At 41.0% G+C, this 72,089-nt stretch overlaps 1 protein-coding gene across 1 annotated transcript; it reads left to right on the top strand.

The window, feature by feature from the left end:
* Positions 1-38,741: 38,741 nt before the first annotated feature.
* On the top strand, positions 38,742-67,473 carry LOC309714891 (uncharacterized protein). The gene is made up of 7 exons (XM_082547619.1): positions 38,742-38,758; positions 57,453-58,011; positions 58,885-58,938; positions 62,720-63,748; positions 65,695-65,850; positions 66,095-66,190; positions 66,441-67,473. The coding sequence occupies exons 2-4, from the start codon at positions 57,552-57,554 to the stop codon at positions 62,761-62,763; spliced, it is 558 nt and encodes a 185-aa protein (XP_082403745.1). The 5' UTR covers positions 38,742-38,758; positions 57,453-57,551; the 3' UTR covers positions 62,764-63,748; positions 65,695-65,850; positions 66,095-66,190; positions 66,441-67,473.
* The last annotated feature ends 4,616 nt before the right edge of the window (positions 67,474-72,089 follow it).

The following is a 72,089-nucleotide window of genomic DNA, read 5'->3' as shown; positions in this document are numbered from 1 at the left end:
GCTCCTGCATTTTAGAGTGATCATTCTCCCTTCCCAACTGACTAACCCCAGAAATTGCCACCAGCCAAAACCCCTGAACAGAGAAAACATTTTTATCAACTTGAAATGGGAAAAAACAAAACAAACAAAACAAAACAAAAAAACTTGCAGTTTGCTGCAACGCAGCGTAAAAAACAGACAACAAAAAACAAAACCTTTGAATATAAATAATCCCAGTTAAAAAGCGCAAACATTTAGGCTTCAGATGATTTTCATGTTGTTTGTTTGCTAATGTACACCTGAGAAACTTTTCCCATTATATGCTTGCAGAGAACATTTCGTATATACACACAGTAATTGTTTCAGGTTAATTGGTGCAATAATAATTCTGTCAGATTTGTCACTTTTCAGCACAATTCTCCACTATACTAATATTCCCTTAGCCTAATGCTAACCTAGAATACGTCTTCAATCAAATGAAAACATATGTGCAAATAGTATATGTGACTTAACAATGATTATCTGCTCTTTTCAAGAGGGAGAAACACTGAGTCTCAGCTCTAAGATGCATTTTATGTCCAGTTACATTTTTGAATTCAGTTTTATTTACATAGCGCCAAATCACAACAACAGACACTTCAAGGCACTTTAAACTGTAAGGTAATCACAATAATAAAGAGAAACCCCAACATTTAAACAATGCCCTATGAGGAAGCCCTTGGTAACAGTGGAAAGGAAAAACTCCCCTTTAACAAGAAGAAATAACTTGCAGAACCAGGCTCAGGGAGGGCGACCCATCAGCTGCAAGCGGTTGGGGGTGAGGGAAGGAAGACGAGACAAAAGACATACAGTGGAAGAGAGGCAAAGATTAATAATGGCTAACGATTACATTCAGAGTGGTGTGTAAGCACATAGTAAGTGAAAAATCATTTAAATGCTCTTGGTGAGCCCTTAAATGAAGTGTTCAGACCCAGTCTTTCTTGTCTCAAAGCAGTGCCAAGAAACACCCACAGGTATTAAAAGAAAAAGGAGACAGTCATAAATGCATGTAGGTACAACAGTTAAGGAAAAACTGATAGAAGAGCAGGGAAAGGAAAATGAATTTGCAAAGGGAGTCAATCAAGCAATGGGAAAACCAGACAAAAAGAGACAATTCTTACATCTCAGAAGTGTAATTTTCTCATTTTGGGCTTTGAAATGTAAGAGTTCAAATCCTGCTGCTAAACCAGTCTGTGCTCAATGCACAGACTGTGAGGCAAAGGTGTGTTTGCCATATTTAGATTTAAGACTTTCGTGCATCTTAAAAGTTCATTTGAGTTTATGAAGATCATTTTGTGTACATACTCAGAAATTAGAATAAGTTAATTACTGTGATGTTAACTTTGTTCTTAAATAATCTGAAAATGATTCTGATGAAAAAATAATCTTCTACATTTACAATTAAATTAAATTAAATTAATTATACATGTATAATTAAAATATAAATGTCTATTAATAAAGGTAGGAGTGTCAAACATAAGGCCCGAGGGGCAGAATCAGCCTAATAAAGACATAAATATTACCCGTTTCCTGTTTCGTCATTTCCCTGTTTAACTATTATGAAATATTATCGGTCAGCAGGGCTGATGCTTGTGGCATGACATCTGTTTACACTGAGGAATAGAAATCAATTAATAAGGACCACAGATTTCTGACAGTTAGAAATTTAACCCAGTAATATTTCTTTCCTAAAATGGTGAACAGTCTTTAAAAACTGATCCATGTATGTCTTCTATTTTCAGAATTTTCTGAACTTTATATTAACACAGAAATGTTCATAGGATTACGCAGCCAAACTTCATCATGTCCTTTGAAAGCTCACAATCACATTTAACCAGAAAATAACTACTACACCTTTTCTCTGTGGTAGATTTGATTTCTGTGAAAAAGCACACATTTATTTCAAGTGTTCGGCACAATCAAGCAGCAACTAATTCATTTCTATGTCGAAGCCAGAGTTGTCACACTCTCTCACTTTTTCAAAACACAGGCAAGGAGAAGTGCAATTTAATTAACTACAACTAAAAAGAGGAAGAAGGGAAAATAGACACTTTTACTTTCCTGCTCTTGGTTGAATGATAAATGCCTTTTATCATCACTGCCGTGTAAAACATGAGATGTAGGTCAGGCTTGGTGAAGGGTAAAGAAGGCCCAAGGACATTCTGAAGTTGGCACTGGGAACAAAATCAGACTCTCTTGAGAACTGTCAGAAACATTGAACCTCTTGTGTCACCACACACACACACACACACACACACAAACTCTAGAAGAAGGCATAACTGCAATCTGTCATGCTTTTAGCAGAAAATAAGACTCATGCAAAAGCTGACCTGAGGACTTTGGTTTCTAAAGAACCTTTTGAAAAGAGCAGATAACACCTGAGGGAGGTAGACAGAGAAAAGGAGAGACACTTTATATACAAGATGAGAAAAGAATGGTTTTATAGAATGTAGGTGCCAAGACAGGATAGGATGGGATGGTATGTTTGAAGGCAGAACCATTCAGATCCAGGGACTGCTGGCTTTGCAACATCCATCGACAAGGTCTTGATTCCTGGAGGTTGAACCTAAGATTAGACCAAGTTGGAGTTTTGCTTCAGAAAAAAAATTACATTTTATATGAGTCGATTCCTTTGAAACATAGTCATAGAATTTCATTAAATTTATCCCTTAGAGGTCATTATCAGTTACGACCACAACCCAAGCATAACCAGAATGTGTAATTTTGGTCTTTTTAAAAAAATGTTCTCTCAACAGTACAAAAAATGTCAGGGTCCACTGTGTGCCAGCCAGGAAACTCAAAAACAGCTTTTTTGCTGAGTACTTATGAGGAGCAAATATTTGAAAACTCAAGAGTCTTCTAGGAAAACACTACGAAGAAGGACACAACCTTGAGGGAGAAAATGACAAAGAGCAGAGGGAGATGCAGGAATAAAGATGATGAGGTGATGACAAAAACAACTACAACAAAAAAAGAGTCCATCTAATTGACACAAAATCAGCAAAATCTTTTTATTTCTACTTTAAAAAATGTACTTTTAACGTGTCTCCAAAACCAAACGGTGTCACGTAATGCTGATGCAGGCAGGATGCAGACCCAAATGTAGGACTCACAAGACACAGAGGGATGAACTTTATTATAATGAGACAAAACTCAAATACCAGAAATAAGAAAACTTAGCGTAAAACTGATAACTGGGAACCTACAAACTAACACCAAAATGCTGGGAACTAGACTAGAAGCTAAATGGGACAATGCAACAACACAGGGCTGAAATACACAAGGGAGAAATACGGGAAGTAGAAACAAATGGGGAACACAGCTGGGAGAGATCAAACATCAGGAGATGGGGAGGAAGCAAAACTGAACACATTAAACACTAGACAAGGGACTATCAAAATAAAACAGGAAGCATGAGATACAGACTAAGATGCGGACTTGCGAGGCCAGGAAACACAACTGACTAGGAAGACTAGACATGAAACGTATGGACGTACAAATGTGGGGAAAAGCACAGTAACAGAAACCTACCCATATGAAAAAGATATATATAAACCTTATAAAGTTTGTATCTGTCTTGCGTGAAACTTGTATGAAAAGCATACAAGAGTGAAAGCAGATATAAATGAAACTTGTATGTTTTGGATACTTACTAACATAATATATGAAAGTAATGAGAAAGTGGCCACTTTCAAATTCAAATTCAAATTCAATTTTTATTTGTCACGTACACAGTCATACACAGTACGATATGTAGTGAAATGCTTGGACAACTACTCGTGACCTAAAGAAAACAAAAAAAGGAAAGGCTATGAATAAGATAGGAAATAAATATGAAAAATTAAAAAGGGTAAATTTAACTAGGAAGGAATAAAATATAAATTAAGGTTAAAAATGAAATAACTGTACAACACAAATTAGAATGAAGGGTAAATTTAACTGGGAAGAATAAGATAAAATATATAAATTAAAGTTGAAAATAAAATAACTGTACAACAAAATACACAATATAGAACTATATAAGAATGTATGAAGAAATCTAAATATAAATAAATATATACACAATAACAGCAGCTGTACAAGTATTAACTGGAAATGAAGAATATAGTGACCAGTGTTGTGCAAAACCAAAGTCCAGAAAGTCCAGTGTGTGTGTAAGAACTGTATGTGTGGGTCAGTACTGTGTGGTGGTGTGATTGAGAGACCGAATCGCCTGCGGGAAGAAGCTCCTCCTCAGTCTCTCTGTGTTGGTCTTCAGGGAGCGGAATCGCTTTCCTGACCTCAACAGAGAGAACAGTCTGTTGTTGGGATGGCTGAGGTCCTTCACCATCTTCCTGGCCTTAGTCCAGCACCGCCTGCTGTAGATTGAGTGCAGGTCAGGGAGCTCGGAGCGGATGGTGCGCTCAGCTGACCGCACAACCCTCTGTAGAGCTCGTCTGTCCTGCATGGTGCTGTTCCCGAACCAGGTTAAGATGTTTCCCGTCAGGATGCTCTCTATGGTGCACGAGTAAAAGTTCCTGAGCACCTTGGAGGGCAGTTGGAAGTCTCTCAAGCGTCTGAGGTGGTAGAGACGCTGTCGGGCCTTTTTCACCACGGTGTTGATGTGACAGGACCATGACAGGTCCTGCGTGATGTGAACTCCGAGGTATTTGAAGCTGTCCACTCTCTCCACTGGGCACTCGTTGATGACGGGGGTCTGGTAGTTCCTTTCATGAGTAAATCATATAAGCCTTCTATGATTCACTATATGAAGAAGGCCAGATTTTATGCAATTCTATATGCAAGTTTTTTCTATTTCTTTTCCACATGGGTAAAGACTAGAAACTAGAACTAGAATAACACTAAATCAAAGAATATAAATTAATCAAAAAATACAAAACACTGGGTCACACACCCAGGACCATGACAAATGTCTAGAATTAGGGTTTGGGCCTAGTGCTGGAGTCATCACCAATGACGATTTCAACCATAGATGGTTAACAGATAGAGATCAGTTTGTTGCAGTGTAACATTCTTTGAACAATGTCCTTATTCACACAGTTTAGCTATGCTACCCGAGAGTAACATAGTCGTGCAGGTGGTGCAGGTTTTGCCTCAGGTCTGCATTTGTGGTTTGTGTTTTCTGAGTAAAGTGGCTGGTAGTGTTAGCAAACAAGTCTGTGACTTTAATTCAAACTAAGACTACAGCAATATGCTAACACCCAAAATGATCATTTGGAGGTTTTTGCCAACATATTGGAAATACACACCTTTCCCTTGGGACAGGGGGTTTTCAGTGGGACGCTGGCTGGTTTGTAGGCTTGTGTGTCTGGGGCTTTAGAAATAATTTTCCCACCGACTGCCATCAACCTCCAACAACCACTCACAACCGTTTGGGGAAAACTCATTCTTCCCTCATGTCCAGCGGTTGCCCGATTACTCTGGAACTGTAGGACCTGGTCTCGTATTCACTTGACACGACATATCATCATGACTGCCATATTTTCAAAATCATGAACAAGTTAATGTCATGTGCTTAGTGATCATTGTGGTCTTGAGCCACTTGTAATTTAATATTTTTATTTGTGCTTTCCTAGGGAAACGGGAATAGCTAAATAGCTGTAGCAGTTTATTGAATCACGTAAACATAAAAATTGTTGTGCAAACTAAAGTTTGTAAAAGTCACTATTTGGTTGGTATTTGGTAAATGGCCTGTATTTGTATTGCGCTTTACTTAGTCCCTAAAGACCTCAAAGCGCTTTACACTACATACATACACCCATTCACACACTCATTCACACACTGGTATGAACACTTTTATTGTTTAATACAGCAGGAAGTCTCTTAGACCGTTTTTTTTTTTTTTTTTTGTGATTTCTTTAAATAGCCTCTACAAAGAGTTCTCCGCCATTCTTGAAAGGAATTTTCAAAGCTCTTCCTTGGATGTTTTCTGTCGTTTGTTCATAAAAAAAGAAAAATAGTTGCTCCCTTAAATTGCTGCCATCTTTGTTTGGGTGCACAAGGAAATGCTTTACTTAAGCATGAGAGAATCTTTCTTGAAGAAGATGGCTTTAATAAGCAATTAGTACCTAAGTGCCTTACTGTGTTGCCAGTACCATTTAATTTAGAAGAAATCAGTGCTGAACTTCCAAAAGTAAAAAAGCAACCTGAGCAAGTCTAACATTAGAACAATGAAATGAAAGGCATCAAGTATCAGTGGCATAGTGACAGCCATGCTATATCGATTACCAAGAGTTTCCAGCTATACAAACTTCCTATAAAATATATCACATCAGAAAAGTTAAGATCAGCTGCTTTCACATCGTAGCACATTTGTCACTGGGTTTACTTGCTATAGATAAAGAGCATTTTAAATGCCCTGCACAGCATTCTGGATTGACAGCGCAGTTAATTAATCTGTTGCTGGTTGAAAGCCAGCTGTTTTGTTATGTGGACCAGTACCATAGCACTGCTGGAGCTTGTTAAAGTGCTTAAAAATTTATGAAATTGCTAACATGATGATTTAATGTGAAATGTATTTTCAAACTTTGTTAGAAATATCAGGGCGTTTACACCCTACTCAGGAGGCTGTAACACATAAAGAAGAGAGTAGAGTGAATATGAACTATTGTCTTTGAATGCAGAATTTAGAAAACCTTTTGTCAGTGTTTTGGCTGCAGTTATACTGAAACAGACGTGACCTTTGGACAAGGTTGTGTGTAAAGGATGAAAATGTTGTTTTCATAGTTCAATGTTGCCTTTCTTGAGTGAAGATACAGCATAATCACTGGTTGTCCACAGAAATAAAAATGTGAACCATCAATATTTCAGTGCAGTAATTAATTATCTATACCCACACAGCCTGTAAGTTAGCAGGACTCTGGTGCCTCTGTCAGCTGGAGGACACACTGTGAACAGGTGGTCAGTGTTTGACAAGGGTAATGCATATTAATAAGAAAGCCAGTCAATTTAGAGCAGTTAGCTCAACCGGGCTTCACAGGTTCAGAATTAAAAATGTGCTTTGTATTTTATTTATGACTCTGCAAATAATGACAAACATCGGCACAATTTAAGAACTATTAAGAAAATTTAATAGTAGTAAAGTAGTTCTGATGAAACAAATACCATAAAATACCCTGTACATATTATTTTTTAATGACATTTTTAGATGCGTTATTGAAAAGTTTCTATAGTGGAGATTTGAAGCTTGTGTGTAACTTAACATGGATTGCATTTTTTTTTTCATTGTGAACAGCTTGTATGTATTTACAGCAAAGTCTCATTTTCCTTGGAAGGTACAAGCAACACCTATCGCACTATGCAGGATGAAAAAGACAGCAGCTTCCAGTAGAATGGAAGTTCAACAGAGGTCAGTTAAGAAGATGCTGCTTCAGTAATTGTAGACTTAAACTGTACACTGAAATTAGATTACTGAAATGGGACTGAATGACATCAGTTTGACGATTGCTCTTGCTATACAAGAGCTTAGAGCTCTCTGAATGAGGGCCAAATAAACCCAGAAGAAAGAATAGTTCAAATTCAGTTTTTTTAATGCATTTTTACACTGCTTCAAGTATAATACCTGAAAATAATTTTCAATCACAAATAATGTTATTGATTTTACTGTTACAAAAAAAAAAAAAGAAAAAAACTTGTAAAAATGTGTCTTTTTCTTGTCATGTTTGAATGATCTCAGTGAATTTGACTCCTCGGCTGTAAAAGAGTTCTGGGTGATTATAGACACTCGGCAGAGTGACGGATGGGCGGGGATGAATGCGATAACTCCAGGGTCAACTCTGAAAATCTCATGAATATGATAACTCAAGAAGCAAGTCATCTAGGATTTTGAAAGCGATAACATAGATTCAGCTGCTGTGAAATCACACCAGTTTGAATCCCAGTGACGTAGAACTCAAGGTCAATGTCAGAGGTCAGGTTTCCTGCAGATGTTCGGAATGCGATAACTTGAGAACAAAGCGATGTAGGATTTTGAAATTGATACCGCAGGTGTACCCACTAGGAGGGTGGATACACGATAAGTAACACACTTTTGTGTAGCTTTACAAGGTAAAAAATTTAACAAATGCAACGTGAATTATGAATACTGGAATACCCAGTTCTTGAGTTTGGGCTCAGCTAAGCATGACTTCTAAATTTCCAAATCCATGCCATTACAAAGCCTGCATGAAATTATTCCTCAAGAAGCAGTCAGGAGTGCAGTGTAAATAGCAGAGAGAGGGCTAAGGACAGAAAGAGAGAGGGAGAGAGGCTGACACACAGTTTTCAAGGACATTCCTGAACAATTAACTTGCGGTTTTAGCTATCTACCCCATTAGTCTTGGGGGTTTGGAAACAGCCATTGATTTTGGATGTCAGCCACTCTCATTTTATGGAAATTGCACTAAATGGCAGGGAAACAAAAACAAATTGAATTTTCTGTGCTGTTACTTGTAATGTGAAATTAGATATGTGGCCATGTGTGACTGAACAAGCCAGCCACAGAGACAGCAAGAGCAATGGGACAGTATGCAGCAGGCTGCATGCCATATACATTTTGTTAAGTGCTACGGCAAAAGGGAAAGAGCTACCTTGCACATACACAGGTGCTGGTATGAAACAGTTATATTTCTTTATCGCTATTGGATCAAAGTTGATATAGTTGTTGTGCTGTAAGGATGACACTCTATACCCTTAGGATTCAAACATTTTAGGTTAAAAAGTTGTGTGTTCACTGTCTTACCTCAGAAAAAATTCATTAAGGGTATTATGACATCAAGCTTCTGAATTCTACCCAACATATCTACAGCTATCCAGGTGAAGAAGCTTTGGCGGTTAATCAGAGGTCTAAATCATCATGACGATCCTAACCATATCTCCAAACACTATCCCTGATTTTATCCTGGAGAAAAATAACAATGACTAATGGACTTTTTTGATGTGTGCCTGTTAAAGTGATTGTTTTGCATGTCTGCCGGTTGCCAAAACTTAAGAGAACATTTAAAAACCATTAATAAAGAGCAATTAGAGGCAGCAAGTTAAAAGTGAACATCCACCAGGTTGCCAGTGACCTGTACATGTTTAGATGTAGAGTAAGATTCACATCAACTATTTTATATACAGTTTTCATACAGTTGCCACACACATGGTACATCCTATTAGGATTTTTGTAACTGAAGGCCAACCATATCAAATTCAAATTCAAATTTTATTTGTCACACACACACACAACCATACACAGTATGACATGGGGGTGAAATGCTTGTAGCTGTACAATGCCCGACCATTAAATGACAGAAGAAAAGTTTTACAATATTTACAATTTACAGTTTACTACAAAATTTACAAATTAATTTAGGAATTTACAGTAAAGAATGTGCAAATAGCAGAAGAGATTATAAAGATAAGGATTATAAATTATAGGAATTATAGGATTATAGGAAATGTGTGGTGGTGCGTGTGGTGACGTGTGTGAGAGTCCAGTCTTATAGTGACGTGTTTGGGAGAGTCCAGTCCTACACCTGGTTCAGGCCCCGAATAGCCTGGGGGAAGAAGCTCCTCCTCATTCTCTCTGTTTTGGCCTTAAGGGAGCGGAAGCGCTTCCCAGACCTCAACAGTGAGAAGAGTCCATTGTTGGGATGGGAGAGGTCCATCATAATCTTCCTAGCTTTGGACTTGCACCGCTTGGTGTAGATGGACAGCAGGTCAGGGAGCTCTGATTGAATGATGCGTTCGGCTGAGCGCACCACCCTTTGCAGATCTCGTCTGTCCTGCTTGGTGCTGTTCCCAAACCACGTGCAGATGTTTGCCGTCAGGACGCTCTCGATGGTGCAGGAGTAGAAGTTCTTGAGCACCTTCAGTGGCAGATGGAAGTCTCTAAGTCTTCTGAGGAAGAAGAGACGCTGACGGGCTTTCTTAACCAGGGTGTTGATGTGACAGGACCATGACAGGTCCTGAGTGATGTGGACACCCAGGTATCGGAAACTGTCCACTCTGTCCACTGGCGTGCCACTGATGATGAGGGGTTTGTAATTCCTCGCCTGCTTTGTAGTGAAGTCCACGATCAGCTCCTTAGTCTTGCTGATGTTTAGGAGGAGGTTATTCTCCTGGCACCAGGTCTCCAGGTTCCTAATCTCCTCCAGGTAGGCCGTCTCGATGTTGTCGGAGATCAGGCCCATATATATGAGAGTGCAAAAATGTGTTTGTTTAGCATGTGGCTAAAAGCAAATCTCAACCTTACCCTTCACTTAAGTAGTTAAGCTGAGCAATTTATATGGTATGAAAGGCATATGCAGTGGTAATCTTGTGCACTTCTAGCCATTAATGTGTCTGTATCATTAAGACTTTTGCTTTGCTTGAAAGTCATAAATGGAAGCTACTGCACAGCAAAATCTCCAGTGTTAAATTAACACTGGAGAGTGTTATATGTTTAAAAGTAACCTAGTCAGTTTTGAAGATTAACAATGGCTAACACTGAGCAGTGCTGATTTTCTAACACTGGAATATTTCTAACATTTTGAGTTATTTTCCAGTATAGACAATCTCCAGTGTTAATTTAACACTGGAGATTTTGCTGTGTAGGTCTGACCAGGAAACACTGCCGTCATGCCTTCAAGCTGACACATTTATATCACACCATCAGTTTAAAGGGAAAATGCATTTCTAAAAATGCATAAACACTATCATAGGGTACAGCCGACCTCTGTAGTAGTCCCAGCGCACAACAGCAGGTGTTGCATTCTGCCACAGACACACAGAAAGGCACAGCCAGAGACTCACAACGTGAAAACGTCGTTGTGGCTGTTAAATGCAGTCTTTAAAAAAATACACTGGTAATACAGTGTCTGAGGTTGATAAATTAAAGTTGTGGGAAATGTATATTTTAGATCTACATATTCAAGCACAAAGAAAATAAATGAACTTTGCCAAGAAGAGGAAGTTCTTTATGGTGGCTCTTGGTGATCAAACACACTGCAACCTGAGAAAACACCAGCAAATTGAAAAACACAATTACAGTTATTTTGGAGAAACAATAATATGACAGAACAGCTGTGGAAGCGACAGAAACCAAAACAGGTGAAGGACTGCACTGAGACATGCTTTTTCATTGATGGTGAGAGGGAGTGTGTTCTAATTACTTCATTCTTATAATATTGTAGATATGTTTGCCGCTGGTTGTTTGCCGCGGCTGTTCAGTCCTGTTATTGTCTCCACTAAATCACTTCTGTTGGGTTTTGTGTCCTTTTTGGTTTGTGCACTGTCTGTTATTCATCTCTCAACCATAAGTTAGGCCATAAAATAGTCGGATGAGGAAGATTTGTTACTATGTTACAAATAACAGAAAAATGTGAATGCAAATTTTATTGAGATCAGCAACTGATGTTTACATGTGGTTTATAAGACAAGGCACTTTCATCAAAGAACAAATGACACAAATTTGTTAGTGTTACGTGAAATGTGATTAGTTCTCATTTTTCATACACTAATAACATCTATCAGCTGTCAACCAATCTCTAACATGAGGAGTATTGCACTATAATTCTGAAAGCCATCTTTAAGTAAAAGATCCATGACCTTGAGGTATTTTACCAGATGTGGTAAAAGGCATCAGAGCTTTATAATTATATAAAAGAGGATTAAGAGGTCACTCTTCTTTTATTCTTTTTGGAAAATTCCTCTAGGAATTTTCTGTGGGGCCGTTTTTGTCTTTTGGTAAGGTACAAAGAGGGCAGATGATTGGAAATGACATTAGACCTGAGTATAGTTGTTAAGCCTACAGCCAGCTAACACCAAAAGTTATTGGTAATGATGATTATTTTTGTCTTCTCTGTGTTGGTATTGTTGCGGGCACTACTATGTGTGATGCATTACAAAGGAATCACATTCAAAAAAATTACATTATTGTAAATAACTGAAGTTATTTCTTTACTTGCACATGCTTTCATTCTCTGATTAATGGGAAGATAGAATACTTTCCATGCACAACAGTTATGTGAGCCTAATTTATGTAGGAAATACGACACCAATACCAGAAAGATGCAGAAATTCTGAGTGGAGATAAACACTGGCTTTGAATTTATTGTGCAAAAGGACAGTGACAATGAAGTTCAAACTCCACCCTTTCCTGAAACATCCCCTGTCCACTGAAACACAATTATCTATTGCTGTGAACATGACAAACTTTCAAAGCCTGATAAGGTAGTATGACATAAAGAGCTTCAAACTCAGGCATTTTCAAGACAGACTTTACCAAACAGCGAAAATTTGATTTTTAATAAACAGGTAGCAAAAGCAAAGCTCAACAGTACAGGGATTGAGAATTTATAGAATTGTTTCTTCAGGAAATTTTCTGTGAAGTGCATCTCGGCCTGTCCTCCTCTTTAGGTTGGGGATTTATACTGACGAGTTGTCATGTAGGCTTAGTGTTATGTTAACAATGTGTGTGTATCTGACATTATAAGTAGAGATGGACCAATCCGATATTACGTATGGTATCGGTTCGATAAGGACGTAAATTACTGGATCGGATATCGGAGAGAAATAAAAAATGTAATCCGATCCATTAAATATCAAAAAAGCACCTCACAAAACTTGCAACACGGCGTAACTCGGCTCATAACCGTAGCAGGTCGGAGCAGTTTGCTCACCTGATAGAGCGGCTGTGTGTATTTGTAGCCTCACTACCAAACCATCATTTCATCGCTGAAGTGATCCCAGAGAGAAGTAAAGCAAGTGTGTAAGTTCATCTCTGAATGTTTGTAAAGCATTCCCACGTTAAGTTTAACAACCGATATATGGAGCGCCTGCCTCTCCCTCCCTTCCTGCTGCTGCTTCAATCATGAAACTGATCAATGATCAGCTGATCGGCTTTTCTGTCGTGAGTCCGTGTCTCTTCTTTGTTTTTGTCTCACTTTGCACCAGAAAGAGGAAACCAGCGGCTGAACAACAGCAGCACGGTTAAGCTTGATCAGCTGTTGTTAGAATTTATTTATTATTACTTTCTACTCGAGGATCTTTTTCTACGTAGCTGACGGCTGTAACTGTGCAGGGGCGGATCTAGCAAAGTTTAGCCAGGGGGGCCGATAGGGCATGAACAGGGAAAAGGGGGCACAAAGACATACTTTTCTTTCTTATTCTCATTTAAAATGTCTAGCTTTTAATAAATAATTATCTGAATCTTACACCCACAGTTTTAATCTGGTGTAAAATATATAGAAGTTCATTACTGCCTATAGTAACTGTTAAGTCTAATATACCCTAGTAAGCTATACTACTTTTTCCTTTGGGAAGATACCATCTGTGCAGTCTGCAGTTCTGTTGAAGAAAGATGTTGAATCTATTTTATTATTCTTGAAAAATTATTTATTTCTGTGCATTTTTTTTCCACACTGCATCAAATTAAAGTTGATTACGTCGATTAAGCATCATGAGGTGGAGGGTAGGGGGTGGTTCCCTATTTTTTTTTTTGCTGGGAGTTTGCAACCCTATTAGTTAGGTTGCTTAATATTTCTGCTAAGTACTCTTTAAAATACCAGAATAGGGAGGATTGAGCAGGTTTAACTTTATTAGATTGATCAGTGTTGCTGAACTATGAAATATTTTGGGTGCAGTGTATTTTTTACATACAGTTATAACAGAATAGCTTTAGTGTTGTTGTTTATTTACACTTGAGTTTGAACTTATACAAAATGCAGCAATATATAAAAAAAACAGTTTTATTGATTAAAAAACACTATATCGGATTCATATCGGTATCGGCAGAAATCCAAATTTATGATATTGGTATCGGACATAAAAAAGTGGTATCGTGCCATCTCTAATTATAAGTAATGCATTACAATAAGAATGATATTTGACACATGTTATACATATGGGGCCATGAAATAATGTTGGGAAATGTGTGTTGACATCAGAACAGTTACATCATTATGGAGCAGTTTTTCTAAACAGGTTAACAACTCTATAGTCTATTAAATTTAATGTAGACCAGTGTTTTTCAACCACTGGGCATAGGTGGGCCATGAGAAATGATCAGGTGTGCCATGGAAGATTATATGGTTCCATCTGATTAGTACGCTAAGTGATTGGTGTGAGTAACAGGCAGAACAATTACATTCTCTTCCACTAGATGCAACTGGCCTCCACTAATTAAATGGTTTGCCAACTGCCAGTAAAATAGAAGAAGACGAAGAAAAAATTACGTAATAGTCATGCCGTGAGACGACGCAGCATGTAATAGCAATAGATAAATATTTGAAAAGAGAGTCAGTCTGACCTGGGTCCTGGAGAAAATTCTCACCCAGATGAAGGCCCTAGCATGAGCAGTGGTCAGAAGAAAGCAAAAAATGTATACTGGGGACAAACTGAGCCAATTCCACTATACCTGATGCACAGGGATAAATTATTAACATGCTTTTTGTGACATTTTTCTTTGGTGGGGTGCCGTGTGATTTTTCTAATGTGAAATATGTGCTGTGGCTCCAAAAGGTTGGGAAACACTGAACTACAGAATAGTGACTCAATACACATGGTCACCTCTAGCCATGCTGCTGAGGCATTTTCTCAGGTCCTGAAGCCGTAACTACAACTCACGAACACACTGCTTTGAGTGCTCAGATAGAGTGCAAAAGCAATATAAAAGAACTAGACCATTTACCATTTACCTCAAATAAACCAAGAGCAACTGGTTTATAGTAATAGTGCAAAAATCTATAGTTTCACGGAAGTTTATAATCATCTTACCTAAAGACATATTCAGTCCTCTGACACTGTTCTCAAAGTCAGTTGAAAGAAATGTTGCTGTTCTAGTGACAATGCACAAAGGTCAGCTACATCATCCTCTGCTGCTGCTGCAGTGTTGTACACCTGAGTGTGTTACAATGTAACAATATAACATAATCACTGTGTATCACATGCAGTGTTGGGCAGAGATGGGAAGTAACGCGTCACTTTAATCTGATTACTTTTTTCAAGTAATGAGTAAAGTAAGGGATTACTATTGCAAAACCGGTAATTAGATTACCGTTACTTTCCCGTAGGAACGCTGCGTTACTGCGTTACTAAATCCGTGATTTATTTGCGAAAATGTCTCATGACAGTGACGTAAGCGAGTGCGACGTTCGTGACAACAGCTGTGTGCAGATCAACAATGGATCACATATCGAGAGCGGGAGAGAGTATGAGCGTGCAGCGTTTAAAGCTGACCTTACTTTAAGTTTGATTCCATAAAAAGTAACAAAAACATTAGTGTCCGTTGTGCGTGGGAAGAAAACTTCTTTTTACAGCGAAAAAAAACACTTAAACTTCCAAGCAAGCACCGAGTAGCTACCACGTGATGAGAAACTCACAGAGAAACTCGCGGATTCTTCCACTGACCGCTGCGGCACACCTGCACCAGGGTAAACCTCCGCCTGCCCCACTCCTGCTTTACTGGTGAAAATAGAGCAACAGGACCGCTGAGTCTTTGACTTTATTTATTTTCTGCTGTGTTTTACTTGCATCTATTTGAAAGACTGAGTGTAAACACAAAAAATATTTTATTTTATGAGCTGGAATGTGCAGAAAATAGGTTTAAGTTTTAAACTAATTTCTTCCAGTCAGAGAATGTTGCATATAATTAAATTTTTGCTTGATGCATAAAGTTAAAAGATTAAAACTGATAAAACAAGTTTAAAAAAGCGACTTTTCCATTTGATTACATTTTGTATGATGGATTATGCAGAAAAAGTAGAATTGGGCTGAAAGATCTATCGCTTTATCACCTAGAGGAACTATCGAGAGCATCCTGAGCGGCTGCATCACTGTCTGGTTTGGGAACTGTGCCATATCAGACCGCAAGACCCTACAGTGGATAGTGGGAACAGCAGAGAAGATCATTGGGGTCTCTCTCCCCTCTGTTGAGGACAGCTACACCACACGATGCATTCGCAAAGCCACCAGCATTGTGGCTGATCGGACACACCCCTCTCACACACTCTTCACACTCCTGCCATCTGGAAAAAGGTACCGAAGCATTCGGGCACACACATCCAGACTGTGCAACAGCTTTTTTCCACAAGCCATCCGTCTCCTCAGCAAAAAGGAACTGACTGATAAACACGCACACATACACTAACATTATCACTCAGCTTAACTCAACTACCTCAAAACATTGAGACTGGACTGACTAATCAACACAAGCGCAAACACACTGACCTACACCACCAAACCATCGTACACACCAACCTGTAAATGCTCTTTTGCACAATATTATTACTGGACTTTTTGCACTAACTTCTGCACTTCCTAATTTTTGCTGCTACACTAAGGAATGTTTACTGTTCCTCCACTACCTCAACTCATCATCACAAAGCCTTATTATTATGTTACATTGTGTTTTTTTTTTTTTTTGTCACACTGTCACTTGCTGCTCTTGTTTGCACAATTGCATGTGCACTTTGTTGTCTGCTGTCTGATAACAAAAAAAGTCATCCTTAGATAGTTAGATAGTTTTTTGCTAACTTATGTTGTAATTTATGTTAGGTCAGTCTGTCTTGTCTCTGCTAGCCAGCTAACTAGGCCTCTTAGTTAGCTAGTTTAGAGTTTTTCTGTTAAATTATGTTGTAAATTTATGTTGCATGTAGCACCTTGGTTCCTGGAGGAACGTTGTTTCGCCTCACTGTGTACTGTTAAACTTTATATGGTTGAAGTGACAATAAAGCCAACTTGACTTGACTTGACTATTCAGGTTGTAAATCGTGTTTTTAAAAAGTAAATAAGTAATGAATTACTTTTGAAAATAAGTAATCAGTAACGTAACGGGATTACTTTTTGGGGGAAGTAATCAGTAATTAGTTACTGATTACTTTTTTCAAGTAACTTGACCAACACTGGTGTTGGGCAAGTTACTTTGAAAAAGTAATTAATTATAGTTACTAGTTACTTCTTCAAAAAGGTAACTGAGTTAGTAACTGAGTTACAAGATTCTAAAAGTAATTAATTACTTGAAAATTAACTATTACGTTTTGTGGAGATGTGACAAAACTATTCAGGAAAAAACGTGTTTATTTGTTTATCATGACTCTGCTTTTACGTGGCCTATCAACACAATTTAAAAACTGGTATATATCACTTTGTTGCTTTGTCATCTTGAAGTGGTCATGTGATTGGCTTACCACGACTACTTTATTCTTCTTCAGCCAAACAGCAGCACTCATGCTATTGTTTTGCTCCCTTAGCTCCAGGTGTTGTGCCAAGAAGTGATCGTCAGGCAGAAAGTGATTGCTGTTCGCAGGAGCGCGCAGCTGCTTAAAGCTGTAGCGCCCAGACAGCTACTTCCGTGCAACTGATATAAGATGCGGTAAGCTGAAGACAGCTTCAACCGTCTGTTTGTTGAAAAATAGTAACACGACCGCACCGCATTTTCTTGTTAGGTGTTGTAAAAGGTTCATCAGCTGTGCAAAAATCAGCCTTGAATGTCCTAACTGCTGCATCTTAAGAAACTTTGCAGCTGCATGACTGGCATACTATTTAATGGCTTCATAATGAATTTGCTTACGTGTGTGTGTGTGTGTGTGTGTGTGTGTGTGTGTGTGTGTGTGTGTGTGTGTGTGTCTGATGTGTGTGCCCTGTCACAGGGCAGAGGGTTAATTATTGTGGTGCCTGTGTTAAAATATGATATGCATAATTGTCTGTCATATTGTGTCTCAGCTGTGCAGAACAGTTCAGTCAGGCTTTGGCTGTTTATTCTTGTCTTCTGTGTGCAGCGGGTGGGGTTGGTAGTAGTAAAACTGGAATACTATTTAGAATTATGTTAGAAATTGAGAATATGGATGAAATCAACCTAGAACTTAGACGTTTTCATACCTTAGTTATCCCCCTATCCACCCATACCACCTTCAAGGCCCTTACCAAGTCTTTGTAAAGCACCCAGAGTTTTGATTAAAATCGAACTGCTGGAGTAGAAAAAGAACAAAAAACATGTTATGTCAGTATGAAATCTTTTTGCTCCAGTTTGTTTTCTTTAACAATGAGTAAGCACAGGTGATAGTTCAATCTAACACAACGTCACAGCAGTTAAAAGCTGCACTCAGACTTACAGTGTGGGTGTGGAAGCAGAAGATGCGTGGGCCTGGATGTAATATTTACATGAGGCTGTCTTGCCAGACAAAGAATCCAAGCTGGTGATGTCAGTACTTGCCCAAGGGCCTTCAGTCCCTCCTCAGACATCCAGGCCCTGACTGGCTGCGGGGAGCTCTGCTACTCGCTGGCCCAATTCTGTCTCTCCATCGTTCTTTTCTCCTCTCGCCTGCCAGAATCTGCTTTGTACAAATGAATATGCATCACTCCTAACAGGGTTACACACATACACACACACAGATATGCACACAGAACAATGCAGGCTTGAAATACAATAAAATACAGAAAAAGTAAAACCAATAAATCAATATCCAATACAAATTCAAGTAATAGTCACAGTTTAATTGCTGATAAGACTGCAAATGTGTCAATTTTGTAATGTAGGCTTTTTAAAAATTGTCGTATTTAAATATATTTATTTTTTTAAAAATGACATAATAGAAAGTTGTTGTTTTCTTAAAGTGCTGATGCTGCAACAAATACTTTGTATAAAATGATGTCCATACATATACTGTCTACATGTAAACAAATACACCCCAGAACAGGCAGCTTATAGTAGATAAACTAAATGTAAAAATAAAGCTTACACAGATCATGTGCCAGATTAGAATGAAATATAGGTATCATCATTAAAACAAGAGAAAAGCTAGTTCACTTTAGCTTTGGATCAAGCTTCACTTTGATAAAGGGTGACAATCTGCTGTATAATCATGTGTGTTTGTATTCACTCATACAAATATTTACCTGATAAGTGTGAACAACTATTAATCTCTTGCACCATGCATTTAAGTACAACCAGCACCACATGGGGTTAAAAACAAGGATAAGCATTAAATTAGGTTAATATGAAAAATCATACATATAGACTCAAATATATATAATCCTACTAATATTTAGTCAAATGTTGCAGCAGATGAACCAGCTGCTTTTGACACTCATCAACAAATTTCTGATATAGTACTGGCTGGATATTTGAACAACTTTCTTTGCAGAATTGGTAGAGTACATTTGGCACTGACCTGGTATTTAAACATAGTCCACACATTTTGAACAGGGTTGAGTTTGGGGTTTGAGGAAGACCATTTCATAAGATTAATGCTAGCCTGCTTTATCCATTCCAAAACCAGTTCTGATGTACACTACCAGTCAAAAGTTTGGACATACCTTCTCATTCAATGTTTTTTTTTTTTTTTTTTTTTTTTTTTACAAGCAGGCGGTATTTGCATCTGTATTTGTATTTCTTGAGGGGGGGAGTATTTGTATTTGTATTCAAATAAAATTCTAAATAGGAGTAAAAATCCAGTTTTTTGCGTTACACTCCTAATTAATGTTATAGTGTAAATATTCTTTAATTATATCCATTATAGTAAGTATGGATATGCAATTTTAGTTGATGTTTTTTCATAAATCCAGCAATGAACATGTAACAAGGAACGTCATTGAAAAGAAAATAACATAACAGCCATTGCCTCATACATGGTTAAACCAACAACTAATAAAATACCATTGGAAACATTATGAACCCCACCCTACCTTCTTGGAGGACACTGAAAAGACAACGAAACTGACTTGCAGGGGCAGAACATGGTTGTGATGATAAATTGGTGCTGGTGGGGGGGAGTCGGCAGACAGTACTAGGAGAGGATAGTTTAAGTGCATGTGATTATGCATAACAGATGTTGACAGATGTTTGATATATCTGCCTCTGCTGATTTGACGTTCCATATCACTTTGGTTTCATCTGCAGCAATAACTGTAAAATGCTTGCACACAGAAATTGAGCAAGGTTTTTGGCTGGTGGAGGACCAAGAGGTGGCTCAGCAGCAGCAACACTCCTTTCCATTTGGTTGCCCAAATCCATGTGGGGAGTTTCAGTTAAGTTAATGAGTGACAGGAAGCTATGCTAAGGTTAACTAGCCTATAGTCTACATCTTGCTGTCTGCAAAAGACAAAGTAACTTAAATGTACCATATAACTCCCGCAAGTGCATACAATTCGACACAACTATGCAAGCATTGTTTTAACCTTTTAAACTGAACCTCAACGTTACTCTGTCAACAGCCTATTGTCTAAATTACCAAGCTAACAGAGCTGCGTAAAAAGAGCGAACATGAGAGCATGCGCATGCAGACATCAGTAATGTAGTGCAAATGAATAATCTCCCGATCTTCACGAAAGTTATAAACTGCCTCCAGAACCCAGTTAAGGTACAAAAAAATCTATTCAACAAAAATAGTGATGCAGTTCAGACTTTTTTCGCTCAGCCGAGCCTCTTTGTTGCTGTGTGAAACAGCACGTGTCAGTAACCTCTTTCACATGTCACTCACTCATCCGGTCATGCACGGCGGTCTGATAAGGAAACTCAGCTTTTTGATATAAAGTTTTTCTTGTTCCAGAATACAAATATTTTTAAAGTATTTGCTCGAAATAGGTATTTGTAAAGAATACGTTATTTGTGCCTTTCCGAATACCATATTTGGGTTCGGCTCCACCCCTAGTAGATACAAACTGAAAACATCAAATATATGAAGTGAAATTATATATATATATATATATATATATATATATATATTAGATTAGAGATTAGATTAGATAGAACTTTATTAATCCCTCGGGTGGGTTCCTCTGGGAAATTCGATTTCCAAAAAAGCACAGCACCGACAGAAGTTACAGAGTTACAGAATATTATATATATATACACACACACACACACACACACACACACACACACACACACACACACACACACATATATATATATATATATATATATATATATATATATATATATATATATATAAATACAGAGACAATATAAATAAAATATTGTATTGAGGTCTATTGCACTGTTGACTATTTACAAAAGTATTGCACAAAAGGTATTGCACAGTGAGGTGAAGAGGCACTACAGCTTAGTTGTTCCCCCCTCCTTTGTCCTCCTGTTTCCCCTCCCTCTCCCCTCCAGAGAGGAGTTAAACAGTTTGATGGCGTGTGGGACAAAGGAGTTTTTAAGTCTGTTAGTTCTTGTCTTTGGGAGAAGCAACCTGTCACTGAACAGACTCTTCTGGTTGTTAATGGCCGTGTGCAGAGGATGCCTGGCATTGTCCATAATGTCCATCAGTTTCTTTAATGTCCTTTTCTCTGCCACTGTCACCAGAGTGTCCAGCTTCATGCCGACCACAGAGCTAGCCCTCCTGATCAGTTTCTCCAGCCTGGATGAGTCCTTCTTTGCTGTGCTGCTCCCCCAGCACACCACAGCATAGAAAAGTACTCCAGCAACCACCGACTGGTAAAACATCCTCAGGAGCTTCCTGCAGATGTTAAAAGACCTCAGCCTCCTGAGGAAGTACAGTCGGCTTTGGGCTTTTTTATACAGGTGCTCTGTGTTGCATGACCAGTCCATATATATATATATATATATATATATATATATATATATAGATGGAATTATGTAGCAAAGAAAAAATTGATAAATACCTCAAAACATATCTTTTTAGATTCCTCAAAGCAGTCGCCCTTTGCTTTGTTGACAGTGCTGCAAACCCTTGATTTACTCTGAATGAGCTTCATGATGTAGTCACCTGAAATGGTTTTCACTTCACAGGTGTTCCTTGTCAGGGTTCATTTGTGGAATTCCTACCTTCTTAATGGGGTTGGGACCATCAGTTGTGTTGTGCAGAAGTCAGGTTGGTACACAGCTGACGGCCCTATTTGACAGCTGTTAGAATTCATATTATTGAAATCAAAATGGAAAAGAACCAAACAAAAGAGATTTGTCTGGGTCAAGAAACACAAGGAATGAACATTAGACCAGTGGAAATCTGTGTTTTTGGTCTGATGAGTCCAAATTTGAGATCTTTGGTTCCACCAAAGTAGCGGTTTTCTACTCAGCCGGATTACTCACAGTGCTCTAAACAACATGCCACATTCACCGCATCACACGCTTTCTCTAAACTGAGTGCTTCCTAACTACACTGTCTAAGGAGCTTGGAAAGAAAAGCGTCTGAACACATTAACGTTGTGGATAAAAACATCAAGTTCACCAGGGAAGACACAAAGGATAACTGTTTGCCTTTCCTGGACTGTGCTGTGCGCATTGAAGAGAATGGAAACCTCAACATTGAAGTTTACCGGAAGCCCACACACACGGACCAGTACCTCCTCTTTGACTCCCATCACCCTCTGGAACACAAACTTGGGGTAATCAGAACCCTACAACACCAGGAAGAGAATGTTTCCGAAGGGAAAAAGAAGGAACACACACATGTAAAGGAAGCTCTTAAAAATGCGGTTATCCTAATTGGGCTTTCATCGAGTTCAATTCAATTCAATTTTATTTATATAGTGCCAAATCACAACAACAGTCGCCTCAAGGCGCTTTATATTGTACAGTAGATCGTACAATAATAGATACAAAGAAAAACCCAACAATCATATGACCCCCTATGAGCAAGCACTTTGGCGACAGTGGGAAGGAAAAACTCCCTTTTAACAGGAAGAAACCTCTGGCAGAACCAGGCTAAGGGAAGGGCGGGGCCATCTGCTGCGACCGGTTGGGGTGAGAGAAGGAAGACAGGATAAAGACATGCTGTGGAAGAGAGACAGAGGTTAATAACAGATATGATTCAATGCAGAGAGGTCTATTAATGCATAATGAGTGAGAAAGGTGACTGGAAAGGAAAAACTCAATGCATCATGGGAATCCTCGGCAGCCTACGTCTATTGCAGCATAGCTAAGGGAGGATACAGGGTCACCTGATCCAGCCCTAACTATATGCTTTAGAAAAAAGGAAAGTTTTAAGCCTAATCTTGAAAGTAGAGATAGTGTCTGTCTCCTGAATCCAAACTGGAAGCTGGTTCCACAGAAGAGGGGCCTGAAAACTGAAGGCTCTCCCTCCCATTCTACTTTTAAATACTCTAGGAACAACAAGTAGGCCTGCAGTGCGAGAGCAAAGTGCTCTAATAGGGTGATATGGTACTACAAGGTCATTAAGATAAGATGGGGCCTGATTATTTAAGACCTTGTATGTGAGGAGCAGGATTTTGAATTCTGGATTTAACAGGAAGCCAATGAAGGGAAGCCAATACAGGAGAAATCTGCTCTCTCTTGCTAGTCCCTGTCAGGACTCTTGTTGCAGCATTTTGGATTAACTGAAGGCTTTTCGGGGAGTTTTTGGACATCCTGATAATAATGAACTGCAGTCGTCCAGCCTGGAAGTATTAAATGCATGAACTAGTTTTTCAGCGTCACTCTGAGACAGGATATTTCTAATTTCAGCCTGGCTACAGTGCTGAAGAGAAACCTGGGGTTGTTCTTATTTTCTTCAATCAGTGATGAATAGTAAGATGTTCTGGCTTTGCAGAGGGCTTTCTTATAAAGCAACAAACTATTTCTCCAGGCTAAATGATGATCTTCTAAATTTGTGGCACGCCATTTACTCTCCAGGTTACGAGTCATCTGCTTTAGGCTACGTGTTTGAGAATTATACCACGGAGTCAGGTACTTCTGATTTGAGGCCTGAGTTTTCACCGGAGCTACAGTATCCAGAGTCGTACGTAGTGAGGAGGTGAAATTATTAACAAGATAATCGACCTCAGGTAGCTGCTCTGCTCTGTGTTGGTACAGGGCATTGAAGATGATAACAGTGGGTGGGTTATATTCTTAAACTTAGTTACAGCGCTTTCAGAAAGACATCTACTGTGATAAAGTCTACTCTCCACCGCTGTGTAATCAATTATTGTAAATGTAAATGTTATCAGGAAATAATCAGACAGGAGAGGGTTTTCAGGAAACACTGTTAAATGTTCAGTTTCTATGCCATATGTTAAAACAAGATCTAGAGTGTGATTAAAGTGGTGGGTGGGTTCTTTTACATTTCGAGAGAAGCCAATTGAGTCTAATAAGAGATTAAATGCCATGTTGAGGCTGTCGTTTTTAGCATCTACATGAATGTTAAAATCACCCACAATAATTATTTTATCTGAGCTGGGAACTAAATCAGATAAAATATCTGAGAAATCAGACAGAAACTCAGTGTAAGGCCCAGGTGGACTGTTTTCTGAGTTTCACAGCTGGGGTGGACAAGGCTAAGCATCAGGCTTTCAAATGAATTAAAAGTCTGTCTTGGTCTTTTGTTGATTAATAGGCTGGTGTGAAAAATTGCTGCCACACCGCCCCCTTGGCCTGTGCTTCGAAATTTCTGGTAGTTAGAATGACTCGGGGGTGTTGATTCATTTAAACTAACATAATCATCCTGTTGTAACCAGATTTCTGTAAGGCAGAGTAAATCAATTTGTTGATCAATTATTAAGTCATGTACTAACAGGGACTTGGAGGAGAGAGACCTAATACTGTATTTAATAATCCACATTTCACTGTTTTACTCTTTGGTTCAGATGTGAATACTGTATTGTTCTTTCTTTGTGATTTTTTATGTTTAAGTTGTTTATTGCTGGTTTTTATTTTGTTTTTTGTCTGTTTGGGAGCTGACACAGTCTCAATGGAAATGGGACTTTGGGGGGGGGTAGCAGGAGGAGAGAATCTGCAGAGCGGTGTGTAAGACTGCAACTCTGCTTCCTGGTCCCAACTCTGAATAGCTACATATCAAGTCAGCAAAGATGCACATAAAAGAGGATCAGACACCAGCTAGCGAGGGCTGCTATTGGGCTCCCAGGGAGCAGTGTATAGGGACGGTACGTTGCTCAGGGGAAGCAAACCCCTGACCTTCCGATCACGGGGCCAACACCTTACCTACTGAGCTATCCCTGAAAGACAAATGCAACAACATTGTCATTCCCTATGTAGCTGGTGTATCAGAGAATGTCTTCACCAAGAACGGCATCCCAGTTTACTTCAGACCCAGCAACAAACTCTGACAAAAACGAGTTCATCCCAAAGACAAAACTCCTAAACACAAACTTAACAATGTAGTGTATGCTGTACAGTGTAGCGAGGAATGCCCAGACCTCTACATTGGAGAGACCAAACAGCCACTTCACAAACGTATGGCACAACATAGAAGAGCCACCTCCACGGGACAAGGCTCACCAGTCCATCTGCATCTGAAGGACAAAAGTCAATCTTTTGAGGATGCCAATGTTCACATTTTGGACAGAGAAGACAGATGGTTTGAAAGAGGAGTGAAAGAAGCCATTTACGTCCACTGTGAGCGACCATCTTTGAACAGAGGCGGTCGTTTACGACATCTATAATCCAGTTTTGAGATCCCTTCCCAGACGGATTAATTTACATCCTGGACCATCTGACCTCAGGAAATCACATGATAGGGTGGGGCGAGGTTTCACTATGAGCTCACTCAAAACCTTGGCTGACTAGAAGGCTGATTGTGACCCACACCCATTTTCACACCTTGCCTCATGTGATTAGGTAGAGGATCATTGGGTGGTCCTTTTATCCCTCTCGGGGGGATACTCCCACAGGGCTTAAATCTGGGACCCTCTACCATTTGACCCTAGAACTGAAGAAGTTTCTCAGATGAGAGGTGAAACATCTTCAAGCAACTTAGAGATTGAATGAGAACCTTCACAGTCATATTCCTAACTAGGGATGGGTATCGTTTAGGTTTTATCCGATACCGGTGCCAAATCGGTACTTTTGAAACGGTGCCGGTGCTCAAACTGTGCTCAAACCGGTGCTTAAAGACTGGAGAACACAAAATTGGTCCAAAAACCTCTCATGTTCAGCTGGTTTTTTGTAAAAAGATAACAATGTTAGCCTTTTCTGCAGCTATGGGGCATATATGGTATCACTCTTGGCTGGAAGCAGTGCTTAATCAATGGGAAAAAACACAAACTTTGTCCAAAACCTCTCATGTGTAACTGTTTTCCACTTTTTCTTTGGTCATTTTAGCCTTTTTGGCCAGGGTGAAGGGAGTATCTGCCATCAAACAAGAAGACAGCCGCATGTAACTATGATGATGTTTGCTAGTTCACCTTACATGCATTAATGTAATAACTAGAGATGGCACGATACCACTTTTTTATGTCCGATATCGATACCGATATCATAAATTTGGATATCTGCCGATACCGATATGAATCCGATATAGTGTTTTTTAATCAACAAAACTGTTTTTAAAATATCTTGTTGCATTTTGTATAAGTTCATACTCAAGTTTAAAACAACAACTACACTAAAGCTATTCTGTTATACCTGTATACAAAAAAAATATTTCATAGTTCAGCAATACTGATCAATCTAATAAACTTAAACCTACACCATCCTCCCTATTCTGGTATTTTAAAGAGTACTTAGCAGAAATATTAAGCAACCTAACTAATAGGGTTCCAACTCCCAGCAACAACAAAAATAAATAAATAAAAAATAGGGAACCACCCCTCACGCTCCACCTCATGATGCTTAATCGACGTAATCAACCTTAATTTGATGCAGTGTGAAAAAAATGCACAGAAATCAATTATTTTTCAAGAAATATTAAATAGATTCAACATCTTTCTTCAACAAAATTGCAGACTGCACAGATGGTACCTTCCCAAAGGAAAAAGTACTATAGCTTACTAGGGTATATATATTAGACTTAATAGTTACTATATACAGTAATGGACTTATATTCATTTTGCATCAAATTAAAACTTTGGGTGTCAAATAATTATTTATTAAAAGCTTGACATTTTAAATGAGAATAAGAAAGAACAGTATGTCTTTGTGCCCCCTTTTCCCTGTTAATGCCCTATCGGCCCCCCTGGCTAAACTTTGCTAGATCCGCCCCTGCACAGTTACCAGCGTCAGCTACGTAGAAAAAGATCCTCGAGTAGAAAGTAATATTAAATACATTCTAACAACAGCTGATCAAGCTTAAACGTGCTTCTGTTGTTCAGCCGCTGGTTTCCTCTTTCTGGTGCAAAGTGGGCCAAAAGCAAACTAGAGACACGGACTCACGACAGAAAAGCCGATCAGCTGATCGTTAAGCAGTTTCATGATTGAAGTAGCAGCAAGAAGAGGCAGTCGCTCCATATATCGTTTGTTAAGCTTAACGCAGGAATGCTTTACAAACATTCAGAGATGGACTTACACACTTGCTGTACTTCTCTCGGGGATAACTTTGTCGGAGATGAAATGCCGGGTTGCTAGCGAAGCTCCAAATGCTATCCAGAGCACCGACAGGTCCCGCATGCCACAGCCGCTCTATCACGTGATGCATACTGCTCCAACGTGCTAACGTTCTGAGGTGAGTTACGGCGTATTGCAAGTTTTGTGAGGTGCTTTCGTGATATTTAATGGATCGGATTACATTTTTTATTTTTCTCCGATATCCGATACAGTAATTTAGGTCAGTATCGGACCGATACCGATACGTAATATCGGATCGGTCCATCTCTAGTAATAACGTGGTTAGCCTACTAAACGTAAATTACACGCGAACAACATTAAGCTACTCACGCAGAGAAGAATCGTATCATATCTATCTAATAGACTCCAATTCGTGCATGTAAATGGAGAGTCCTCTTCACACACTGAGGTTAATTATGGAGTTCCACAGGGTTCAGTGCTAGGACCAATTCTGTTTACATTATACATGCTTCCCTTAGGCAGTATCATTAGAAGACATAGCATACATTTTCACTGCTATGCAGATGACACCCAGCTCTATCTGTCCATGAAGCCAGATAACACACACCAATTAGTTAAACTGCAGGAATGTCTTAAAGACATAAAGACCTGGATGGCCGCTAACTTTCTGCTTCTTAATTCAGATAAAACTGAGGTTATTGTACTCGGCCCTGAAAATCTTAGAAATATGGTATCTAATCAGATTCTTACTCTGGATGGCATTACCTTGGCCTCCAGTAACGCGGTGAGGAACCTTGGAGTCATTTTTGACCAGGACATGTCCTTCAACGCACATATTAAACAAATATGTAAGACTGCTTTCTTCCATTTGCGCAACATCTCTAAAATTAGAAATATCCTGTCTCAGAGTGACGCTGAAAAACTAGTTCATGCATTTATTACTTCCAGGCTGGACTACTGTAATTCATTATTATCAGGATGTCCAAAAAACTCACTGAAAAGCCTTCAGCTAATCCAAAATGCTGCAGCAAGAGTCCTGACAGGGACTAGAAAGAGAGAGCATATTTCTCCTGTTTTGGCTTCCCTTCATTGGCTTCCTGTTAAATCCAGAATTGAATTCAAAATCCTGCTCCTCACATACAAGGTCTTAAATAATCAGGCCCCATCTTATCTTAATGACCTTGTAGTACCATATCACCCTATTAGAGCGCTCCGCTCTCGCTCTGCAGGCCTACTTGTTGTTCCTAGAGTATTTAAAAGTAGAATGGGAGGGAGAGCCTTCAGTTTTCAGGCCCCTCTTCTGTGGAACCAGCTTCCAGTTTGGATTCGGGAGACAGACACTATCTCTACTTTTAAGATTAGGCTTAAAACTTTCCTTTTTTCTAAAGCATATAGTTAGGGCTGGACCAGGTGACCCTGAATCCTCCCTTTGTTATGCTGCAATAGATGTAGGCTGCCGGGGGATTCCCATGATGCATTGAGTTTTTCCTTTCCAGTCACCTTTCTCACTCACTATGTATTAATAGACCTCTCTGCATTGAATCATATCTGTTATTAACCTCTGTCTCTCTTCCACAGCATGTCTTTATCCTGTCTTCCTTCTCTCACCCCAACCGGTCGCAGCAGATGGCCGCCCCTCCCTGAGCCTGGTTCTGCCGGAGGTTTCTTCCTGTTAAAAGGGAGTTTTTCCTTCCCACTGTCGCCAAAGTGCTTGCTCATAGGGGGTCATATGATTGTTGGGTTTTTCTCTGTATCTATGAAGCGCCTTGAGGCGACTTTTGTTGTGATTTGGCGCTATATAAATAAAATTGAATTGAATTGAATTGAAAAAGAACGGCTGCTGCTGCCATCATCATCCGTCATCATTTCTGCTACACTGACAGGGCTAGGGGCCAGGACTCTCCTCTTCGTGTTTTTGGGGGATATTGCTAACTCCGGGTCCGATAACAGGCAACCCACGCACAGTAGATGTGCTCGGTGTGAGGTCTCACAGCAAGCTATCAAATACGGCGCATTTCTGGGCTTTTAAAAAAAAAACCGCTATGCGTCGCCAGGTGTTTCATCGGATTTGAGGTGTTACCTCCTTTGACAGTATCACAGTATCAGCTTAAAGCACTTGTTGCAGGCTGCTGAGTTTGCATATTTTGCTGTGAAGTACAGCCAGACTTTTGACCGCTTCGCCTTGGGCATTTTTAATCTGTAGCTCTGCTCTAAAAGAACGCACGTACCTGGGCCCGCCTACTATCCTCGGAAATGTAAAATTATTGGCTAGAAGTGTATCACAGCTCAGGAAAAAAAAAGCACCGAAATGTGCGCTGCTTTTCGGTCTGGTTACTACCGTTTATGTCAGAACCGGTGTCCGGTGTCCGGTGCCCATCCCTATTCCTAACTACATTCATACACATTCACACTCTTGACATGTAGACTGGAGGAGGCAGGGATCGATCCACTAATCGTCCGATCAGAAGATGATTTACCACCCAGTGGTAAACATGAGTAAACCGTTACTAGGTTTTGGATAAAAAAAAAAAAAGGGAACCACCCCCACCTCATGATGCTTAATCGATGTAATCAACTTTAATTTGATGCAGGGTGAAATAAAATGCACAGAAATAAAAAAAATTTCAAGAATAATTAAATAGATTCAACATCTTTCTTCAACAGAACTGCAGAATTCACAGATGGTACTTTCCCAAAGGAAAAAGTACTAGCTTACTAGGGTATATTAGACTTAACAGTTACTATATGCAGTAATGGACTTCCATATATTTTACATCAGATTAAAACTTTGGGTGTAAGATTCAGATAATTATTTATTAAAGCTCGACATTTTAAATGAGAATAAGAAAGAAAAGTATGTCTTTGTGCCCCCTTTTCCCTGTTCATGCCCTATCGGCCCCCTGGCTAAACTTTGCTAGATCCGCCCCTGCACAGTTACCAGCCATCAGCTACGTAGAAAAAGATCCTGGTGTAGAAAGTAATATTAAATAAATTCTAACAACAGCTGATCAAGCTTAACCGTGCTGCTGTTGTTCAGCCGCTGGTTTCCTCTTTCTGGTGCAAAGTGGGCCAAAAACAAAGAAGAGACACGGACTCACGACAGAAAAGCCGATCAGCTGATCATTAAGCAGTTTCACGATTGAAGTAGAAGCAGGAAGGGAGGGAGGTAGGGACAGTCGCTCCATATATCGGTTGTTAAGCTTAACATGGGAACGCGTTACAAACATTCAGAGATTAACTTACACACTTGCTTTACTTTTCTCTGGGATAACTTTCTCGGAGATGAAATGCTGGTTTGGTAGCAAGGCTCCAAATACAAGCAGCCGCTCTATCACGTGGCGCATACACTATTGTTATGAGCCGAGTTACGCCATGTCGCAAGTTTTGTGAGGTGTTTTTTTTTATATTTAATGGATCGGATTACATTTTTTTATTTCTTGCCGATATCCGATCCAATAATTTAGGTCAGTATCGGACCAATACCAATACGTAATGTCGGATCGGTCCATCTCTAATTGTCACATCCCAATACTGGTACAATGGTACAGCATATGTGAGTGAAATTCTTGTGTGCAAGCTTCACAAGCAACAGTGGTGTGCAAAATACAAGAAACATGCAAAATATAAGAATAAAGAAATATGAGAAATATAAGAATAAGTATAAGAATAAGTATATCTACAAATATAAGAATATATATAAAGTGTCAAAGTTTTGATAAGTGACAGTGAAGTGTCTGTGAAATGTTAGTGTCAGTGGTCAGTGTTCAAAATGCTGTCCCCCAGTCTGCTGGTTCACGCCAGATACTGCAGTACCTCCTGCCTCAGTTTGAACAGTTTGTGACTGGGGTGACTATTCTGAAGAATCTAAAATATAAAACATGTTTTTTGAGTTATTTCACACTTTTTGTTTACAATATAATTCCATATGTGTTCATTCATAGTTTTCATGCCTTCAGTGAGATTTTAAAATGTAAATTGTCATGAAAATAAAGAAAAAACAATAAATGAGAAGATGTGTCCAAACCTTTGACTGGTAGTGTATGGTTGGGATGATTGTCCCGTTGGAACACCCAATTGTGTCCAAGATTCAACCATTTAGCTGCTGATTGAGATAAGGTTGAATAATTTGAATGGTCTTCCAAAGATCTTCTCATGCAACTTGAACACATCATCAGTGATGTAACCTGGAGTCTACCAACCGGTGTTTAGGGTCTACCAACATCAGACCCATCCAGGGGTAATCAGACCCTAGCTTGTGTCCAAGTAGCAGTTATCTTCCATGGATGACTCTGCGTGAGCCATAGCCACTTTAACGCCTTTTCTGCTGTATCTGTGTTGTTTTTGGTGGCTCTACTGTTTTGGAGCCAAGACACTTTAGTGCCTGGTAGAGGGACTAGCCTGCAAACCCTCTGCAGTCAACCTTGATGGGATAAAACTGGGTCTTCCACCTCTCACTTCAGCATTCAGCCACCAGCCCCTCATACCATGCCCTCTTACACTCAAAGGCCTCCTCCATACAGTCTTCTCAGGGGACAGTCAAATAACCTCCTCTTCTTTCAACTGCATTCTCCAGCTCACTCTATCCCTAGGTTTCTTCTGTCACATCAACCATCTGCATGCCTCTCTTCCCTGCATCTATGAGCCTCCTTTGTGGTCTTCCGCTTCTCACCTTGCTTGGCAGCTCCATATGTATAACCACTATCCCTCTGCTGCACAAACTACCTCAGCCTTGCCTCTCTGAATTTTCTGTTTCCAAACCTGAGCTGTCCTTGATATATATTTATTTCTAAATGCTGGTCAGTCCTGGTGAAAATCTTCATTGTTCACTGTCTTCAACTCTGCCAGCTTTTGTCTTTTTGTCATAGATTCTGTCTCCAAACAATATATCATAGCAGGTCTTACTCTTGACATTGTCTCCACTCTGCCATGTCTGCTCACTTTCCCTCATGTCTGCGGTCCATTGTTTTACCTGTTAAGCACAGGTATTTAAAAACCTTAAAATGAAATGAAAACAACTCTTTTTAGACTGCAAGTTCTGCCATGCCACCAGTCCTCCCTTGGAAATGATTAAAAGGGTACTTAAGACAGTAGTCATCTATTCTTAGCCCAGGGCATGGAAACATTTTTTTCAACTTCAGATAAATAACATGTAAATAATTGTTATAGCCACTCCTATCAGAATCTGTTGCTCTCTTTTTTGTCCACCCAGTAAGGTCTAATTCATTATCTGTGATAACCGTAACCCTGTATTATGTTTTATACTCTTCAAATGGTTGCTCCATGCCTGAGTTTTATTCAGCTTCTGCACCTCTAAATAGGCCATTGCTGCTACTCTTCACTCTCACCAAACTATTTTTTGGCCCATTGCCAGTGTCTATTTCAGTCCCAAAACTATCCCTTGGCATTCACCTTACAATGTTGGCTGTGAGCCCCTGACCAGCTGTGACACATGTCTTCACTGCAAGGACATGTTATTACCTTTTTGCTCTGGCCAACATCACAACTACTCTTCATTGCTCTACTTGAATAGAAAATTTACTCAGCAGGAATATGAAGCCTACAGCTATTAGTATGGATTTGATCCTTCTGCAGTTTGGGCCAAGTAAGGCAGTAGAATATTCTTTTTTTTCTTCTCCTATGGGTAATATAAAATAGTAATAGGAGAGGTGCACTTAACTCAAAATCTACCCAACTGTTATCTGCTCCATGTCAATGTCAGACTGCTTTAGGGACTTTCATTAAAACTACAAAGCTCTGCTCAACGAGTCATTTTAAGTTAATGATATTATTACTCCATACAATCTGGATTTTATACTTTTAACTGGCACATGGTTAGATAACAGCAGCAGAGCAAAAATATTCAGTACACTTCTTTGATAGCTCCCAGCAAGTTTAATTTAACAGATCAACGTTTCAATCTAACAAAGCTCTTCATTGGGCATCTTTTTCTAAATACAAAGCAGAACAAGCAATGTGTAGGCACAAACATCACTCTGTGATGTGGCTGTGCTCTGCATGTATGAGAGTCAATCTACTGTCAGGCAGGACCAATCAGGGCAGAGGTAGATAGCGCTGATACATAGGAGACAAAACATATTTGAAAGAAAGGGGTGAAAACAGACTACTAAGCATGTAATATTCAACCTATATGGAAACATACATATAATGGTTCTAAAATAACTCAAAATGTCAAAAGGTTTTAAACAACAACAACAAAAAAACAACTCTTTACATCCACTAGTTCACTGGTGACACATTTAGGGGTCAGTTTAGAGTTCAGGAGAGGGGCAGCTGCTCAAGCCCCTTCCCCCCCTCTGCACATGCTTGATGTGGTTGAAGTACCACTCACTCGATTCTGAGCGGCAACATAACCTGTATCAGAGTGGCTGGATGCTGACAAGGATTGGTGCACTAGTGTCTCTATAAATGGGAGCCTCTGCTAATAGTGACAACCAGAGCTCAACCTGTGACAGCTGTCTCCCATGAATAGCTCAGAGATGCACTGAATCTCAAGTACGGCAGGCCAAGCACCAACTACTTATAAGACTCATTACTTTTGATGCAGAGGAATAATCACCACTGTAGTTCACAGTTTTTGTGGATCCAGCTCTTAATGATAATGTGTTCAATTTAAAGATGAGTTTTGTTGTTTTCTTCTATAAGGCACGATATGCACTTTGAGCTATCTTACTCGGTCACAGTTACCGCACTTTCTTATTCTACTTCTCCTAGCTATTTGGCATGTAGCAATCGTGGCAAATTGCACCCTCTCACAGTAGGGGCTCGGCTCAATAATTCTGTTATATGCACATTATAATCCTTGAAATTCCTTTCCATACTCACATCAATGGCTGCCATGCATGCCATTATGGGCATTATGGACCATCCCACCATACTTAGTCCCATGGGAATGGAGTTGAGAGGATGTGTATGAAAGAACAGAAATATACCAAGCAACTACAACCACAGTGATCCTGGGGATGTTGGGAGCTGTAGTTACAGCCATCAGTTTGCTTTAGAAGAAAAAAGCAGGTCAGGGTTTATATGTAGTCGAAAATTAAGATTGCAGACAAAACAATTCTGCAAAAAGTGGAAGTTTTAAAATGTTAATGATGGTTACTATGTATCCTGTAGAAAAAATATGTTCCAGAGATCCCCCTTTGGAAAAGTACTGAAAAGTAAGTACATAAAATACAATCTATAAAGATTATAAGATGCTAGATTATGATAAGTAAGATGAAAATCCAGCTTAACATTTGTGCACTAAGTTCATCAAATGCCTGTCTTAAGCAAATGCTGTTTGTTTTGTAGGAAAAATACAGAAAAGGGTTCAGGTCAGTCCCTTAAAATGTGACAATATCAGGCTTGACTCAAACATTGCAATCAAACCTTGTAAAATTAAAGGTGCATTCAAAAATATACACTTCCTCAATTGATACTTATTGGTAAAAAATAATATGACAATAGAAAAAGAATGCATTTACCAAATGTATTTAGATTAGGACAATATGTGATTCAAATATTGATTTAGTGCCTATTTTTGACACCTTGAGATTAAAACATATGGAGACAAATGAAATTTGCAGTAATTAGATTATTTTATTGTGGCGATGATATAGCCTAATCTTAACAATGCAAATGTTAATATCTGTTGGTATTCCTATATTAGCCATCACCAGTTTGGTTGTCTGTATCTGTGTCTGAAAGTCCTACAGGATCTTAACCTGGTCACTGTCAACCTGCCCCAGGGGGCTTATTCCACTTTGACCTTGGTACTCCCATGCCATACTGATGTTCCTGTATAGGGCTGGGTATCATCACTGATTTCTGTAACTGATTCAATTCGATTGATTCAACTCAATTTGACTCAGACAATCAGAAATTAGGGTATAATTCTGATCATTTATCAGTACATATCCATATTTTTATATCCATGTATAAAAACAAAGCCGACACTGTGAGTAAGACTTCATCAGATTTCAGCATCCTGGTAGGTGTGCGTACTGTTGGGTGAACAATCCACACTTTGTATTTACATCTTTTTGAGGAATGTGTTTACCTGCTCTCATTTGCTGTTTCAGCTGTTTGGTTGTCGTTGAAATAGTTCCGTGTGCTTGAACCTGAGATTCTGGCGTTTCAGGTTTGAATGAATCGATATCGTATCATTCAAACTAAAATCTATTTGAATCGGGAAAATCGATTTTTTAACCCACCCATTATTTTAACCCACCCCTATGCCTGTATACCATACCAGCCACTTAGTCATGGCATTCCACATATACCCTGCCTGCTAGCATCTTGCACCCCTGCTGTTATGAGTTGGATTGTCTCAGGGGCATCTCTGCAAAGCCTGCACCTAGGGTTTTGCTTGCTCCTGTGCTGCCATCATTAGTGCTTCTGTGCTATTTTTCAGTCAAGCTTTCTCCAGCCATTGGTAGGATTGTTCAATATCACCAACGTTTTTTATGTGCCGGTGGTATTGCTCTGCCTCAGACTGAGTATTCAAAGCACCTAGCCAGAGTAACTGCCCTTTACGAGCATCAATGTTTGTCTTGTCCTTTCGTTCAGATTATATTTGCCAGCTGTGGATAACACGACAGCTCTCGTAACACCTCCAACACACACCTGTGAGCTAAGAAAGCAGACTTACCTGAAGCTCATTTCCAGATACTCATCCAAAAAGTCTGTCATATCGCGAATGTGGGTATGGATTACTGATTCATGATTCATGTGTGCTCCAGTTGCTGACTGATATATAATGTTATATTCTTGGACAATGTAATACATGAGTCTGTTTTCTACTGTAGGCAACAGAAGATGGCCAAGCTCAGAAGATCGGTGGTTTGACCTCTCATTCCCTTGACAATATGCTGAACCACAAAACAGCCTAATTTGTAAAGTCCGTGTTTTAAATGTTGCCAATAAAGTACTGTGTTGCATGGAGTTACCCCTGATTTCTTTTTATTTTGTTTCAAAGGATCCAGGCTTTCTTGTATTTTTTTTGACATGGTCTTGAGCAATTGTTCTCCAGGCTATTGCACTTTTCAAATCTAAGCTGTGCTGCCTTGTTCTTTTTAGAAAGAAGGTGCTTTCTCCTGGCAACCTTTCCAAACAGACTGTACTTGTTCAGTCTTTTTCTAATTGTACTGTCATCAACTTTAACATTTAACTTGCTAACTGAGGCCTGTATATTCTGAGATGTTGCTCTAGGGTTTTTGCAATTTCTCTGAGCACTGCGTGGTTTAGTTTGGCATGGATTTGCAGGGATGTGCACTCCTGGGAAGATTGTTATGTTTACATCTACCTTTACAATTTTTACCTTTTTGGCCACCCAAATAGAAATCTTCTACCAGAACTATCAGGACAAAATGCATGCCACATACCTTATTTAAAAGCTGTCATCTTCTAGCTTTTAATATTCCATTTGCTTTTATTCTCACCTCCTTCTCTTCTCTTCTTCTGAAGTTACACTCCAGCCATGGATTAGAATAAATAAATAAATAAAAATAAAATCAGATTTGTTTGCAAAATAATAAAATCTCTCCCATTAATATATCTATAGTACTCTGTTATTACACAAAGAAGAATTTTAGAGAAATTAGAAAGCAAGAAATTTAGAAAGCATTACATACTATGCAAATGATATGCAAGACTTCTAGACCAATTTTATAGTGTGATTAGTCTTTCTTAACTGAAGTTTCTGAACACTTTGAGAGCTTTCTCAAAGTGATGAATTTTGTCTGTTACATTTAAACAGTCTTGCCAAGTGTCTGAAATACATGTGCAGTGTGTAGCAAGCAGCAGTAACTAGACATTAACTCAGTTATAGCAGTTGTGACAGCAAGGAAACATTACATATCAAATATTTAATCAGAAGCAGGTACTCTTTAAAAGATCCTATCACCCACTGGCGATATGTTCCACTAAACCTGTACTATCGACAATCAAGTTCCCAATTAAAACAACACTCTGAGTAACTGATGCAGGTCACATTTAAATTAGACATCAACTGAAATAGTTGTAACTTTTGTAATTGAATGCTAATTAAAAGTGTCAGTTTTTTATTTCAGTTTGACCTCAAGCAACGAATGAGGAACTGAGCATTACTTGACATTTATCTCTAAATTGATTTATACACAGACCAGCTGTACAGCTCTAAAGAAGGCAATGATTGTCATCCATCTATTGACCCAGTAATCTGGTTTATTGGGAAATATGTTCCAGGGATGGATTACACAAACTGTGGTAAAAGGCATTCATTGTACAGAGAGGATAAATTCTATAATGACTTTACAGATCCACCATAAGTTGGTCCAATTACAAGAATAACAAATAATTACTTGGTAGCAGTGTCATGTGAAGGCATAGAATTATGAGTTAGAAAAAAATGTTTTTCATAACTCAAGTAAAAGTAAATTATCACCTCTTTGTCCACACTCGATGCACCAAAGTCTGGTGACAGATGCAGAGTCACCAAATATCATCATAATACTAAATAAACCTTTTAGTTTAAGCTATCCATAAATGCCCAGGCACATGGAAACCAAGGCAGTTAGTGTGGACCAACTGGAACGAACCATGTCATATATGTATAAGGACCTATATCCAATGGGTCAGAATGCCAAAATTCTGAAAAGTTAGAATATTGAGGGTACTGATCAAAACATTACATGATTTTAATTTGGCCAGTCTCTCATTAAGACCACCTTCTTTTGCACCACTGCAATGGAACGATAAAAAAAAAGTACAAAGTATATGATTACATTACAATTATCTACACCATTTAAATGGCAGTTTAGCTAAAGCAGTAGAGCGCATGTGTCAAAGTCAAGGCCCGCGGGCCACATCCGGCCCGGCGTAGATTTATATCCGGCCCGCGAGATCATTTTATATAGATGTATTATTATTGTTATGCATGGCCCGGCGATATGAGGCGCTAATAACACACAAACTACAGATCCCATAATGCAGCGCTGCAGCCTCCTTGCTGAACGCTAGGCTAACTGGGAATATTCCCGCGTCAATCAAGTCAAACTTCTGTTATTTCGAAGCTAGCTGCTCACAATGGTGGAGAGAAAAGTTGATTCTGAAAGCAGAGCCTTTCAGCGCCAGTGGGTGACTGAATATATGTTTACAGACATTGCTGGTAAACCCGTGTGTCTTATTAGTGAAGCTAATGTGGCTGTAATTAAGGAATTTAATTTAAGACGGCACTACGAGACAAAACGTCAGGATAAGCTGAAAAACCTAAATGCAGAAAGTAGAAGAGCTAAAGAAGAATCTGACATTTCAGCAGATGTTTTTCACCAGAGCAAAATCACAAAGTTGTGTGAAAGAAGCAAAAACTTTATTGCATACTCTCTTGCTGTGGATGAAAGTACAGACATGATGGACATTGCACGGCTGGCCATCTTCATCCGTGGAGAGGAAATATTGAACATTAAATCGATGCACGGGACAACGACAGGAAAAGACATTTTTAAAAACGTATGTCAAAGTGTAACCGACATGAAACTGCCCTGGGACAAACTTGTTGGACTTACAACAGATGGAGCGCCGGTGCTGTGCGGTGAAAAAAGCGGACTAGTAAGTAAAGTAAGTAAAATTTTATTTATATAGCACATTTCTAGATAGACATCACAAAGTGCTTTACAGATATAACAGATTAAAAGACAAAAAACAAACAAAGTTAACAAAAAGCAATTTTAAAAAGATAAGTTTTTAGCTGTTTTTTTAAAAGTAATCAATGAATCAACGGATCGTAGGTCCTGAGGAAGGGAGTTCCAAAGTCGAGCGGCCACAGTAGCAAAAGCTCTATCACCCCTAGTTTTCAGTCTCGTATACTGAATGACAAGTAGGCCCTGACTACTCGACCTCAGAGACCTACTAGGGGCATAGGGCTGCAAAAGTTCAATAATATATGGTGGTGCTTGTTGTCGAAGAGCCTTAAAAGTTAAAACCAAAATCTTAAAATGGACTCTAGATTCGACAGGAAGCCAATGTAACTGCTTAAGCAACGGTGTTATATGTGAATATTTAGAAACTTTCGTCAAAAGTCTTGCTGCAGCATTCTGAACGATCTGCAGACGCTCCAAGGAACCTTTGTTTAAACAAGTAAACAGGGAATTGCAATAGTCCAATCGTGATGAAATAAAAGCATGAATAACAATCTCGAGTTCGGTATAGGATATTATAGAGCTCAATTTAGAGATATTTCTTAAATGATAAAAGCAGGACTGAACAAGAGATTTAACATGACTATCTAACGTAAGAGCAGGATCAAGGATAATCCCTAAGTTCCTGACAGATGGTTTTACAAACGCTGAAAGAGGACCAAGAGCATTTATTATACTGGGTCTATGTCTATCTGGGGCACATAAGAGGACTTCGGTTTTGTTATCATTTAGTTGGAGGAAGTTTTCAGCCATCCAGCCTTTAATGGTTTCCAAGCACACATTTAAAAGCCGCAGCTTAGAAACCTCCTCCGGCTTAAAAGATATATAGAGTTGGATATCGTCCGCATAACAATGGTAACAAATATCCTCAAAAGGGCTCAGAATGTGCTGGAGAGGGAGTAAATAAACTAAAAACAGTAAAGGCCCCAGCACAGAGCCTTGTGGCACACCAAAAGACAGAGACGCAGAAGATGATCTATACTTAGAAACTGCCACAGAGGAAAATCGGTCAGTGAGATACGAGGAGAACCATTTCAATGCAGTCCCAGAGACACCGACCCAGTATTTCAACCTGTTAAGTAAAATAAAATGGTCAACAGTATCAAAAGCCGCCGTAAGATCCAACATTAAGAGAACAGAACAATTACCTGCATCACTTTGTAACAGAATATCATTAGAAACTCTAAGAAGGGCTGTTTCGGTGGAATGGACTTTACGAAAGCCCGATTGAAATTTGTCGAAAATACTATAATTATCTAAGACTGCTGTAAGCTGCTTAGCCACGATCTTCTCTAAAATCTTAGGGATTACCGGAATTTTTGAAATTGGTCTATAATTGCTAGGGAGAGATGGGTCCAGCATAGGCTTTTTTAACAAAGGATGAATAACAGCAGTTTTAAAATAGGCAGGGACTATGCCTGAAGCCAAAGAGGTGTTAATTATAGTAAGAATGCAAGGACCAGTAGAGTAAAAAACATTTTTGAATAATGATGCAGGTAACACATCAAGAGAGCAAGTGGATAATTTTGTTGCACTGACTATTTTTTCCAACTCTGGTAGTGAAACAGGTGAAAAACCTTCTAAAACAACAGGCCGAGCTGGCGTGGGAGCAGACAGCGCAGACGCTGAAAAAGACAAGTTTTTCCTTATGTTACTGATTTTTTCTAAAAAGAAATCAAAAAAAGTTTCACAATCTTCAACAGAGGAGATAATGGCGGCAGGTGGAGCAGGAGTAATAATATTAGTAATAGTATCAAATAAAACTTTAGGATTACCTCTGCTCTTTGTAACCAACTGAGAAAAGTAAGCAGCCCTCGCAACTCTAATAGCACTGTTAAAGGAGGCTAAAAGATCCTTTAAATAGAGGAGATGAACATTTAAGTGCGTTTTCCTCCATAACCGCTCGGCTTTACGACAATTTCGTTTTATAAGACGAATGTTGTCATTTAACCAGGGTACAGACTTAGAAACAAGCACAGGTCTCATTTTAATCGGACAGATTTCATCTAAGATCGAAAGACAATGATAATTGAATAGATCTATAGAAAAATCAACATCGTTTTGTGGGGATAATGTTAATTTAAAATCAGAGAACTTCTGTGCTGTGGAGGGGTACGGGAAATGACTGTCCGATGAACAGGAGACATAGGCTTGCAAAAAGACATATTAAAAAAGACACAATAATGGTTAGAAATAAAAATGTCCTTAGAACAAATAAAATCAATATTCAGACCCAAAGAAAAGACAAGGTCCAGTGTATGGCCTTTGTTGTGTGTGGGGCCAGATACATGTTGGATAAAATGAAAAGAGTCCATAATGCTGGTAAAACCCCTAGCAAAGGGGTCGGACTCATCATCGACATGTATATTAAAATCTCCCACAAGAAGCAATTTAGACAACCTCATAGTAGAGGACAGAATATCACTAAACTCAGCTAAGAACGAACTGTTTGGGCCAGGAGGGCGATAAACCAGTGCACAGTGAAAAGGATCCTTCTTTCCGATTTTGATGAGCTGCAGCTCAAAAGACAGAAAGTGTCCAACTTTCACTGGACGGCAGTCTAAACGGCTCCGATATGCCACCGCGAGGCCTCCTCCACGACCAGATCCTCGAGGCTGGCTAATGACAGAGAAGCCGTTTGGGCACATTTCAATAGTAGACGAATAATCCGAACCCCGTTGCCAGGTCTCAGTCAAAAACAGGAAGTCCAGATTTTTAGAAACAATAAAATCGTTAAGCACAAACGATTTATTCGCCAAAGATCGGGCATTAAAGAGCGCCATAGACAGCGGGGTGAAAACATTGTTGTTGGTAGAAGCTCGAGTTTCTCGAGCTAAAGGGCGTAAATTCCCGGGATCAGAGCCTTCATGTTCATATATTCCACTCACCGAGGGGATAAAAAACCAGTCAGCAGAAGAGTCTGGATGAACCCTTCTGAGATAACACGACCTCGGAGAGCTAGGCCCCCTGTATCCAAGTGGGGCCTTGGGAGACGGGTTCCTCTCCATATAGCTGTCATGTGCGTAGGCAACAGAAAACGCCCGACATCGCTTTCTAATCAGCCCCCGCCGCCAAAGGAGCCTAAACTTCACCTGGATGCCTGATCTCTTTCCTCTTCTTCTCCGTAGTCTACGGGGAACGCTGAAAGCGCTGGCCGAAGATTCAGTCACAGGCAGAGGGTGGAAGGTACCAGAGGAATGCGGGAAAAAGTGTGGAGAATGGAAAGTCCCACAAAAGGAAGAGGAAAAAACATCTTTGGCCGTCATTGACGAACGGATGGATAATAGCGTCAGACGGTCGTAGACCAAGGCAGCCAGAACATCATTAAAACAGTTAAAAAACAGCAGAGTAGAGAGAAAAAACACAACAATAGAGCGAAAACAGCTACACCCGACAGCGGCGCCATCATGCCGGAGGTCCGCAGGATGCGAGTAAAGATGCAGGATAACTGTACCGGTGAGTTAACAGCATATCACTGCATCACACACCAGGAAAGGCTGTGTGGTAAAGTCCTAAAATTGGAGCATGTAATGATCACCGTAACGCAGACCGTAAATTTTATCCGAGCTAAAAGTTTAAATCACCGTCAATTTCAGTCTTTTATGTGGGAAATAGATTCAGAGTTTGTGCATCATCATACAGAGGTCCGTTGGCTGAGTTGGGGAAAAGTTCTCAATAGGGTTTTTGAGCTCAGCAAGGAAATCTGTCAGTTCATGGACATGTATGATGCAGTGAAGGCGTTTCAAGTGAAGCTGTCACAAATGCACCAGTGCAACCTGCCTTACTTTCCCTGTTGCTAAGTAATGTTGAACCAAGTCAACGGACTTTGCTGAACTGCACCTGTGCAGATTCAGATGGAGCTGCAGTGTAATGATGCACTCAAGGGAAAGTAGGACCCTAAACGGCCCGCACAGTTTATTAGTTCCATTCCTGAAGCAATGCCCAGCTCTGTCTACATGCGGCTCCAACCTTGTGTGTGCTTTCATTTATTTTTTCTGGGGTTTTGGCAGCATGTTCATATTTCTAACTTGCATAATTTTGACAGGATATATTTTTATGAAGAGCAAAATATTTAAAATTAAGTTTATTTAATCTGGAATAATATTCCTGTCTTTATTCATATTTATGTCTAAAAAACATTGTTTTAGAGTGTTCAATAAATGTTTATCTTGTTTGGCCCGCGACCTAAAGTGTGCCTTGAGTTTTGGCCCCCTGTGCAATTGAGTTTGACACCCCTGCAGTAGAGCTTCTTTTTTCAACTGTTTTTTAATGCGCACATAAAGAGAAGAAGTTGACTTTGACTTCAGTCAAAAACACTGAGTTTAGTTTTTTTTTTTTACTTCAAAAGGAACAGAGAAGTGTGAAAAGATCAATTTATGCTACCAAAGTTAACTATTGCAAAATCACTTTTTTCCTCATGCATCACATTCAGAGTTCATAATGTGTGTAAATAGCTTCAGGCTGTTCTTCCATCCATTTGATAGTCTTTGCCCTGCTACATCAAATCTGGCTTCTTATGGCTTCATTTATAGATGATGAGGCGTCAAGTGGAGGTTCTGCCAAGGGCAGATGAGAGATAATTCTTCCATGAAGGCTACATACATTTCTGTCTACTGTATAAGTAAGAGTCACTGTTTGTATTTGAATGCATGTTGTATACTGTTGAAACAAAAGCTGGAACAAAGGCCAACGTGCGAATAAAGCAAAGAGGCCAATTGGTCAAAAAGAAAACAAAGCAGCCACGTTAGTCCCTGCACCACTGCAATGGTGATGCTTAAGCTACTGAATCACTTCACATCACAAGAATAGATCCTATACTTGTGGATGCCTTTTTTAGACAGCTTTCCTTCATTCTAGTGATGGGATTTCCGGCTCTTTTTAGAGAACCGGCTCTTTCGGCTCGGAACCAGATCTTCAGGTTGTTGTGTTGGTAAATTAATTTATTATTAACATTAATATAAAATTATGCACAAAAGGAATTACTAATGTAAAAAAAAAAGTTGTATTTATATATTTTTTATATATAAATATATCGGTGGCCCCTAGAGACAAAGCACATGCAAACTCCAAAGCACATTTCTAGTGTGGCACACCCAAAATGCATGGCCACTTTTGTGTTAATCATTTAATTTAATTTATTTAATTTGTTTATCAGTTATTTTCTGTGGCAATTAATATTCAAAATGACTTTGGTAACATGACCAATTTAACCAGTATATTATTTTGTCGCATGAACTGTACAGAAGGTACAAAAAATGGAGCAACACCTCAGGTGGAACTATTATTTCAAGGCAGGTGCAACCCAGTTGCTTTAGGGGGATGGACTTCCGCCCACTATTCAGATGCAATCTGAGAGGCAAACCGAGTGCACTGTCTTCATTGCTCCTGAACTTTACCTGTATTTGCAGGTTAGTACCTGGTAAAAAATACTACCACTGTTTGTTACATAGCAATGTTTCATCTCCATGCTAAGTTGTAAAGAAGTAAGACAGTACCTGTAACACTTATGGGCACAGCCGCACGTTTGACCCACATCAGTCTGAGACAGCGGGGTCAGGCTGCGCAGGCCGCTAGCAGAAACGTCGCGGTAATGTTTTGTATTGTGGGTCGTAGCGCCCAGAGTATTGTCTTGTAGGAAAGTCATTCATATAGATTTATTTTCTTTTCATTATGAAGGTTGGTACTCCCGCACACTACTATTTTATATAAAGTTTATGATACAAAGATGTTTGATTGTTAAAGTGTCATTGAGGTTGGGAAAAGTATAAAGCTGTTTAATATGTGAGTGTTAATGACATAAGATAAGATAAGATCTTATCTTATCTTAATATGTGAGTGTTAATGACATGTGAAATAGAAAGAAGTTGCCCATGTTATGCAAAAGTGAGTTTCATCTTCAGTGTGCTGTAAATGATGTGTGTTTATTTTTGCTCAATTTCAGTATTCAGAACCGGTACAGTTGTCCACTTTAATTTCAACCAGATAAGAGTGTGGTTTGCTTTAACTACAGTTGTATATTGCTGTAAATTCATTGTAGAGTACAGTGGCTTTCAATTGCTTAAGCAAGAGCAGGTGTGTACTTTTGTTTTGCTTTGACTGAGCGATCACATGAAGCACATGTAAAATAGTGGAAAGTGTAGAGTGTGAATCCATTTATTTTTCTACTTGTGACTTTGGAAAAATGGACAGATATGGACACTGTGACTGGAAGAGTCATGCACACATGGATATTGTTAATGCTGTTCATGTTTATTGAAACTTGAATAAGAGATGCAATCTGAGAGGCAAACCGAGTGCACTGCTTCATTGCTCCTGAACTTTACCTGTATTTGCAGGGATTTCTTCTTTGTTATTGTGGCACCATTCCTGGGGCCCATAACACTAGCGTTAACTGAACTTCAAACCAGAGCTACCTAGATCACTTAAATTACACAATTGAAAGCATATGTGTATTGTTTGTGTATTTATACACAAGCGCTCATATATATTCAAATGATTTAAAAAAATATTCATTTACCTGTTACTACCACACACCAAATCCGGTCATTGGTACTTCCTGAGTTGTGTAGCCACCAGGTAACAAAAGCTCAACACTGCGCCCTAGCATCCTGGAGCACTTCTGTTGTGTTTTTACGTGTTTACGTGCTTCGGGGTTTGTACGTGCTTTGTCTCTAGGGACCACCGTAAATATACTGTAACGATGGTTAAATGTTATTTTACAGTGACATGTTGGTTTTCTCTGCACACTGTTGTTATTTCTTTAAGATACATGTTTGGTTGTGCTGCAGGAAAAAGGGAGTTAATGTGTGCAGGAAGGGGAGGGGGGTCCTTTTTGTTGTGTGACTGTGCGGGGCTGAAGTGAGGTGTTGTACGAGAGCACTCTCCCCGGAGTTAACGGCCCATTTGCCTGTGTTGCCGAATAAACGGACAAACTGAGATCCAACCATCTGGTTCTTGTGAACGTTACACTGGTGTCAGAAGTGAAGAAAGAAAAAAAAACACCGAAAACGCCCGACACCCTGTTGCTGGCGACGCTGACCGTCACGAGACACAAGGATGTTGCCGGACAAGATTAAGAAGGAGACGGAGGAGAGGGAGGTTCGCCCGTGCTCGCCTGCCCATAGAGTGAGGGAAACGGCGCTGCGGCTGTCTGCTGAGGCTGTCTGCTGAGGCTGGATTTTCTCCAGGTTTGACTAGGCTCGGTAACTTTTCGCACAGTGGCCGCGATTCCGGTGGGAGGGAGTCGACCTCGCTTGGCGCGCCGTCACGTGATGTAAACAAACATGGCGGTGCCCAGCAAGTTGCGGCGAATATAAAAACGCCTAAGTTCAGCGGCAAGACGCCACGGGAAGTGTTTATTGCACAGTTTGAGCTATTAGCCTTTGCAGCTGGCTGGTCTGAGGAACATAAAGCTCTCCAATTGGCTTTGTGCCTGTGTGAGGATGCAGCTGCATGCCTGCTGCTGCTGACCGAGGAGCAAAGGAGAGATTATAATGATCTGGTTGGGGCACTTCAGAGGCACTTTGGGTAGTATAACCAACCACTGCTGCTGAGGTCGGAGTTCCACAACAGACGCAGATTGCCAGGAGAGCCCCTTCGGATTTTGGCCCATGAAGTCGAGTGTCTTTGCCGGAGGGCGTATGACAGCATGCCACCATCAGTGAAGGCGGAGTTAGCTCGGGACCAGTTCCTGCAGGCCCTGAGCCCTAAAGAGCTCCGTATGCAAACTCAGCTTGCTCGACCGGCAACACTCAGTGCAGCCCTGGAGCTAGCGTTGGAGAGGGTGATGCTTGCAGGATCCTCTGGGGGTGCTGATGACACACATGTGGTGAGGGCTATGTCAGCACCTGTGGAGCAGATGGAGATGCCAGCGGGCCTGTGCAGTTTGGTTCAGACGGCTTCTCTGCAGTCACCTTCCCCTCGGGCCGGCCCACGCCGCCGACCACAGAGCTGCTGGGGATGTGGACAAGTCGGACACCTCATCAGGCAGTGCCCCAAGCTTGCAGCGGTTCAGGGAAACGCCCAAGGGCCCGTGTAGGTGGGAGTACACGGGCCAGGGAGAACGACATCCCCACACCACCGCCATTTCCACCCGGTGCGGTCATCGCTGTGGGCTGGACCCAGGTTGGCGACTTTTGCCATGTTCCAGTGATGATTGCGGGGGTGTCCTGTACGGCCCTTCTGGACACGGGGTCCAATGCAACGCTGGTCCGACCCGATGTCGTCCCAACCGGAGATGCTGTGCAACCAACTAATGTGCGACTTAAGACTGTGACCGGTGATCTGGCCCCAATTAGAGGGAGGGGAGTGTTCCAGTTTAATGTGGGGGACCTCGGTGTGCCTTATGCTGCCTGGGTGGCTGATGTGCCGGACGCCTGCATCCTTGGGCTGGATTTTTTGCGAGCCATTGGTGGTGTACTGGACTTAGGCAAAGGCTTCCTCATACTCCCTGATGGGAAGAAGGTGCAGCTTATTCCTCCCCCAGTCTGCCCAGCATCTGCCGCGGCGTCCACCTCCACCTCGGAGACCCCCGCAAACCCGCCAGCAGAACAGCAAGCGTGGGAGGAGGAGAGGCTCTCCGCAGTGAGGAGCATGTGGTCAAAGAACTGTGAGGGGCTGACTCCACAGCAGCAAGAGAGTCTATGGCAGGTACTAAGAGAGTTTAGTGACATTTTTGCCCTGAAAGAAAGTGATGTTGGCTTGACACACTTGGTAGAGCACGTCATTGAGACCGGGGATGCCCAGCCTATTAAAGTGCGCCCCCGCCGCCTGCCCCTGGCTCATCAGGAGGCTACTGACAGAGAGTTGTGTGAAATGATGAAGGCGGGCATCATAGAGCCATCTGATAGCCCGTGGGCCTCCGCTGTGATGATGGTGCCTAAGAAAAAAAGCCCAAGGATGCGTTTCTGTGTGGACTACAGACCACTCAACAAAGTGACGAAAAATGACTCTTACCCCCTTCCCAGGATTGATGAGTCTCTCGATTTAGTAGCCGGATCCTCCTGGTTCTCCACCCTGGATCTGCGGAGTGGCTACTGGCAGGTGCCACTATCCCCTGAATCCAGACCGAAGACAGCCTTCTGCACTAACAGGGGACTATGGCAGTTCAAAGTCCTGAGCTTTGGTCTTTGCACCGCTCCTGCTACCTTCGAGAGGCTTATGGACAGTGTGCTGGCTGGCGTCCCACGGCAACGGTGTCTGGTTTACCTGGATGATCTTCTAGTACACGGGAGCTCCTTTGATGCTGCCCTGGATGCCCTGAGACAAGTGTTGGGAAGGGTGGCGGCTGCAGGCCTGAAGCTGCACCCTGACAAGTGCCACTTCATGAGGAGGGAGGTGGAGTTTTTGGGCCACAAGCTGGGTCATGAGGGCATCAGCACTTTGGAGGAAAAAATTCACACCATTACTGAGTCGCCCACACCAGCGGACCACAAACAGCTCAAAAGCTTCCTAGGCCTGGCATCTTATTACAGGAGGTTTGTGAAGGGCTTTCCCTCTATAGTCGCACCACTCTTCCGCCTGCTGCAGAAGGACTGTGACTTCATCTGGACCCAGGACTGTCAGCAGGCATTCAACACCCTCCGCAGATCACTGACAGAGTCCCCAGTCCTCGCCCCCCGGACCCCACCCTGCCTTTTGTTCTGGACACTGACGCAAGTAATGTGGGGCTGGGAGCTGTGTTGTCGCAGGTTGGGCCGGAAGGTGAGAAGGGGCTAGGTCCTGAACAGGAGTGAGCGGCACTACTGTGTCACACGACAAGAGCTGCTGGCCGTGGTGGCAGGGGTGAGACACTTTAAGTGCTACCTGTGTGGCACATCATTTGTTATCAGAACTGATCATGCTGCCCTCCAGTGGCTGATGTCTTTCAGGGAGCCAGAGGGACAGGTGGCTCGCTGGCTGGAAGAGCTCCAAGCCTTCAATTTCACTGTGGAGCACAGAGCAGGGACGCACCTCTCTCGCCGCCCATGTGCTGCAGCTGGCTGCTGTTACTGTGAGAAGCGAGAGGAGATAGAGCGGGAACTCACAACAATAGACAGAGCAACACAGCTCGCCTGCAGGGCTCTTCTGGTGGTGGATGCAGCGGAGTGGAGGGCACGGCAGGAACAAGACACTGACCTGCTGCCAGTCCTGCAGTGGCTGGAGAGGGAGGAGCAACCCCTTTGGGATGAGGTCACTGGGTTTCCATCTGTACCAGGGGGCTGTGGGCCAAGTTTGCAGCTCTCAGGCTGAAGGAGGGGGTGTTGGAGCGTGCCTGGAAGGATCCTGCCACAGGGGAGGAGAGGTGGCAGATTGTAGTGCCAAGGTCGCTGAGGTCAGCTGTGCTGGAAGCCTGCCATGGGAGCACTGGCTCCGGCCACTTTGGGGTCTCCAAAACCCTCCGCCGCCTCCTCCAGGGCTACTACTGGGGTCAGCAGTGGAGGGATGTGGAGGACTTTTGCCGCAGCTGGTGATGCATGTTCCTCGCACAAAGGGCCACAGGACCAGTCCCGGGCTCAGCTTCAGCAGCAACCAGCAGGAGCTCCAATGGAGCGAGTAGCTGTGGACGTCATGGGCCCATTTCCTCGTACAGACAGAGGAAACCGCTATGTCCTTGTGGCCATGGACTATTTTACCAAGTGGCCGGAAGCATATGCCATCCCAGATCAGGAGGCTGAGACTGTCGCTGATGTATTAGTGGAGGGGATGTTCAGCCGCTTTGGAACAGCAGAGACCCTCCACAGTGACCAGGGGTGTAACTTTGAGTCCAAGGTATTTGCTGCCATGTGTGAACGCTTTGGGATTAAGAAGACCCGCACCACCCCACTTCACCCCCAAAGCGATAGACTGGTGGAAAGGTTTAACAGGACGCTGGCCCAACAGCTAGCCATCCTTACCTCAGAACACCAACGGGACTGGGACTACCATCTTCCCCTTATCCTCATGGCCTACAGGTCGGCAGTGCAAGACTCCACCCAATGTACGCCTGCCCTGCTCATGTTAGGGAGAGAGCTGAGAACTCCTGCAGAGTTGGCTTTTGGGAAGCCCCCGGACGCGCCAGAGGCGCCACCAGGCCGGAACTACGCAAGGAAGCTGCAGGACCGGCTGGATTCTGCACATTCCTACGCCCGGGAGCAGCTGGCGAAGGCAGGCCTGCGCCAAAAGAGGAATTATGACATCACCACTAAGGGGAGGCACTTCCGTGCTGGGGAGCTGGTGTGGGTCTACAGCCCAAAGAGAAAGAAAGGACGGTGTCCTAAACTGGATAGCAGCTGGGTGGGGCCCTGCAGCGTCCTGGAGCGAGTGGGGGAAGTTGTTTACAGGGTGCAGTTGCCTCCTAGAGGGAGGAAAGTGGCGCTGCACAGAGACCGGATGGCCCCCTACAGAGGGCAATCCCTCCCCTCCTTCCCTGAGGGATATGTACAGAGCTCCCATGACCCTGCACAGAGGGACCCCCGGCCGGAGCTGCGTTCCCCTCCCTCGGACTCTTCACCTCAAAGCCCCGAAGCTCCGTGTACACCCCAGAGGCTCAGGAGGTCAAGGAGGGAACGTAGGCGACCACCCTGCCTCAGAGACTGTGTTGTTCCCTCGGGGACGAGGAACTTATTGCTGGGGGGGCCGTGTAACGATGGTTAAATGTTATTTTACAGTGACATGTTGGTTATCTCTGCACACTGTTGTTATTTCTTTAAGATACATGTTTGGTTGTGCTGCAGGAAAAAGGGAGTTAATGTGTGCAGGAAGGGGAGGGGGGTCCTTGTTGTTGTGTGACTGTGCGGGGCTGAAGTGAGGTGTTGTACGAGAGCACTCTCCCCGGAGTTAACGGCCCGTTTGCCTGTGTTGCCGAATAAACAGACAAACTGAGATCCAACCGCCTAGTTCTTGTGAACGTTACAATACTTTTATTTATTCACTCCACATAAAATGTAATAAATAAATCATATAGAGCTGGGCGATATAAGATTTTTTCATATCACGATATGTTTTTTTCATTTCAGGCGATAACGATATCTATCACGATATAAGCCAAATAACTATATTTGTAAGATTTAAATGTGCCGTTGCTCACAAGTAAAATGTGAAATAATCAGCAGCTTGTTTTTATTTAAATATTTATTTCCCATAATAAGTTCAACAGGGTAGATGTACTTAAGGAACATGAGACTTTTTCAGATAAATAAAGGCAAATATTGCAAACTACACAAAAGGCAGCCGCTAAAGCGTTTAAGTTTCAAAATAGAACAAACGAAACAGACTAAATTGTCAATTCCACTTAGAAACAAAATATTAATTCTAAAAATAAATCTTAGTTTGTTTTACAGAAGAACAGACAAAACTGACTAACTTGTCAATATCAAATAAACTGAGAACTAAAAGGAAATTCTCGATCTCTCCTTGTTGTATAGCTGAGCTTTTCAAACAGTTTTAACAGTTACTTTAGTCTGACAAAAGCCGAATGACGAATTAGCGCTTCCAGTCAGAGACTGAGGCTACGTCCACACGTACACGGGTATTTTTGAAAACGGAGATTTTCCGTTTTCGTTTTAAAAAATAATCCCGTCCACACATAAAGGCAGAAATGAAGGAAAACGCTGCTATGAACATGCCAAAGCAGCAGGTGGCGCTAGATTCCTAACCATGCAGAAATGTTGGCCAATCAGAAGTCTAGAAGCCTCGGTGGGAAAAAGTAAACAAAGCTGGGGCATAGAAGCAGAACCGAGTCGTATGTGTGGAGGGACAGTAACTGTGTGTATATGTAAGCATTTAAACACTGCAGAGAGTAGAATTAACAGTAACAGTATTGTAGAAATTCATTTCACCGAAACAATAACGTGGCGCACAGTGTGACGCATGCACCAGTTTATTGTATTTCCAGACTTGCTTTCGGCACAATTTACAGTGCACGCTACTCTGTTTTTTGTCAGACTTGAAATAGCCGAAATACCTTCACACTACGGAGCTTCTATGGCTCTTCCGTTCGACAATCTCTCCGGCATTGGAACCATCATCTGTTTTCTCTTCGGTCACGCTCGGTTGATTTTTCTAGTCGGCACACTCATTTCCTCCATTACCCGCTGGCTGCTTCCCAAACAAACACACGTGCGGCTTGGCACTTGTGCTGTACGTAACAAGTCACGCGACGTGACGCTGCGGCTGTGATTTGTTCGGCTCTGCGCTACTTAATTTGGATTGGCTGACCTTTTTTTTTTTTTTTTTTTTTTTAAGAGGACAAGAGCAGCGAGGTCTATCGCGATAGCTTAATTTCTCTATCGAGTAAAAGTTATATCGCGATACATATCGTTATCGTTCTATCGCCCAGCTCTAAAATCATATAACACAAAAAACAACTATTCACATTTCAACTTTTAACTATTTAAATTTTCAGCTTTTTCCTTTTAAACATACAGTATTTAAAGTGTAACAACACAAAACACTGCAAACCACAACACAATTAAATATAAACTAAAATATGAAAACAAAAAGAAGATGAACATCCTCTGTCATACAGGGAGTGCAGAATTATTAGGCAAGTTGTATTTTTGAGGAATAATTTTATTATTGAACAACAACCATGTTCTCAATGAACCCAAAAAACTCATTAACATTAAAGCTAAATGTTTTTGGAAGTAGTTTTTAGTTTGTTTTTAGTTTTAGCTATTTTAGGGGGATATCTGTGTGTGCAGGTGACTATTACTGTGCATAATTATTAGGCAACTTAACAAAAAACAAATATATACCCATTTCAATTATTTATTTTTACCAGTGAAACCAATATAACATCTCCACATTCACAAATATACATTTCTGACATTCAAAAACAAAACAAAAACAAATCAGCGACCAATATAGCCACCTTTCTTTGCAAGGACACTCAAAAGCCTACCATCCATGGATTCTGTCAGTGTTTTGATCTGTTCACCATCAACCTTGCGTGCAGCAGCAACCACAGCCTCCCAGACACTGTTCAGAGAGGTGTACTGTTTTCCCTCCTTGTAAATCTCACATTTGATGATGGACCACAGGTTCTCAATGGGGTTCAGATCAGGTGAACAAGGTGGCCATGTCATTAGTTTTTCTTCTTTTATACCCTTTCTTGCCAGCCACGCTGTGGAGTACTTGGACGCGTGTGATGGAGCATTGCCCTGCATGAAAATCATGTTTTTCTTGAAGGATGCAGACTTCTTCCTGTACCACTGCTTGAAGAAGGTGTGTTAAGATATGCATTGTGTGTACTCATGTTGTACTGTGTTTAACTGCATTATGGTTACTGCGGTTTAACAGAGACAGTATTTTAGTTGCCACCACAAGGAGGCACTGTTTCATTGTAAGAGCACGGATGCTGCGTCATCATGCCCCTAAGAAGAAGAAAAAAAAAAAGTATACCACAACGAAAATGGCACCCATGAGAAAAGTTTTGCCGCGTGTTGATGAGGAATAAAGTTCCCAAAATATTAAAGATATTTTTGCCTCCGTCGTCATTTTCCTTTGAGTTGATCGCTGTCGATGCTGCAATACTCAACAAGGTGTCTTCCAGAAACTGGCAGTAGGACTGGGAGTTGAGCTTGACTCCATCCTCAACCCGAAAAGGCCCCACAAGCTCATCTTTGATGATACCAGCCCAAACCAGTACTCCACCTCCACCTTGCTGGCGTCTGAGTCGGACTGGAGCTCTCTGCCCTTTACCAATCCAGCCACGGGCCCATCCATCTGGCCCATCATGACTCACTCTCATTTCATCAGTCCATAAAACCTTAGAAAAATCAGTCTTGAGATATTTCTTGGCCCAGTCTTGACGTATCAGCTTGTGTGTCTTGTTCAGTGGTGGTCGTCTTTCAGCCTTTCTTACCTTGGCCATGTCTCTGAGTATTGCACACCTTGTGCTTTTGGGCACTCCAGTGATGTTGCAGCTCTGAAATATGGCCAAAATGGAAAAGTCAAGCAAAACGTCAAGTCCTTCTTTTGGGCTCGACGGGCCCAAAAGAAGGACTTGACGTTTTGCTTGACTTTTCCATCTTGCCAAAGGAAAGGACGTTGCCTAATAATTATGCACACCTGATATAGGGTGTTGATGTCATTAGACCACACCCCTTCTCATTACAGAGATGCACATCACCTAATATGCTTAATTGGTAGTAGGCTTTCGAGCCTATCCGGTTGTTCAGTGATGACGCGACGAATCCTACTTCCGGGTCTAAAGTAGTCTGCGTTTAATATGGCTTTTGTGCTGTTAACATGTTTAATGTTATGTATTTTCTTCTATTTGATCTCAAAAAGCTCCTAAAACAGTCAGTGATCACTGTTGACCTCCCTCGGCTTTTATTACCGCTAATCATTTATTTAAGCTCAGTTTTTAAAACCTTAGGATGTAACTACAGCCCAGCCCATGCAGCAGTATATGAATGACTAACCTCGTATTGTGGATGGATTATCTCAGTTGTTCTCCTGACTGAAGTTTGGTCCTTTTACAGCATCCTGCCATGCGATTACATTTGTTTCTGACCACCGAGAACACTCACGTTAACTTTTATCGAGTGGAAAAAAAGTTAGCTTGTTTATATTATGCTAACATAGCTGTGTCGCTAGCGGTCACGTAGCACATCATTATATACCAGCTAGCCCAACTTCAGTAACCCTACAAACGTTACTGCTGTTTAGTTTTCTGTCTTCATTTATGCTGGAAGTGATAGCAGAGCTGTACGTTTTCATTTGTTTCCAAAACCCCGCAGTCAGGACATGCTATATTGTATTTAGATAGAAGCTAGCGAGCTAACATCCTGCTAACTTCTAACTCCGTTAAATGTCATAAATTCCGTTTTCATGGATGCCTGGATGTTAAACTCAATTGTTACACCTGGTAGAGCAGAACGCTGATCATTTTATTAAAGATGAAAGACCTTTGACAGTTTTTCAACTCTCAGTAATGCCATAGTGATCGTTTGATATATGGACCCGCAGCGGAGTTTAGACCCAGACACTGCTAGTGACGTCAGACTGAACAACCGGATACAGCTTGGAGTAAGACAACATGCATGAAGAGGATGATGTGGACAAAATACTCATTTACCTAATAATTCTGCACTCCCTGTTTAGGCCTGCATGAATAAACTTTCTGAATCCTTTATCATCTGCAACTGAAAATAGTTGTGGATGATTACTATACCTTTCTAATGTGACGTTGTTGTCCCTGTCTCTTTTTCTCTGTCTCTCTCTCCCGCTCTGTTCCTGTGTTACTGAGTGTAACTACCGCCCCTCCCCCTTCTTCCCAGCACAAAGCACAAGGCTCAGTACTGAGTGAAGCGGAAAAAAAAGTGCAAGAGAGATTGTGAGAGAAAGAAAAAAAAAAAAACCCACGGCTCGCAACAAGGAGCCGGCTCGCGTCGTTCACATCAAAGATCTGGCTCTAAGAGACATTTCCTTCACGACCGACACATCACTACTATAATTCATTCTTGTAAGGTTTCTGGATTCTCCTTTCACAGTACTTAAACTGTGTGATGCCTTTCACACATCAACTCAACAGCCTACTGATGGGTTTTGACATGCAGGTAGAGACGCTTTCAGTTAGTACACAAACAAAATGTCAGAATGCAAAGAGAAATCAGAAAAATGACAACAGGGGACTGAGGTTCCAGCTAGATTTTTCTTCAGTGAATAAAAACTTTTTTATAAATAACAAAAAAGCTGTCTGTGCTGACATTTTAATTACATATTCAGCAACCAAGGAGACCTTTTGTTGAAGTAGTTGGTTTATTTCTTTATACAAGGTCTGTTTTGATTGCCTCTTCATTCTGTTTTATTCTTCTATGAACAGTCTTCAGTATCTAAAGCCTATCTAAGACCCACTTTACATAACTACTTCATGCATCCTACACAGATCAGACAACTCTGAAATTCTAAAAAAAAAGTGTGAAGTAATTCAAGAGGACCCTGACTGTTCAAATCAACTTGGAAAGTGGTTTAAGGTGCAGTTGTGTAACCTCTTAACGCCCTCCAAGTCACTGGCAACCCATCTAGGGTCAGGTTTATGATTAGGTTCAGAATTTGGATTCTTTTTTTTTTATCACTTTTTATACATTTTTCATCTGTTTGGAACAGACAGAAAAATAACCTCTAGTAGTTTCTTCATTATTTCTGTTCAGCATGTTGCTTAAAAACTTGACCTGTTGGTTGCTGAACTGTGTAAATCTTCTCTCTGTTACATAGCACATATTCTCAGTATTCGCAAGTGTAACTATGTCAGTGTTCTGTAGAAACACTGACAGCACTTCAGTCTTGAGTCGTTACAGATCATCTCCTGCACCGCTCATTTATTCATCATGCACAGCAGTTGCTTACATCGATTACCTGCTTTGCTTTAGAGCCTTTGTTTGCATGTCAGTCAGTTAAAGTTACAAGCTCATTTAGCTTTTCTCAATTTGATCAAGCCATTCCCATGCTCAATCATCCAGGTAAGTAAATCCGATAAGGTTCATTATGTTCATCTGGACGTAGTGTTTCAATGGGAGAAAATTCTTCTGTCTCAGCTGACTGCAGGTTTCTCCAAACTTATAAACAGTACCTTTGCACAATCACTGAAACCAGCCCACTGTATGAGCAATAGAGTGTGGGCTCTGTTTCTTGATCACTAATATGCAAACTGTCATGACCATTGATCAACAACTACTGATCAAATACCATGATTACTATTCACAGATTTGGGGAATGGCTGCAATCACTCTTTGATCAGTGGTTGTTGGTCATTGGTTATGACAATTTGTGTACTCTGTGCAAAAAATTTGTTTCCATGCAAAATCACCATCTGATTTATAAAACGTGCATATTGGCCCATTTTGTTCTTACCGCCATGCATCATAAGTTAGTCAATCAGAATCATTTGGAACCAAAAGCCTACATAATATCTGCATACTGTCTTTTCCCAGTTTCTATCTCGTGATAAAGAGACAGTAATCTGCATCCTCCCACTGAGGTGGCTGTAGTTCAGGTAGTAGAGCAGGTCACCTACTATCCTTGGGCAAGATACACCCTAAAAAAATTTTCAGGGGCTTAGTAAATATCATTATAATTCTAAGTTAGATGACCTTGATTAAATCTTTGAAAATCACAAACGTGTTATCTTGAGTTGAAAATACTGAAAAGAATGCTTAAATTTTCTACACCAGTTTTTGAGTTGAACTGAGCTCTTTTGTTCAAGTTTATTTAAAAGAAAAAATTCTGTATTTGAAACACAGGGTGCATTATTTTAATCTACTCAATATATCTCATAGAAAGTACTCAAAATAACTGAGACACTGGTATTCATATTTATCATTGTCTTTAACTTTAATTATTAATGGTTCAAAATCAATATAATTTTGTCCCCCAATACTAACTTAAAACTTTGAGTAAGACTAATGACCTTTGGCATGTACCGCGCGCGAGGAGCATGGCCTCATGGGAGATTTTCTGCACGTTGAACGAGACAGACACACATCCACTGCAGACTTGGTAACGTTTTCAGGTAAGTGATCAATTCTTACATTAGCTGTCTTTATCCACACCGTTCTTTTATAACATGTTCTGAAGAAAGCGTTTGTCATGGTGGCTCACTTTTCGCAGCGTGTTTGTGCATGTTAATTTAAGTTTTCAACCCACTTCAGTTTGCCTACCAGCCTGGCATTGGAGCGGATGATGCCGTCATTCACCTCCTACATCGTTCCCTCGCTCACCTGGAGACCGCTGGAAGCACTGTGAGAATCATGTTCTTTGATTTCTCCAGTGCCTTCAACACCATTCTTCCCTCGGTTCTAAAGGACAAGCTGGTGAACTCTGGAGTGGACCATCACCTCACTACCTGGATCCTGGACTACCTCACCGACCGACCACAGTATGTGAGGACTCAGGGCTGTGTGTCGGACAGGGTCGTCTGCAGTACGGGGGCCCCACAGGGAACGGTTCTGGCTCCGTTCCTCTTCACCATCTACACTGCAGACTTCTCCCACAATTCCACCCAGTGCTTCCTGCAGAAGTTCTCTGATGACTCTGCAATAGTCGGCCTCATCACTGATGGGGACGACAAGGAGTACAGAGGTCTGACCCAAGACTTTGTGGACTGGTGCCAGCTGAACTACCTCCAGATCAACGCCAGTAAAACCAAGGAACTGGTGGTAGACTTCCGCAGGCACAAGCATTCTCCACTGCAACCACTGAACATCCAAGGTATGGACATTGAGGCTGTGGACAGCTACAGGTACCTTGGTGTTCATCTGAACAATAGACTGGACTGGACTCATAACTCAGACGCCCTCTACAGGAAAGGGCAGAGCAGGCTGTACCTGCTGCGGAGACTCAGGTCGTTTGGAGTGGAGGGCCCACTCCTGAAGACCTTCTATGACTCTGTTGTGGCTTCTGCTATCTTTTATGGTGTGGTCTGCTGGGGCGGCAGCATTGACCGGAATGTCCCGGTACCAGCGACCTGACTGTTTAATCGGGGGCTTTTTAGGAGCCACGTGAAAGCAGGTGTGCTCAGACATTTCTAGAAAATGGCCCTGTTGAGTCGCGGTGCAGGAGCTGCGGTAGTCACGCGGCCTGACTCACTCTGTCAGGTTGTTCAGGAGGAGATGAACAGACGTCATCAATGGCTTTGGTAACTAAGAAGACCTGCCCGCGGAACAGTTCATAGCAGCAACCATGCTGCTTAGCTTTCTAGTTCTATGTGGGGTCTTTCAGAGCATATAAGACGCTGCTTTCAGCTTTGTCCCGAACAGGGCCAGTTTTTGAGAGAACGCTGAGAGGACCGCCCGGGTCAGCAGATTACCTCATCCAGGGCCGGTCCAAAGTACTATGGGGCCTTAAGTAAATTTAGACTCGGGGCCCTACTTCCTTTCAGATCCCAGAAAATAATGAAAAAAAAAGCTTTGGTCCTTTGGGTCAAGCCAAAAGTACCATCATTTCCAGTATAGTTACTCCCAATTTACATAAATAAATGTTTATTTCAATCCAAGCTAAAATTTCTTATAAGAGATTGATGTTATGGCAGATTACTCAGTGACATGTTTTGTAATGATAAAGTTTTGATTTGTATTTTTTCAGCACCATCTTCACCACCAGGAGAAAAAAATCTGCATCAACTACAAAGTAAAGCAGGTAATTTTACTCAGAGGACTTGATGTGTTAAATTTTGGAATGATATGATATTGTTTTATACAAGCTGAGTAGTGGATGGTGATACCACCTAAATATTTATACTGGTTTTGTGGTGGGTTATTTTAGTCATACAAATGCCAAATCTAAATTTTGAGAATTTTTCCGTTCGGTAAATATATTGATGAGTTCATGGTCTGTCATCTAGTGTCACCATACTATCTTTTTATTTATACAGCATGGTGATGTGATTCAGATTATTTCAATGTGGTTAAATATTGTACTTTGTTCCATGTTGACTTATTTGTAAGTTGTATCCTCCACCTGAATTGGTAGTGAGTATTGGTTATTCAATCAGTTAATCATACAAAAACTGCGTAAATATGGTTATACACCATTCTGTCATCTTCATACTGTGAGACATATTTTCTCACAATTTTTTAGGTCACAGGTGATGAGATGGCAGTGTAAACTCTGCAAACATGAGGAGTCATCAAAAGTGTCACTACTCAAACATTATCGAGTGAAACATGGTACATTTGGTCATGGCTATTCCATACCCTGTCTTCATTTGAATTGTCCTTGCTCTTTTAAGACATGGGGTGCCTTACGCTCACACTTGTCTAGGTCTCACAGTTCGCATGAAACGGAAGAGTGTGAGGTCCCTCCAACTATTAGATGTAAAATCTGTGACTCTTTTTACCCAAACACAAAAGACTATTTTCAACATATAAATTCCCATTTGAAAAGCCATGAAACCATAGAGTGTGTTTTTGATGGTTGTGAATTTAAGACAAACATTTGTGGGACTTATGCGACTCACAGAAGTCGAAAGCACAGATTTTGTTCATGGAAGCTCTTTAAAACTAACTTGATTTCAAAGCAAACTGTCAGTACATCTAATGAAATCGTCTTACCAGCACTGGAATTAGAAGATCACGAGGACTTGGATGTCACCACTGAACTTGGTTGTGAAAGGGAAACAACAAATGAAATTTTGAAAAATATTGGTGTGCTCTTGTTAAAACTGGAAAGCATCTATAATGTTTCTGGTAAATGTGTGGATGACTTGGTGGAACAGCTCAGTTATATCTGCACATTATCACTTCAGTATATTTCAAAGTCAATAAGTGATATTCTTATTAAGAATAACTGTAATATTGATCAGTCTTTTGTCAGTGAATTGGCTGAAAAAATATGTCACTGTAGTCCTTTATGTTCAGCCCTTAGTCCCGATGGTCCCTTTGCTTCAAGATATAAGAGACAGAAATATTTCAAGGAAAACTTCTGTGTTATTGAACCAGTAGAATACTGTTTGGATCCAGAAAAGAATTCCACTTTTCAGTATGTGCCTATTCTTCAGTCCTTGCAGCTGTTACTGAGTAAAGAAGATGTTAACAGTATATTAACTAGACATTTGAACACTTCACAGTTATCCTCTTTCCACGATGGACAATATTTCAAGCAAAACCAACTTTGTGCTATTGAAGACTTAAGTATTTCCCTTGTTCTCTATGTGGATGACTTTGAAATTTGTAATCCACTTGGGACTTCAAGAAAAAAACACAAAGTCACAGCTGTGTACTGGGTACTTGCTGATATACCAACTGAACTGAGATCACAGCTAACATCAATTCAATTGGCTCTCCTGTGTAAGGCAAGTGATGTTAAAACTTTTGGCTATGAAACTGTTCTCGAGCCACTTTTAAAGGATCTCGTAACATTAGAGAGAGACGGGATTTTTTGTTCACAGCTTGGTAGATATATCAGGGGCACTGTTTTTTGTGTTTGTGCTGACAATCTTGGCGCTCATTTTCTTAGTGGACTCGTGGAAAGCTTTTCTGGACATTACATCTGTAGATTTTGCCTTGGAGACCATTCAGACTTTCAGCAAAAAGAAGTTCGTTCAGGAGCTTTTCCACCAAGAACAAAAGAGAACTATGATCTACATGTCCAAACCATAAAGGAAAATTCCTCCTCGGTTCATTTTTGTGGTGTGAAGAAAGGTTGTCCATTAACAGGGAAATTAAAATATTTCCATTTTGTCACAGGGTATCCTCCAGATCTTTTGCACGACCTTTTTGAAGGCATAATTCCACTAGAATTAGCATTATGCCTTCATGTGTTTATCCGTAAACGTTACTTTTCCTTAACTGAACTCAATAACTTCATAACAGAATTTCCTTACAAATGGACCGATAAAACAGATCGCCCCCAAATCATCCCCCTAAATTTTTCCACTCGCAAAAGCATTGGTGGCAACGCACATGAAAATTGGACGTTATTGAGACTATTACCTTTTATTATTGGGGAAAAGATTCCCAAATGATGAAGCATGGCAAGTTCTTATGACTCTAAAAGATATAACTGAACTTGTTGTGTCCCCTATTCACAGAGAGGAAAGTATTTGCTACTTGGACACACTTATATCTGAACATCGCAACAGGCTATTGGAGGTTTTCCCAGAGCAAAAACTAACTCCAAAACACCATTTTTTGGAGCATTATCCTGACTTGATCAGAGGATTTGGTCCATTAGTATGCCTCTGGACTATGCGCTTTGAGGGTAAACATAGTTTCTTTAAGAAGGTTGTTAAACACACAAACTGTCATGAATCGCTGTGTGGCAGGCAAGCAGGAGTGGTGGACCCAAAATGCAGAACTCAGACACGGAAGTGAAACTTAAGGCGCAGCTTTATTGCTGGGAAAAACCTCGTACAAACTAAACTCACCAAAAGAAAACCAAAAATCAGAACAGAGGAACCAAGGACTGAAACACTGGAAAGAAACACTAAACTGGAGCAGGAGACCAAACACTAGGAACATAGAAGCAGAACACACAGCTAGTTGAGGGTACGACGTGACACTGACACAGAGAAACACAGGGCTTAAATACACAGACGGCAGTAATCAAGGGATGAGAGACAGGAGGGGAACACACCTGGGAGAAATCACAGCTGACGAGACAGGGGAAACGTAAACTGAGCACACTCACATATGACACAAACCTTCACAATAAAACAGGAAACTCAGACACATGGAACCAGACAAGACATTGAACTAAACAGACAGATTCACAAACAGATGGGGTGACACCATAGACAGAGACAGACTCAAAGGCAGACCAAATATAACACACAGAACTCAAACAATAATAATCATCATCATCATAAACTAGAAAATGATAACTAAAAGCACTGGGTCACCGACCCAGGACCATGACACAAACAGCTTCAGAAATGTACTATTGTCACTTGCCTCAAAGCACCAGATGATGATGGCATACTATTCAGATGGTAATGCATTGAAGCCATCAGTGTGTGTCACTAAAGTATCATCTCTTCCGTTGGAACTGCTTGATGTAGAAATACAGCAGTGTCTCAAGGAACTTTATCCAACACAAGCCTATGTGAATTTGACCAACTCTCTGACTCATCATGGAACTAAATATGCCTCAGGAATGGTTTTGCCTCATGGATCTACTTGTGGCTTACCTGACTTTGTGGAGATTTTACAGATTGTTGTCTTAAGCAATGAATTTCTTTTCATTGTGAAGTTGCTCAACAGCTGGTATGATGAACATTTTAGGGCATTTATTCTGGATCCTTCTGGGAAAATGACCTTAATACATCCCAGAGTACTTGGTGACACTTACCCCTTAACACCATATCGTGTTGAAGGCAAGCAAATGGTGTCAATAAAACGTCACATTGTTTGTTAGTGTAAGGGGAAAGACTCAGATACCCCCTTTCTTTTTCTTTTTTCTTGTGGTTTTTATTCTGCAGATGGACTCCGTTGCCTTGAAAGTAATTTTTGGACAACAGAGTGAGAAGCTTGTGCTCTCTTCAGGAATACCCAGGACTGTTGAGGAGTGTCATGAGACAGTGAGAGAGACATTTGGGCTAGTTGAGGATTTCATATTGCACTATTATGATGACTCATTTGGAGATTTCTTTACACTTCATTCTCCCAACCAAATCAAAGATAGGGGTACAGTCAAAGCTGTGGTCATTCCATCAGTAGTGCTTACATTGATTCCTCAGTGTGAAAATCCCTCAGATGTAAGTTCACTGAATGAAAGTTCAAGCTCTTCAACCTATAAAACCACAGAGGACCAAACAGATGGATCATCTCTGTCTTCAGACAACACTGTCATACTCTCCCCTCTTCAAAGTCCTCTAAAGACTACATGGCCAGATGAAATTGTCATTCCACTTTTCTCTGTGGCAACAGAGACTGTACTGAAAAATGCCAATGAAGTCTTTGTTCAAAATGGCACTGTGCTGAACAATACTTCAGTCAAGTCAGATATAATGGAAAAATTAGCTGATTATATGTACAGCTACACAGCCTACCCTACTGGCCTTCAGATTGGAGAAGTGGCAGAGGCTCTGGTCAAAAAGCATCCATGTCTGACAGAGCCAGGCAGTCGTAATGGCTGGATGGGATGGATGTATAGTCTTAAATACAAGATGGGAAATTACAGGTCAAAGTTAGGAAGTCTTGGAGTTCCAGAGGTTACTTGCAACTCACTGAAGAACAAGCACCCTGATGACAAGGCTCCAGCGAAGAACATAAAGAAGGCGCGGAAAGGAGAAGTGCTGTTTCTGCCACACTATCCAGGACAAGATGGTAAAGAACAGCAAGAGCTGGAGCGACAACAACTGATTGATGAGTGTAAGAAGAAAAACAGCACAGCCATCAAGGATTTAATGTGCAAAACCTTTGCACATAGAAGACATGATATTATCAGCCAACAGCTGAGTGTCAACGACATCAAGGACAGATGGCCGGCGTTGTTTGACGTCTCCCAAGTAAGTGTACATTTAAAGGGATATCCACTTGTAAATAAAATTTGGTCTGTTAGATCCCCCATCATAAGATAAGTGAGGAAAAACATGTTGCTACCATCCTAGTGATTTTGATGATCTTGCAGCAGCCAGGTTGCTTTAATTTGTCATAAGACTCTAGAATCGCTAGGAATTTGAATCAAAATGAGGAATCTGAATCAAAACCAGAATGGTTCTAATTGAAACCATTCCCAAGCCTATGGAACAATAAATAATTTCCGTTCACTTAACTTGTTTTAGGCTAAGCTAATGTAACCTGACTGAAGAATGATTGGGCTGATTGCAAAGTGCCTTTGTCTCACTTATCTAACTCTGGAGCACATAACGACAGACTAGATTTTACTGAAGAGTAAAGAGTGAAGAGTAATTTAATATTTTTATGAAACGTTGGTTACGTATTGTAACCCCAGATTCTATGAGTATAGGCGCAGCCCTTTAAGTGGGTATTCCCCTTGTGCGCGCAGCACTGAAGTATTTTAGTCCACGCCCACCTGCTGTGTGGGCCTCACCCTGGTCTAGTATAAGTTACGGTGAGACCAGGAAATCGACTCTGCCGTTTTTCTTCAGCCAGCCAGAAGATGTCCAGCGAGACCATCCGTCTGTGTCCATCCTGCCAGACCGGCTACATCATGTCGTATGACCGACATGCCGTCTGCGTGGGCTGCCTCGGTCCTCACCATGCAGACCTCGCCCTCACACCTTAATCCTATTGCCGCTCCTGTTAGCTCCTCCCGCCAGAGGAAAAGCAGCGGAGGTCAGCCTTTTTCAAGGCTGATGCTGAGGAGGCGTTCCCGCTAAGAGAGAGGTACTTGCTGGAAGAAGCCATCGAGTTCTTCGATGGTGGGCCGGAATTGGATGATTCCACCCACCGTGAGGAAAACGGCAGTGGTAGCAGCTCCACTGCCTCCCAGCTGGGCAGCCTGGCGACAGAAGGGAGGCGGATGAGCGGACGCTCATCCACCCCTGGCCTTCACATGTCGGCGAGGACGCCGCTCCCAGTTGTTGGTGCGCTGCTCCTGGATCTGCCTGGCATCATCCAGGAGGCAGCTGGTGAGAAGGGACTTTCCGTCCCTCAGCCTGCTCCACCCCCCATTGGATGATCTGGCGGGAAGGTATGGCTCCGCTCACTCTCGTTGCCCAGATCCCATCTGGCCCCAGTTCCCGGCGGTGATGACCTACCTCTCTGAGGCAGCAGCAGAGCCAGCGAAGATTAGAGCGCCGGTCTCTACCTAGGGCTACACAGAGGGCTTCACAGACCGGAGTTTTCCGCCTGTTCCCCCTCTAGAGCCGAGCCTCGCTTCAGTTTTCGGCACCAAAATGACCAAGGTCGTTGGACAGCAACCGGCCCATCCCGCCAAACTTGACCAGCTGATAGCAAGGCTCACTGATCGCGCACATCAATGCACTGTTCAGTCAGCTGCAGTGACTAACAACACTGCCTTGCTAGCGTTTGTCATCTCCAGGAAGGTGGAGGAAGCAGAGCTGCCAGAGGAGCTGAAAGGCTTTCTCTGTAAAGCCGCTGACACGATTCTGAATATTTGCGCCACTTCAGTGGAGGTGTGTTCCTCTTGCATCGCTGCCTGGCAGACGATGGTTCAGAGGGCAACCTGGCTCCGCCTCTTCCCTCCAAGATTATACAATCTCACAGGGAAATAGTGCAAGCAATTCATAACATAAAATTTAGAAGCTTAGTGGAAGATAATACTTTATGTTGAGGCTTTAGTCTGCATACTGAACAACTCCACTTATATGGATTTATGTCTGGATGAGTAAATTAATCTTTTGCATGTTAGAAAATAAGGTCCAGGTTGCAAAAAATGGTAGTTCCACTTAAAGATTTTTTTTTTGATTGAATCAGAATTTTGGCCTTCAGATTTTTTGTCCTTGATTTTTTGTCCTCTCCCATCCAGGCCAGTGCAGAGTTTCATAGGATCACGACCCTGAACCTTGAACCAAAGTTCATGTCATCGTTGGACTTGTATTCATGCAAACTCCTGTCCTTGTTTCAAGCCAAGAAAGGTGCTGCTGGACAACGCCACAGGGCACAGTTAAACCTTCTGCTTCAGGTAAGGAAGATTGCATTTTCTAACCACAAAAACGTTCCAACACAGCATTGAAGAGGCCCTTCCACTAAAAATGGCTTTTCTTAGGTTTCTGTTCAATATTTTAGCTCCACAGGTGTTCTTACCTTGATGGTGGGTGTGAAAACAGGTCAACAACAGAAAAAAAATAGTTATGTTTAAGCTAGAAATGATAAGTCATGTTTTAAATGTGCAAATTTTGCCTCAGTTGAGACTTCCTGTTTTACAGAGTGGAAATTCCATCGAGAAAAAACAAGAAGTCATCATCAAATGTCTCATTGACCATCTGGGAGAGGATCCAAGTGCCTTAATCAAAACCTTTGAGGTTGGTGCAATAAATCTGTTTTAGGAATATTAGTAGTTTATTTTAGCTTGTGAGATCATAGAAAAGTGTTAAGATACTGTTCTAAAGGAAAAAAAAACACTTCAAAGCATACAAAAGAATAGCATTTGCTCAAAGACTTTGGAGCACAGTGTCCACATATTATGAGTACCGGTGATGGCATACAAATGAAACTTTTTGTTTCAATGTTTGGAAATATGTGAGCTGAAAACAGTTCTTTCTCTTTTTAAAGGACGGTGCTGTTGCTGTCTTTGTTGAAGAGGCTTTGGCTGAGGAGGTGATGAAGATTTACCTGCTACAGAATCAAGACAGGTCAGGCGAATCTACTGATGTGGGTATTGTTATTGAAGGCGTTACTGTTCTGGGCAAACTTGGGAATCTGAGCAAAGCCTGTTGCTATCTTTTGGGACTGTGCTATGCTCTGGATCTGAAATACCCCAAGAATTTCAAATGCACATTCGAAGCATTTCAAAAAGTGTTCATGGAGCTGGATCCAGGAAACCTTTCTGTCAAGGTTCAAAGACTGAAAAATGACCTCTGTTCATTGTAGACAAAATTTCACAGGGCTGTTCTTAAAGTGTTAGACTTGTTAAGTGACATGTAATGCTCATCAAAAGGTTCAGTTGCGGCATTACATTGTGTTGACATTCCTGTTCATAAATAATGTTTGTACCATAAACTGTTTTTGTATTAACTTTCCAGATTCACATTAAGGTGTAAATGGGAGAGTATCTTCTGTATGGTTTTTTTTTTGTTTTGTTTTTTTTTTGTTTTTTTTTAGCGCAATCCTTTTTGAAACCTTTTTATTTAAATTATGGATGTTTTTTGGTCACTCTTTAGTTATAATCTTCCCAATTTTTTGGAATCAAAATAAGATGTTCAAAAACTATGTCACAGTGCAAAAGTTTTGTTTTTTTCAGGATTTATATTTTTTTGGGATCTTAATTTTATTTTTGTCATTTGACCTTTTCTGAAAAGGTAAAGCACTGCGTTCACTTGAGCCACTTTTATTCTTTGTATGGCAGGTACATTTTTCTTGTTGTTAGCATCAATATGCCAGTTTTACAGAGTTTTGTCAAGCATGCCAATTTGGATGCAATTTTATTATATAAGGCTGTTGTGACTGAAATTTTATCCAAGTTCTATCCACTGAATGTAGAACAGATTTCAGCTCACTGTGTTCAGAGAAGGAATCTGCTAAATGTGTGATTCACAAAAAAGCTGTTTAAAATAAATCATTGTGAACAATGATGAACTGACGTGGTTCTTTTTTCCTGTGTGTGTGTGTGTGTGTGTGTGTGTGTGTGTGTGTGTGTGTGTGTGTGTGTATATATAAATAAAAACACTTAATTGTAATTAACGTTTTTGCTTAAGTTAACTTAAAAATATTAAGTAAATTGAACCATTATTTAAAAACAAATAATTGTAATGGTGTTGGTTAAATGTGCCAAGCATTTCAGCATTTCCTAATTAATATTTTATGTATTTTGAACTTTTGGTTACTGTTGTTTTAACTTACATTTTCAATTGTATTTACTCAATTTTGTATGTTACTGTAACATCTTTAATTGTTCATAACAACTTATTCCATTTTAGTTGGATTTACTCAATTAATAAGGTGTATTTAGTATTTTAGTATTTAGTATTTATTTATTTATTGTCATTGTCAAGAACAATGAAATTGCGTTTGGGGCTTCCATACAACCCAAAAAAAAAGAAGAAAATAATAAATACCCCTTAAAACCCAAGTGTACATATTTAACCCAGTGTGACTCCAATGCAATAAGACAATCCTTAGCAATAATGTTCGTAGAAATTCAGACAAAGACCTGAGAAACATGACAAAATACAACAATGCAACCCATTCAATATTATTGTACTGTGAGATATGATATCAGATATGATAGTTATCTATTTAAGAAAGAGGGGGGGGGGGGGGCAGGAGGGGGAAGAGAATAAAGATATGATGCACCAATGCAGACCAGTTCATTGCTATTAAGAAGTTGGATATGGTTATTGTCCATGAGAGGGGGGCAGAGAGTTCAGGAGCCTCACAGCCTGTGGATACAGGCTGTTGGCCAGTCTGGATGTTCTGGCCTGTATAGACCTGTACCTTCTCCCTGAGGGCAGCAGATGGAAAAGGTGGCGCACAGGGTGATGTTGGTCCCGCAGGATACTGTGCACCCTCCTCAGACAGCGAGTGGGGAAGATATTACTGATCTCTGGCAGACTTGTTCCAATAATTCTGCCAGCTTCTTTCACCACCCGCTGGAGTGCTTGCTGATCGGCCTTGGTGCAGCTGGGGAACCACACTAGAAATCCATACGTCAGAACGCTGCTGATGGCACAGTTGTAGAAGTTCAACATCAGAGATCTGGGAATGTGTGCGCTCCGCAGTCTCCTCAGGTAGTAGAGGCGCTGTTGGGCCTTCCGTACAACTGAGGTGATATGGTTGCCCCAGGACAGGTCCTCGGTCACAGTTACCCCCAAGAATTTAAAACTGCTCACCCTCTCCACCGCCTCACTGCCAATAAAGAGAGGCAGATGGTTGTTATGACCCCTCTTCCGGAAATCTACAATGATCTCCTTGGTCTTTTTGGTGTTTAAGACCAAGTTATTGTCGTGGCACCATGACTCTAGTTGTTGCACCTCTGTCCTATAGTTTGTCTCATCATTGTTGGATATAAGTCCGAGCACTGTAGTGTCATCTGCAAACTTAACAATGAGATTGGACGCGCAGGAGGAAATACAGTCATGGGTGAAGAGAGTGTATAGCAGAGGGCTCAGAACACACCCCTGAGGGGCACCGGTGTTGACCACAAGGGTGGAAGAGGTGTTCTTACCCACTCTGACACTCTGTCTACGGTTAGTGAGGAAGTCCACAATCCAGTTGCACAGAGAGGAGTTAAGTCCCAGTTGGTGGAGTTTGGGACGGAGTTTGTATGGCCGGATGGTATTAAAAGCCGAGCTGTAGTCTACAAAGAGGAGCCGTGCATAGGTGTTCCTGTGTTCCAAGTGCTTCAGTAATGTGTGCAGCACTGTGGCGATCGCATCCTCGGTTGACCGGTTCTCCCTGTATGCAAACTGGTGCGAGTCCAGGGATGGTGGAAAAGCAGCTCTGATGTGTTTAATGACCAGTCTCTCCAGGCATTTGGCGGGAATGGGGGTGAGTGCCACAGGTCTGAAATCGTTCAGACATGTGACATTTGACTGTTTTGGGATGGGAACGATGGTTGCTGCTTTGAAACAGGATGGTACCAGTGAACAGGACAACGAGGTGTTATATATAGAGGTGAAGACGTCCGCCAGGTCCACAGCACAGTCTTTTAGCACCCGGCCCAGCACTCCATCCGGCCCGGCCGCCTTCCTGGTGTTAATGCTCCGGAACACACGCCTCAGCTCATGAGTGCTCAGGACCGGAGCAGGGTCGGTTGAGGGGAGAGGGGACAGGACAGGGTCGGTGTTCTCCCTGTCAAAACGGGCATAAAAGAGATTTAGATCCTCAGCCAGAGTAGAACTGTCAGCTGAGGGTGATGGTGTTCTTTTTTTGTAGTCCGTGATAGCCCTGATGCCCTCCCAGACCTGCCTTGGGTTTGTGTTGTTCTCAAACCTGGCCTCGATACGCCTCCTGTGCGGCTGCTTGGCAGTCTTGATGCCTCTTCTCAGGTTGGCCCTGGCAGCACTGTATGCCTCCTGGTCCCCGGATTTGAAAGCGTTGTTCCTTGTTCGAATAAGTTGTTGAACTCCGTGTGTCATCCAGGGTGGATTATTAGGGAACACACGGAATCGTTTCCAAGTTGTTACATTGTCCACACAGAAACAGATGTAGTCCAAGACAGTGGAGGTGTAACTGTCCAATGCGACACGATTGTCAGTGTCCTGCACCTTGAATACATCCCAGTCTGTGCAGTGGAAACAGTCCTGAAGCATCGGAATAGCATCCTGCGGCCATGTTCTCACGGTTTTGGTTGTAATCCCAGTGCTCTTGATCTTTTGTGTGTATATTGGGTGTAGCAGAAGGGAGAGATGGTCTGACAGACCCAGGTGGGGATAAGCCTGGGCTCTGTACGCATTCGCCATGTTGGTGTACACCTGGTCCAACGTTCTATCTCCTCTGGTAGCACACTTCACATTACGGTGGAAACTGTGAAGTACAGATTTCAGGTCCGCGTAGAGATGTGATTGTTTTTGCATTTACTCATTATTTTTGAGTGTAAAAGTGTTGCACCAAAATATTTAAGTAATTATCAGTTTTAGTTCTTAGAGTGTACAAACCCCAAGTATGAATGTGTGTGAATGCTAGATAGAAGCACTAAGACAGAAAAAAGTTCTTGTGCAAATGGATGAATGAGGCAAGCTGTGTAAACCCCTTTGAGCGCTCAGAGTAGAAAAGTGCTATAGAAGAGCCAGGCTATTTACCATTACCATTTACCTATAGTTATGACCTTTGGTTGGTGGCCAAAATGAGACTGCGGAAACAAGCGGTCTAAATGAGCTCCTTCCCAGGAATGACTTCGTTGTCCCTTAGCGATAGTACTTTGCTTTCTTTAAAATCCTTTTCTGTAATTCTGAATACTTTGTGGCTTATGGTGTTTTGGAAAACTGTAACTTATGACAGACAGCAATAATAACACATTTACATCCTTCATATGGTCTTCGGGTCAAATTAACCCGCATACACAGAGACACACAAAAACATGCCCACACACACATACAGAAACATACAAACAAATAATGTTGATAATTATAATTATTATAATCAAAGCAGAGCAAAGCTTTTTGCTCTTACTTTCCCACACTCTTTACTTTAATTATCTTTAATTATTCTGGATATAAGGGGGGATGTATTTTCAGTGACCATTAAAAGAATGTGGACATCACGGACCTGTATGCCTATTTTGCAATGCTCATCCTTGCTGGTGTCTACAGGTCAAGAGGGGCATTGACTGAATGTCTGTGGGATTCTGCGACAGAAAGAGAATTTTTAGAGCTATGATGTTTCTGAAGAGCTTTCATGTATTCTCAAGGATTATCAGATTTGATTACCGGGAATCAAGAGCTATTAGAGGGCAGGAGCAGTCTGCACTGTGTGGGACCAGTGGGTGGACAAGCTTCCCCATCTTTATGACACTGGGCACTGTGTAACTATAGAAAAATGGTTTGTGGGGTTCAGAAGCCGCTGCACTTACAGGCAGTATACGGCCGCATGTACATTTTTACAGTGAAGGAGAAGCTGCTGAAAGAAACCAGGGGACACAGGTAGTGCTAGATCAGCATCGCACTTGTGTTGTTACCAGTGTTGGGCAAGTTACTTTGAAAAAGTAATTAATTATAGTTACTAGTTACTTCTTCAAAAAAGTAACGGAGTTAGTAACTGAGTTACAAGAGTCTAAATTTTATTAATTACATGAAAAGTAACTATTGTATTTTAACCCTCTGGGGTCCAGGTCATAATTGGCCATTTTTGACCTCTTTTGATGTTTCCTCTACATTTCACCTTTAAAAACGTTTTACTTTGCCTTGCATCATCCTTTTCAGCACAACCTCACGTGTCTGAATTTACAGTTATGTTTTCATTTTGACATACTGTATTAACACAATTGATCTAAAATCAGACAAAAAACATAAAATCCGAGTAGAAAAGTTCTATTTTTTACTGTAACAACCACAAACATGTTTATTGAATCATATTTCACAACTTTAAATGCAAATATAAATTGTCAATTTTAAAAATCCTATGCACAAGTTTTGCAAACAAGTAAAGTAAAGTAAAGTAACATTTTATTTATATAGCACCTATTAATTGTCAATTTTAAAACCATATGCACAACTTTTGCAAACAACAAAGTTATTTGCAGCCATTTACCTTTTACCCTCTTTT

This window comes from Aulonocara stuartgranti, assembly GCF_965226115.1.
Source record: "Aulonocara stuartgranti genome assembly, chromosome: 9".
Classification (NCBI taxonomy): Eukaryota; Metazoa; Chordata; class Actinopteri; order Cichliformes; family Cichlidae; genus Aulonocara; species Aulonocara stuartgranti.
This window is presented reverse-complemented; position numbering and strand designations above follow the sequence as displayed.

What these genes read in the sequence shown, in the direction of transcription:
- LOC309714891 (XM_082547619.1), top strand. Translation starts at nt 57,552, where the DNA reads ATGTTCTTTGATTTCTCCAGTGCCTTCAACACCATTCTTCCCTCGGTT. An exon ending in GCAACCACTGAACATCCAAG is followed by an intron (nt 58,012 to 58,884) that starts GTATGGACATTG and finishes GTATTTTTTCAG; the next exon opens with CACCATCTTCACCACCAGGA. An exon ending in TCAACTACAAAGTAAAGCAG is followed by an intron (nt 58,939 to 62,719) that starts GTAATTTTACTC and finishes TTTATTCTGCAG; the next exon opens with ATGGACTCCGTTGCCTTGAA.